Raw genomic sequence first — 70448 nt, 5'->3', positions numbered from 1 at the left:
AAAAGTTACTATAAATACAGTAGAGATATAAGCTTGCTTATAATTCCCTCACAAAAAGAGTGACATATCACCCACCACCGAAAAAAGCCATGTGAGTAGCAGTATTAGAAACTCTGTTACTATTTCTCTAAAAACTTACTTTCTTAATTATCGGAGGATTTTTGGCCGGTACCAATTTGAAGCTTGCTCATTGTTTTGCTGGGTTTTGGCGACATCTAATCACTCCAAGTAAGTAAAAATCTACTCAATTCCCATTGTGAGCCGTTTGACTACTGTCGATCCAATTTCAGGCATCAACAAGTAGAACTATGCCTGGTTCTAATGAGTGGGGGCAATACTACCAACAAGCCTTCATGGATAATGGGCAGGCAACACCCACTAATGGAGGATTTTCAGATGCAACTATTGTCACAACAAGTAGCACTTTAGTGACAGAGAGCAACGGCAGCCCCATCAGTTCACATACAGGAGGAGGAGGCCCGCTAACTCCAACAAGAAGTGTATCCAAACCAATCAGAAGGAGGTCTAGAGTTTCAAAGAAGACACCGATCACTCTCCTCAATGCCAACGCCAACAACTTTCGAGCTTTGGTGCAACAATTCACAGGATGTTCTACTTCTAGCTCACCCATTTCCTTTGGGAACCAAAAGGGTCCTATCAACTTGAGTTTTGGACCCAACAATAATGTGACTAGTTCTGTTATGGCACCTTTTGGGAATCACAACTACAGCTACCAATATCAACAACAATTGCAGCGGGTGGTGCAGACGCCGCTGCAAGTGCAACAACACCAACAACAACGACAGCCGCTGCTGCAATTGCAAGAAAATCAACAAGTTCATCAAGTGCAACCGATTGACAATAATATTAGTGGTAGTCATGAATTGTTTCAATATTCATTGGGTGGTGGTGATTATAATCCTATACCCAATCTGGAGACTGTGGATGAATTTGCCATGGATCAAGAAGACATAGCTTTGCATGACTTTTCTATTGATCTCTAGCAAGTTTAGGAATATTATGATGCTCATGTTACTGCATATTGACTAGGAAAGAGAAGAAGAAAAAAAAAGAGGTATCCAGATTTTTCTTTAATTGTAATTTCATTAACGTATGATGTGATATTAGAACAATATGAATTTCAGATGCTCATGTGTAATAACTTTTCCACTGTAAATTATTATCGGGTAAAAGAATCTCATATGGCATCTTGTATACACATATTTATATGCCTTTATTATTATTATTATTATTATTATTATTATTATTTATAACTCTTAGTATGTTACATTTCAATATTTACCATCAAATGATCAATACTAGTCCTGAAATCATGAGATCATAATATTAGTACATAATTAGAAAAGGAGAGTTTTGATAGCTAGCCTTGGATGAGTACTATTGACCGGTCTAGAGAGAGTGGAGAGTGAGAGGGCCATTCATCAGAAATATTATCCCTCTTTGGGTTTATCTTTAAGTCGACTCTCACTTGGTTGACCGATGACCGAGAACCTCATCACCTTGCTTTTTGACTTGGTAGTTGGTTTGTATATATTCGTCAATAATATTTTGCTCCACCTTCTAAAAACATAATTAAGTAGCTGCTTAATAAGTTAATAACGTAATTTAGACTCGGAGTATATACAGTTGGCACGAGATAAAATGCTCTATCACTAAAGTTATAAGTCCTCATAGTTTTAACAAGATGCTTTATCTCAGAAATCATTGTTATCAGAGATTTAGAAAATTCAAATAATCATGTAACTATATAATGCTATATTCGAAAAATTGCGAATAACCTGCCCATTATTGGCATCTTGAATTTCGAGTTTGTGTTGTACTCATATGAATTAATTGAATTTGTCTTTATTTCTTCTTTTTGTTGGTTCAAACTTCGAATTTATACGTTTTCGTTATATGCAAGCACCAAGCAACCAACAATACCAATGACAACACAATAGTAAAACTAAAAGAAAAGAAACAGCCTCACAAGGCAACACAAGACGCGAGAAATGAGTGAATAATACTTCTTCTTACATGGGTGGCAAGAGAGTGCATGGGCTCAAACATATACTTTTATACAAATGAGCTACCCCAACATTTCTCCGACTAGTGAGCTAGCTCAAGTGTTTGATTCAAGTCCAATGTTTTAAATCACATGCCAATAAGTTGTCTTTTCCATTTCAAAATTGCTCTCTTGATGTAATTTGTGGTACTTAAATCCCATTATCCCACAATTTATGGAAATTAAAATTCCACAATATCTATGTGATTTATCGACTCCTCTAAATTATTCTAAATTGCATGACATTTAAACTCTGTTAAGTCTTCACAGGATGCCAAGAGGAGAGGGAGAGGAAGGCTGCACGTGAACATCTATAGAAAGTAAATCAAATCTTTTTTCTTTTTGGAAATATTTTTACTCACCACTTTAACTTAAGGTGTATACTCAACACCCTTCTTAATATTTGACGTGTGTCCATATGCATAATCATAGTTAACTTTTTACTTTGATTTATGTAACCATGATTATGTTTATAGACATATGTTAAATGTTGAGAAGGGTGATGGTGAGAAAAATGCTCCCTTTCTTTTTTAGGTCAATGAAAAGAAATTAAATCACATATTGGGATTGAGAATCCGTTGGCTGATTTATCATTTATGTGGTTTAGGTTTTTTATCCAAGTCCAACTTGTAAGGTTGACTTTTCCATTGCAAAATTTTCCTGACGTAATATAGGGCACTAAAATCCCCCAAATTCCACAACCTATGGAATTTGATTGATTGAAACGAAATGAATTTCAGATTTGATTGAGAATTAGAGTAGATATGACGCCCTCATTTTTGACCAGCCAAAGACTGCAGACCAAAATCGTGATATTAATTATATGTGAAATATCTAACACGTGAGCTAGCCCAACATTTCTCAAATGTTTGATTTAAGTCCAATTTCAAGATGCCATATATATATGCATCCCTCTTCTGTTGAGGGATTCTTCAAATAATTTTAATTGAGGGATACCTCGTAGGGTTCTCTACGAATTTTTTTTCAATGATCCAAACCATCTATTTTTTAAGTCTACATTCATAGATCATCTTTTCAAAAAATTAGACAAATCGGAAATTATTTCGACATCCAATGAGTTGACGCAACTAGTTGAGGATAGCTTTCCTCTACTGAGGATTGACCAACTAGTTGACTCAACGACCGGTCATGAATTGCTCAGTTTCATGGGCGCATACTTTGGCTACAATCAGATATTCATGCACCCTGTTAATTGTGAGCACATAGCTTTCATCACCGATAAAGATCTATATTGTTACAATGTCATGCCATTCGGCTTGAAGTATGCATGTGCTACTTATCAATGGTTGGTCAACTAGAAATTTGCCGAACATTTTGGTAATACCACGGAGGTTTTCGTGGATGACATGTTGGTTAAAAGCACAACTGCCGAACGACACCTTCACAACCTCTCCGTCGTGTTCAACATATTGAAGAAGTATCAAATGCGATTGAATCAACGAAGTGCGCATTCGACATGTCTTCAGGAAAATTCCTCGGCTTCATGATCAGTTAGTGCGGTATTAAAGCCAATCCTGATAAAATCAAGACTCTCATCAACATGCAGGTGACGAAAACTTAGAAGGACATTCAAGTCTTACCCGTTGCGTTGCAGCCTTAACAAGGCTCACTTTTAAGCAGGCATGGACCTTAGTGTATTCCTACCTGGGCTGTAGCCCGGGGGGCTTTTAACTTTTTAGTGTATTCTTACCTTGGTTGTCTTGTTCTGGTTGTTTTGCTGCTTCGCTGGCATGTTTTGGTTGTTTGCTTCTTTGTTGTTGTCTTCATATTCTTTTCTTCCCCCAATTTGTTGTAATTGAAATTTGGGGATTTCGTTGGGGATTATATGAATGATGAATTATTAATTAGGGATTAGGTGAATTAATTAATTGCTAACATGTTGTCTTCTACTAAGTGTAATGTTTTGGTTATCAATAAAATTCACTCGTACCGTCGAGTTTTCTTTGTTCTTATTAGGTTTTGTACGTAGGAAAATTTAGCCCGCCTCAATTCAGAATCGTGGGTCCATCCCTGCTTTTAAGGCTACCAATTGGTGTGCTCCATTCTTCAAAGCTCTCAAAGGCAACAAACGACACATCATATAGACTGCCGAATGTGATATAGCTTTCTAGAATCTGAAGGATTATATGAGCAAAGCACCACTGTTGACCAAGCCCCTTCCTAGAGAAACTCTCGTCATTTACCTCTCGGTCTTTCACACTTCCGCTCCAAGACATTGAGCTTTAGTACCCATAATTGGAGAAGCTCACTTTTACCTTAATTGTTTCGGCATGCAAGCTTCGGCCATATTTCCTGTTGAAGTGAGTCTCCTAATTAATCAAGGAGATTTATTTCCTTGATTAATTAGGGGATTTACTTTCCTAGTTTATAGATTTATTTCCTTTGGTTAATTAAGGGATTTACTTTCCTATTTTATATAGTTGTCAAATCATTGTATAATTAGGAGATACTTTCCTAATTCTTTACTGGATCTAATTCCTTGTAAAGCACTCATGTAAACTCTTATATATACCTCCTTATGGAGAAGAATAAAATAAGAACCTAACATATTCAAAATCATATTCATATTTTAGCATGGTATCAGAGCAATCGATCCTCGGTTGTCTCTAAATTCTCATATCAAAATTTCTCATCCCCTCCTCTTCAAGGGGGGGAGGGGGAGTGAAAAAGGATCTGTTTCTTATTCTCATGGAGATTTTGCCTCTTTCTTGACTCCGACATACCCTTCTCTTCAGGGGGAGAAGAGAATTGAAGAGAAGTTTCTATGTTCTTAAGCCGTGTTCACAGGGTTTCTGTGTCCTTTAGCCGTGTTCACAGGGTTTCTGTGTTCCTTAGCCGTGTTCACAGGGTTTCTGTGTCCTTTAGCCGTGTTCAAAGGGTTTCTGTGTTCCTTAGCCGTGTTCACAGGGTTTCTGTGTCCTTTAGCCGTGTTCACAGGGTTTCTGTTTCCTTTAGCCGTGTTCACAGGGTTTCTGTGTCCTTTAACCGAATTCACAGGGTTTCTGTGTTCTTAGCCGTGTTCACAGGGTTTCTGTGTTCTTTACATTCCTCATATCGTATTCCTCGTATCGTATCGAATTTTCTTGAACCACAAACCCTGAATCGAATTCCTCATATCCTCGTATCGTATCCTCATATCCTAAATCAAATTCCTCGTATCTTCGTATCCTAAATCAAATTCCTCGTATCCTCGTATCGTATTCCTCATACTGCCTTGTTCAGATTTAGATCTTCATACCCACATCCTCATCTACTCTTATCCCGAAACCCTAAACACATCTTTTTTCTCTTATTCTTAAATCCTTCCGCTGTCATGGATATCGTTTCCTAACCCAAATCCGAATCCGAATCCGAATCCCAACCTTCCAACCTGAATCCTAATCCAAATCCGAATCTGAATCCGAATCCAAATGATCCGAATCTGAATCCGAATCCCAACCTTCCAACCTGAATCCGAATCCAAATCCGAATCCGAATCCAAATCCAATTCATACATCAAATTCCTCAAATCAAGTTCCTAAATCAAATGGTCGGTCGCCAGTGGGAAGCGACCGCCCCCCCCCCCCCCCCCCTTAGTTCTTTGAACACGGAGAACTGCTTCAAAACTACCGGTCGCCAGTGGAAAGCGACTGGTAGCCAAAGAAGCTGTTTCAAACCGACCGGCTGCCAAAATCCAGCGACCGGTCACCAGAGGAAAACGATCAGTTCTCTCCACGCTGTCAAAATCAGGAGGAGGAAATTGAACGGTCTTATGAGATTTTTTCCGCTTCAGTCATCTCCCTGCCATCACACTCAAGAGGAGAAAATTGAGGAGTTTGTGCCCGCTCTGGAGAATTCTTCAGCTCCAGTACCACACCAATCACCTGCTGAAGACGTCATTCAGAAGGCACAGAGCCTGCATATCAGATTCTAAAAAAAGGAAGAATCGTGGTAAACCGCCAGTTCACTACGAAGAAGATCTTAATGCAAATGAAAAATATCCCATCAACAATTATGTATCCCTCAAAAGATTATCAGAGTCACAGGTACACTTTGTGAAGCAGTTAGCTGACATACATGTTCCCAATAGTGTAATTGAAGCACTAGAAGACCAAAAAATGGAAAGAAGTCAAGAATGAAGAAATGCGAGCTCTCCAGAAGAATGGCACATGGGCACAGTGTGTCTCATAGGAATGCAGTTGATCGAATCTTAAGGTACTTAAAGTTAACCCTTGGAAAAGGATTAATGTTCTCAAAAAATTTGCATGGATTATCGACTTGGGTGCTACGAATTTCTTGACTCACTTACCAAGTTGGGCATTTGTGACGTATATGCACCAACTTGAGGAGGAGTGTTGAAGTGAGTCTCCTAATTAATCAAGGAGATTTATTTCCTTGATTAATTAGGGGATTTACTTTCCTATTTTATAGATTTATTTCCTTTGGTTAATTAAGGGATTTACTTTCCTATTTTATATAGTTGTCAAATCATTGTATAATTAGGAGATACTTTCCTAATTCTTTACTGGATCTAATTCCTTGTAAAGCACTCATGTAAACTCTTATATATACCTCCTTATGGAGAAGAATAAAATAAGAACCTAACATATTCAAAACCATATTCATATTTTAGCATTTCCAAGCTCATGCTATAATTGTTCTCACTAACCAGCCTCTACGGCATGTGTTGCAGAAGCTTGAGACTTCCAAATGGGCGATCGAGTTCGACATCCAATATAGCCTTGGATAGCTAAGAAGGACTTGGCCGTTGCCGATTTTATTTCTAAATTTACTCATTCGGCATCCAATGAGGCACCCAACACCATGCCATCATCAGAACCCAGCACCATACCGAGTGAAGATACATTTGATCCTACCATCCTTCTCTGGACTCTACATGTTGATGGCTTGTCCAACCAACATGGATGCGGTGCAGGTCTGGTGCGAACGGCACCTGACAAAGTCAGTATTGAATATGCCATCAAGTTCCAGTTCAAAGCCTATAACAATGAAGCTGAACTTTCTGCAATTAATCATGATATTTGACATTATTTAGAGCAAACCATTCAACAATGAGCATATGATTTGGTTAATCAGATTTTCTTTTAATTAAATAATTTTAAAGTATACTTTTTGCAATCAGGATATTTAAAGGAAAAACAAGAAGATAATTGTCTTTTTTATTACGTTACCTATACTATAGGAGTCAGGATAGCACAATGTTTTACTTGAAAAGTGAAAACAAGAAGTGAAATGAAGATCTAATTGTCTATGTTCAGTAGTGTTGAGCATAATATGATCATGATAGTTTCTTAGTTAATACTTCAAATATCTGTTAGGCAATTGCTGAAGTAAATAAATGCTACCATCTCCAACATTCATGATTAGATTAAAACATGGCTGCATATGCCATCATGAACACTTAAATGTAAATCTGTATTCTTGATGTATGATGAAGGCATGCTTGCTTCAATGAAAGGAACTTCTGCACCTCTCAATCTCCTTATGCATTACAATCAATGGGGCTAAGGGGGTGGATTCTGCAGTGTGATTGAGAGGACTTTACAGCTATCTTCCCATTAAAGAAGCCTGTTAAAGCTTTTCCTGAGCATCAACTTCTGTTTCCATGTTCTTCACTCTTTAGGTAATAAACTAAGATATCCTAATGCTTATCACAGAAGTGGATGTCTGCACATGGTCTACTAAACCTGACCCTATACTAATTACAATATCAATAGGATTGCTATAGCTTTAGTTTATCTGTTTTACACTCTGTATAAGCAGCTAGCAGTGTTGTATACAAACTCTACATCTGCATTTTAGTTGTGATCCACTAGGACAAAAGTGTGAAGCCCTTAATCTAAGCTTACAGCAATTAGTTTTCCTAAGTGCGCCTCTCCCATTGTTCCAGAAGAGGTGATCCATAAACTCAAGTTCCTCGATCTCCCCTTGAAATTTTCTAGACATATCTACGTGTCACAACATGCATATCTATTATATAAATAAAGTTACATGCATAATTGTTTTCTTTAGTTACTTATAGAAAGTGATCATGAGCCTTTCTTTGAGCTTTTTTTTCCTTCAAGATTCCACGTTGATAATTTGATAAAGATGCTTTTATCATCTTTTACTGGGAAGATGGAAATAACATTTTACTCCAAACTTATTTATTAGATAAGACAATTGGGAGTTCATTTTTACTGAAATCTCATGATGCTTTAGCATGCATGTGGATGCGCGAGACCAGAAATGAAATGACCGTGCTTAACTCATTACTGCTAGCCAGTGGCGGACGCAGGATTGTGATGTCATGGGGTCATAGTGTAGAAGTCTCGAAAAAATTTTCAGAAGAAAATAACACTAAAAAACATAAAGATAGTAGTTCTATTCATAATTCATGGCTAAACTTGGTGATAATGATTGTTAGTTTTTAAAAAAAATTGTTGTCGTGCATTTAGTAATGGTATTTTTTTTCTTTGTATTGTTGTGTTAGATTATGTGAAGACTCGAATGTAAGTTTCGAATAGGGCCCTCAAAATCTCAAGACTGGCCTTGGATTTTACCATTAGAAGTTTCTTCAGTATCATTACTTGAGTCATAACAAGTGAAGTCTTTATGCTTTCACTACCACATTGTTTGTCTGAGTATTTGAAGGTGTGTGAGCATTGCTAAACAATCACTACTACAAAAAAGGCAAAAGACGACGGGAATTCACCGTCGTGAATTTGGTTTTCAAACCGTCGTAAAATCGATCGACGTCTTTTGCAAAGTAAAACCACGACGCGAAATCACCGTCGTTGTTATAACAAACAACGTCATTAACAACCAAACAACCGACGTCTGTATACTGAAAAATGAACCAAAAAATTGTCCTGGAGAAGAATAGACGACCTATTTTATACAACCTCCGTCATGTAAAAGAATACAATACGTCTTTAAATAAATAAAATATGACGTTATTAAATCATACGACGTGCAATGTATTTATATAACCGTCGTGCAATAGTAATGCCACTTCGTTTTTTACATTAATATTGACGTGGAAATAGCGGTTAGGGTAAATCACCGTCGTTGTTATAACAAATAACGTCATTTACAAAAAAAAACCGACGTCTGTACACTGAAAAATGAACCAAAAAATTGTCATGGAGAAGAATAGACGACTTATTTTATACAACATTCGTCGTGTAAAAGAAAACACTACGTCTTTAAATAAATAAAATATGACGTTATTAAATCATACGACGTCGAATATATTTATATAACCGTCGTGAAATAGTATTGTTACTGCACTTTTTCCATTAATATTGACGTGGAAATAGCGGTTAAGGTAAATCACCGTCGTTGTTATAATAAACAACGTCATTTACAAAAACAACCGACGTCTGTATACTGAAAAATGAACCAAAAAATTTTCATTTAGAAGAATAGACGACCTATTTTATACAAACGCAGTCGTGTGTATGTATATACTACGTCTTTAAATAAATAAAATACGATGTTATTAATATTTACTACGTCTTATATATTTACATAACCGACGTGGAAAATATGTTAGGCTCATGACTTACGACATATTTATTTCTATAAACGACGTAGTATGTGATATACAACGTCGTGATCATGTAAAAGACAGCCGTGTTTCTCTATTTATACGTCGTCTTTAGTAAAATAATAGTCGTCTAATCCATCCAAGACGTCGTATTTTGTAACGTTCAGGTTCGATATCTGTCCTTTTAGACGTCGGTATTATTGTACTGAAGTCATGTTATTTGTAATTACATGTCGGCTCTTTATCCTTCTCCGACGTGATATCGTTAATAACTGTTTCACAATAACGTCGTCTTTTTTCACTTTTAGTTCGCTTTTAGACGTCGGTTAATTCAATGCCGTCGTTGAATGCTCCAAAACGTCATTTTTGATTGACAATTTTATGGCAACAGACGTCTGTTTTTCACAGTTTTATAAGGACCGTCGTTTTATAATACTGAACCAGTATTTTATGTACTGATTGTTTTGTGTCCAAAACCTGCATAATGAAAGTGAAGAAAACACATTACAATTTATTGCAAAATTAATGTCATACAGTAGTGCTGTTTAGGGCATAAATAATTTCATAAATTACAAGAGCATCATTCAATCCATATATCTTCACACCCATCTCGAATATTTTGACTCCCAAACTCACCCACTAGTTCATCAAATGTGTCAACATTTGGCATCCCTCTAGTAAATGGCTCACACTCAATTCTCACATCACCTAAGACATCATCACCAATAACATCATCATTATATTCTCTATTAGGCGCTGATAACACTACCGACCAACCATGATGCATCGGGTCGTCAACAAAAAATACTTGTTTGACTTGAGAAGCCAAAACAAATTGGTCATTCCTATGTCCAATTTTACTCAAATCTACAAGGGTAAATCCAAGTTCGTCGACTACAAGGCCGGAAGTACTATCTATCCAATCGCACCTAAAGATTGGGATTGTAAACTTTTGGTAGTCAAGGTCCCAAATTTCTTGAATGACACCATAAAAACCCATATTTGAGAGAATTGGGTTTTTATCCTTGGCACTAGCAACTTGCATGGTATGTGCAAGTAAATAAACTCCACTATTTTGAACTGTCCGCACATCATCTTGTGCCTTGATGTTAAATTTAACACCTTTAATAAGATAGCTCCTATATAATGGCACTGCCATGTTTGGACCAGCTGCTAGCCACCTTAAATTTTCTGATACCCCATGATTGCCTCCCTCATCAAGTTCACTTTGAACCTGCAAATTAATCATATCTTAATTCAATCTAACATAGAAAGAAGAAAATTAAAAGTCCAATATGTTATTGAATAACATATACCTTGAAGTGTAGCCATTGAATGAAAGTGCTATTGTGCTTATCTTGCAGCCACTTTGTTCTCTTTCTAAATTTTGGATAAGCGGCCTTGATGTGGATCATATGTTCCCTACATGACACGAAAAATTCAAGCATTACGGTCCCAAACATATAAGATAAACATAAGGAGTAATTTAAAATGGAAACTTAAGGAATAAAACTCATACTCGATATAAGGTAGAACTTCCTCCGTATTCTCCAAGACATATAGATGTGCTTGGTTCAACAGGTCCCGATCAACTAAGCTCACTGTGCAACCTGATAATGGCTTTGAAACTCCTATCTTCTGACTTGATGGCACTCCAATTGTACTAATATCAGATAAATGTTCAGTGCAATATTCTACAGCTTCTTCAGCTATATAACGCTCCGCAATGCAACCTTCGGGATGAGTACGGTTCTGAACATACCCCTTTAGAACTTTCATATATCTTTCGAACGGATACATCCATCTAAAATAAACTGGCCCACATAGACGAACTTCTCTAACAAGATGTACTACTAGATGAACCATGATATCGAAGAATGAAGGTGGAAAGTATTTTTCAAGCAAACCCAAAGTAACTACTACATCTTCTTCCAACTTATCTAGCTTGGAAACATCAACCATCTTTGCACATATAGCATTGAAGAAGAAGCATAAACGAGTTATTGCATACCTTGCAGGCTTCTCCAAAACAGAACGAATTGCCACAGGGAGCAATTGCTGCATTAAGGTATGACAATCATGTGATTTAAGGCCAAGAAGTCTTGAATCTTGTAAAGATACAAGATTTTTTATATTTGAAGAATAACCTTCAGGGACCTTCATACCATAGAAAGAATTGCAAACCGCTCTCTTCTCTGCTCTTGACAAATTCCAAGGCCCTGGAGGCAAACGAGTACTTCTTTCTCCATACTCGGGTTGCAAATTAGTTTTGACCCCCATGTTCAATAAATCTAACCGAGCAGCAATCCCATCTTTATTTTTTCCAGGGATCTCCAGCAATGTACCAATGATACTATCACAAACATTCTTCTCAATGTGCATAACATCGAGGACATGCCTCACTGGAAGGTATTTCCAATACTCAAGATCAAAGAATTTTGACTTCTTCTTCCAACAAATTCTGTCACCATCATTTTCACCTCCACCTCCCCCTTTTTTCGATCCCCATATGTAATTAATATCTTCAACCATATGCAGCACTTCTTCTCCCCTTAATGGCTCCAAAGGCGTGCCATATTCAGGTTTCCCATTAAAAGCTGCACGTTGCCTTCTATATGGATGATTAATTGGTAACCATTTTCTATGCCCAATGTAACAAATTTTGTGGCCATTTTTCAACCTATGACTAGGTGTATCATCGCCGCATATTGGACAAGCTTTATATCCTTTAACAACACAACCAGATAAGTTTCCATAGGCGGGAAAATCATTAATGGTCCACAGTAATGCAGCTCTGAGTGTAAAATATTCTCCTATGTGTGCATCATACACTCCTCTAATCCCATCCCACAAAGATTTTAAATCATCAATCAAAGGCTCCAAGTAGACGTCTATATCATTTCCGGGTTGTTTAGGACCGGAAATCAATAAAGTCAACATCATGAACTTTCGTTTCATGCACAGCCATGGTGGGAGATTATATGTAACTAAGATAACTGGCCAGCAACTATATCTGCTACTTAGAGAACTGTGGGGATTGAATCCATCAGATGAAAGAGCCAATCTCAAGTTTCTCGGCTCATTACCAAACTCGGGCCATTTATCATCAACAAGTTTCCAAGACGGGGAATCCGCCGGATGAGACATCTGACCGTCAATTGATTTTCTAGCAGCATGCCAAGTCAAATTCGCAGCTGTCTCATGTGATTGAAACATCCTTTTAAACCTTGGAATTGGAGGAAAATACCACAACACCTTCGCTGCCACACCCTCTTTCAAGAATCCATCTTTGGTTTCCTTCCACCTTGAGATACCACAAGTAGGACAATTAGTTGAATCTTCATACTCCTTCCTATACAAGATGCAATCATTGGGGCATGCGTGGATTTTCTCATAACTCAGCCCCAATGCACACAAAGTCTTTTTTGCCTCATACAAAGAGGCCGGTATTGTATTTCCTTCTGGAAGCAACTCGCCCTGAAGTATCAATAATTCTGTAAAACATACATCACTCATCCCATGTTTTGCCTTCAAATTATACAACTTCACTAATGCCGATAACTTGGTGTACTTTCTACAACCAGGGTACAATGGTTGATCTCCATCCCCAATCACATTAGCAAACTCATAAGGATCGGATCCAAAATCACCAAAATCATTATCATCCATCTCTATTTCTTCAGACACAAAACTGTACCTACTATGGTCATCATCTTCTTCAACATTTCTACTAGCATTACTAGTTGCAATTGGTTCCCAAGGTTCTCCATGAAATGTCCAATTCTTATAGCTTTGGTCAACTCCATTAAAGTATAAGTGATCCCTTATAATTCCAACCCCAAACAATTTCAAATTCGCACATTTAACACATGGACAACGGATATGCGTTGTAGTTAGAAGATTTTCTACAGAAAATTGCAAAAATGCTTCCACCCCTAACTCATATGCCTTCGATCTTCTATCCGAGTGCATCCATGACTTATCCATCTCCGACACTATATCCTATTATCTATAATAAGGTGAAAAGACAAGCAATGACTATCACTTATAGCAGATTATATAAGGTTTTAATAGCAAATAATAGAGTAAACAGACGACGGTTTTTAAACAACAACAGACGTATTACACATATATAGACGATGGTTTTGAAAAGAAACGTCGTCTAATGCTAGCGAGAAACGACGCCAGCGAACTTGAACCACGACGGTAGTTAAAAACTGCATCGTGGTATATATTTACAAACGACGGTTTGTTAAAAAAACCGTCGTCGTATGCATAAAAAGATATCGAAATCCCAGTTTATTTTCAAGAACCCAAAATATATTCAAAACACAACATATATAAGGTGAAAAGACAAGCAATGACTATCACTATAGCAGATTATATAAGGTTTTAATAGCAAATAATATAGTAAACAGACGACGGTTTTTTAACAACAACAGACGTTTTACACATATATAGACGACGGGTTTTAAAAAAACGTCGTCTAATGCTAGCAAGAAACAGACGCCCGCGAACTTGAACCACGACGGTAGTTAAAACAAGCGTCGTGGTATATTTTTATAGATGACGGTTTGTTAAAACAAGCGTCGTCGTATGCATAAAAAAGATTTCGAAATCCCAGTTTATTTTCAAGAACCCAGAATATATTCAGAACACAACATATACATTAATACTAAGCACGAAACCAACATATACTAAGCATGAAAACATTAAATCCATTCCCGATTCATAATAACAGAGAGTATTAAAAGATCCGACAACATTAAATCCTAAACCCGATTCATGAAAACAATAAACATTAAATCCATTAACCCATACCGTCGACAACATTAAAACATCACAAAACCCTTTACCACAGAACTGAATATCATTCAATGAATTTACAAGCATGAGATTAGGGTTTGCACTTACAGGTAGGCAGAGCTCACAGCTTATGACCAACTTGGATTCGACGGAGTTGTAAACTTGGCCAACTTGGATTCGACGGAGAGACCAACTTTGAATTAGAGTTGAAGTGAGAGAGCGGAGCGAAATGTTTTAGGACACAGAAATTTTGGCAACTTGTATAAGAGTTAGAGCGAAATCTGACAATTTTAGGTCGAGGTGAAATTTTTAGAAAGCGCGCTTTTTTAAAAACATCGACGGAAACATAAACACAATCGTCGTTAAAAGTTCAACCTAAACATGACGCTGATTTTAAAAATGACGTCGTTGTAAATATCCTTACGACGCAAAACCAAACTACCGTCGTTAAACCCTAATAGACAAATATAACCTAAACCCTAAACCCTAATAAATAAAACAACAATTATATATATATATATATATTTTTTAAAATAATTTCTCCAAAGGGATTAGGGTTTTATGTCCTAAAATATCTCGTCCATAAAACCCTAAACCCTAATCCCTTTTCTAAATTTATATAAACCCTAAACCATGAAAGTATAAGTGATGTTGTGACTCATGAAAACATTTCTCTTTTTGGTTTTAATTTTAAATTTGTATAACTCAAACTTAATTTTTTAAAGCTTAAGGGGGAAGAAAATATCTCAATGACTTCATAGGAGTTGACGTTGCATTTTTTGGATTTATTTTCAATTTATTATAAATATTTTGAATTAAATAGAATAAAATATTATTAATAAAACCCACAAACCACGTCGGCGTTAATAAATTAACGACGTTTTAAATTATAATAAACGACGTAATTTTTAAACAAACGTCGTTTAAAGTTAAAACCATGGCCATTTTTACACAGAAAACGACGTACAAACCATTTTCCACAACCTAAACGTGTATATGTAATTAATACACGTCGGTATATTACAAAAAACGACGTGTTAAATAATATACCATGACGCGAGAGATTAATTTATCGACTTATTGTTTTGGAGCATACTACGACGGTACCTACAACACTACTGTCGTATTTTTTCAATTTATACGTCTGCCTTCTCTGTAAACCGCCGTCTTATTTTTATAGCTTTTTAAAATTAATTAATTTTTCTTTTATTTTGGTAATATCTTTCTTAACACAAAACAAAATTTAATTCTCAATCCTCAACAACATTTTCATCTTAAAAGGCAAATCTCTTCGTGTTAAATATTGATCAATATTTACACAATATATGTACACAAATTTGGCAAATACATCGTGGTTTCTTTTCTGCCTTCACCCTCAGCTTGTTCAACTGTTTCTTCCTCTCATATGCAAGCTGGGCCCTCTCCTTCCTCTTGTTCTCAAGCTCCTGCACAGCCACAGATGAATATCTAATAATTTCAGAAAATCAAAATCAACAAAGTGTGAAAAGCTCACTCCTCGATTCCTGGTTACATTGTAGTCCCCTTTTCCACAGTGATCAACTTCAATCCTCCTGTGTAGCAGGGGGGAACCAGCCTTAGATCCTGTTGTGGGTTGTGCGTCTGCAAACCCATGCAGGTTCTAAAGCTGGTTCCACCCTTGCTACACAGGAGGATGTGGCAAACCCATGCTTGGTCTTGTGAGGAAACATTCTGCAAACCCATTTGCTTTCAGAAAGACAATTTCTTGTGAGGAATCATTCTGCAACCCTAATTGAAAACTGAGAGTTAAAAAACGCGTGAAAAAATCATATTTAAACAAATTATATAAGTACAACGTCGGTTCTAATATACATAGCGACGTCATATTTTAATAATCAACGTCCGTTTAGATAAACAAGCACCGTCATAACTACATCGGAAATCCAAAAGTCACTTGGCGAGTATTAAAAAGAGAACGACGTCGTTTTCAGAACCCCAAAGTAACCACGTCGGTTTATTAAAATACAGTCGTTCGGCAGTTGTGATAACTACGTCAGTTATGAATTATTTACCGTCGTTATAAATTTATAATACGACGGTTTGTAAACCCTTTTACGTCGCTTGGTAAAAACTATGACGTTGTTATGTGTGTACAACGTCATTTTAAAGAAACCAAGGTTTAGAAATGCGCTCTTCGTAAATCATCGACGGAAAACAATAAAACCGTCGTTAAATATGACATCTATACCCTAAACCCTAAACCCTAAACCATAAAATATAAACCATAAATTATATATATATTTTTAAATAATTATAGAAAAGGATTTATGGTTTTAGGGCCTAATATATATTAACCATAAACCCTAAACCCCAAAAATAAACCTTCATCCCCCTAAACCCTAAACCCTAGACCCTAAACCCTAAACCCTAAACCATTAAAGTATAAGTGATGTTGTGACTCGTGAAAACATTTTTCTTTTTGGTGGTAATTTTAAATTTGTATAACTCAAACTTAATTTTTTAAAGCTTAAGGGGGAAGAAAATATCTCAATGACTTCATAGGAGTTGACGTTGCATTTTTTGGATTTATTTTCAATTTATTATGAATATTTGAATGAAATGGAATAAAATATTATGAATAAAACCCACAAACCACGTCGGCGTTAATAAATTAACGACGTTTTAAATTATTATAAACGACTTAATTTTAAAACAAAACGTCGTTTAAATTCTAAACCATGACCATTTTTGCACATAAAACGACGTACAAAATATTTTCCACGACCACAACTCTTAACTTCTCGCCGTCTAATATCAAAAAAACAACGTCGTCTATAGAACCAAGAGCGTCGTTTGAAAAACCTCTTACGTCGCTTTTTTAAAAACTGTGACGTTGTTATGTGTATACAATGTCTTTTTGAACAAACTACGGTTTTTCACAACATGAAAACCTCAACAAATTTACAGGGACGTTGATTTCAACAAAAACTTGCGAATTCTAACCAATTTTGTACAAAAACTTGTCTAATTCTAACAAAATTTGTACATTTTATAAAAATGTTTAAGTATGCTAAAATTCCTCTACTCCATATGAACACACACAAACTCTGCCCATTCTTTCCTAACTTCTTCAATGGCAGCTTGGGGGTATGGCACTTGTTCCTTTCCTTTGGCAAACTGCAGTCCATAAACAAAGATTAATCTCACAGACGACGCTATTATTCATTCACCGACATAGTATATATATTCAACGACGGTATTTTTAATTTACCGTCGTTGATAATATAAAAACTCACATAAAAATAAATCTGAAAATTTTCTTCTTACCATCTTCTCAAATTCCAGGGAAGTATCCTTTATGATGTCTCTCATAAAGCGCATGACATAATACCCGCATTCTACACTGCTTGGTTGCTTTGGAGTGCCGGGCAGAGTTTTCCAGAGAGGTGTTTTACGGCCTACTCTGCCTATGTGTGTATTATACATTTTTAGAGCAGAGTTCACAATGTTTTTCCCGTCCTCATCCACAAACCGATTTCCAGGCAGTGGATCCAGAAAATATACGGTTTCCTTCTTTGCTCTTACAATGATCAAGACCCAATGACGGCTGCACAAAATAAATATAAAGGTTAAATAGTGTTATATGCAGAGCATCATACAAACAAAATCCTGTTTTTTGTTTTGGAGACTAACCCTGGATTGTAAGGCATCAGGAAAATCTGTTCACCATCTGTTTTTTGAAGACGATTGGCTACGAGACGTGATCTTTCAGTTAATGAACCAGCCATATTTGCAGCTTTCAGATGATCAAACAGGCACCTAAATATATGAATTGAAACCATGAGTGTTTTTTTTTTTAAACAAAAGGAGAGTGTCAAATGAATATTTGATAAGGACAAACCTCATATATATTGCAACGACAGTAGCCCCAATTTCTTCCATGCCAGCAAATTGGGTAATATCTTCATGCAAGACGAAGGTGTTACGATCTATGCCAAACACCTCCTTCTCAATCATAAAGCTCATAGCCTTCTCCTGAGGCTTTAGTGTCGATTCAACATAACTACAAAGGGATTGTAAAGAAGATGGCAACTCCAGCTTTGTATAATCTGGTACTTCAGTACTCTGTTTGAACAAATAAAGCAACATAAGTGACGTGGTAAATAAATAACAACGACGGTTTAAATAACAAAACGTCGTCTTAAAATGAGTTACACGACGGTAACAAAATACCGTCGTAATGAATACTTTATTACGTCGTTTAAATAAAACCGACGTCTAATTCAAATGCAAAATTCATAATTAATGAATTTACCTTTTCAATTTTCTTTTCTCCAACACTGGATTGCTGTTTTAATAAATAAAGAGATATATATATATAAGAAAGATTGTACAATAATTTAAACATTCAATTAAAACAAACGACGGTTGAAAGAAAATATAGACGTCTGAAAATTGAAAAAGAAATGAAAAAGGCAAAGTTAAGAGAATTTACCTTTTCATCTTTCTTTTCTTCAATCTTTTCACGATCCCCAGATTTCTGTTATAAGAAATAAACTCAATATATATAAGACATAGTACAAAAAGGGCAAAAAAAAAGAAGTAAAAAAATTAAATTAAACCGTCGTGGTAATAATAACAAACGACGGTATTTAATAATTACAGATGTGTATATTTAATCACACGACGGTAAATAATAAACGTCGTGGTATTTCATATACTACGACGGTATCTAAGCTTGTACAACAATTTAAACATTCAATTAAATAATTGCAGACGTGTAACATTCATTAAACGTCGTGGTAATTCCTTTATTGAAAAAAAAAATTGAAAAAAGCAAAGTTATGAGAATTTACCTGTTCAACTATCTCAAGTATCTTTCCTTCTACTCTCTTTTCAACTTCCCCTGATTTCTGTTATAAGAAATAAAGAAATATATAAAGGACATTGTAGAAAAATTAAAACAAATAAATAAACCGTCGTGGTAAACATTAACAGACGACGGTAAATATAAACAGAGAAACAGAAAATTCAAAGTTCAAAGACGTTACCATTTCCTCCTGCTGTTCCCCATTCTTGGCAGTATCCTCCTCAAATTGTAGGGCTCTAACATCAAGTGCCCTAGAACAGCTTGCTTTGTCAGACATTGGATTTTTGGGACTTTGCCCTTGGATTTGGGACAATGTATTCAGTTTCAGCAGGCTTGGATCAAAATTGGGGATGATTTTTGAAAGCTGACTCAGCAAATTTTCCCTCTCAGCTTCTACCAATTGCTTCGTCCTAGCCTCCATCTTTAAACTCTCTTCCCTTGATCTAGCCTCCATTTTCAAAGTCTCTTCTTGAAGGACAAGTCTTACACTTTCCTTCAATTGATCAGCAAACCTAACCTTCTGTTGTCTAGGTAAGTTGAAGTATTGCTTAGGGGAAACCCCAGCCCCTACACCTCTAACTCTTCCTGGATGCTCGGGACCCAAAGCCATTGTCAAAACATCATTGGATCCTGACAGAGAAATTGTGCCTTCAGAGACTTGCTTTTGCAAATCATCCTAACAAAAAGACATAATAAAAAGTCAGAATAAGGAAACAAACGACGGTTATTTATAAAAAATAGACGTAATATAATATTTCACACGACTCAATAACATAACAATCGACGTAATATAATATTTAAGACGACGCTAACTAAATACCGACGTTATTAATATATTAACACGACGTCAATAATAATACACCGACGTCTTATGTTATAATTACAAAAAACAGAGCATGGATTCCAGATTCAGACCTTTAACGTCGCCTTTTAAAATATTTCGACGTAGTAAAACTTTTCACACGACGGAAAAATATAACAGCAGACGTAATAAAATTTTTAAAACAGAGTGAGTAGGCTTACAATTAATTTTGCTTTCTCTGCAGTCTTTGGATCCGGGATGTTACCATGTTTGTCTTCTCTTGCTTTTTTCCATAAGGTAGATCGATCAATATCTACCCCAGGCATGATTTCCTTCAAGTCCTCCTTAAAACCAACATATCCTTTTCGAGACAATCGATGATTGTACTCGAGTTTCTCCCTCCTCTGTGATTGTTCTTCATGCACAGCCTCAAATTCTTTAGATAACCTTGAAGCTACAAAGGCATCCCATTGAGCTTTCTCTATGAATTTGTATGTTTCAGGGGGCTGCCTTAATCTATCCTGCTCCTTGATGAATGGAAGGATATGAAACCTCGTTAGTGTGGACTTGAAATCTTTCCATTTCTTGGCGGCAGAAGATAGCACCATTTGCTTGCCCCCTTTACCAACCACAAAAGCCATGTCAACGGCTTCCCAAATCTGCTCTTTTATATCCTTGGATATTTGAACCCATTTCTTGTCCACAAGTGGGACTCTGGAGCGTGCCAACACACCAATGTAGGACTGCATCTCATTATGTGCACGGCCATAAGGTTTCCCTTCTTCATTGTACTCAACAACAGGCTTGATTTTCTGAATTTTTCTCTGCACAACACGGGGCATTGTGCTCATACCCCGACCTGACTTTGCCTCCTCAGAAATAGTTGCCGTGCTGGCTGGTTCTGTCTCAGAAGATGAAACAAGCTTCATCTTCTTCGAGGCCTTGGTTTGAGGATTTACAACTCTAAGCTCCTTCTTCGAGGATTCATTTTTTTTCAAACCAGACTCCTTACTTTGGGATTGAGAAACCATGGTTACAGACAAATTAAACCTGCAAGTGAAAATATATCAGTGAAATTAAGAAAAACCACGACGATTATTTATAAACTACGACGTATTATAATATTTCAAACGACGTAAGAACAAAACAAACGACGTAATAATAATTTTACACGACGGTAATTAATCACCGACGTGATAAAATATTACAACGACGTCAATAATAAACAACCGACGTCTTATGATATAATAAAAACAGAGTATTAAATATTACAACGACGTTAATAATAAACATTCGCCGTGGTATTGAAAATAAAACGACGTAAATATTAATATACCGTCGTCTATACCACAAAAACAAATTAGGAACAACGTAAAATATTTTCAGCAGAAAAATAATTAAAAAGATTTTCGAAACAAAAACCATTGTTCAGAGAAATCAAACATGCGATGAAAGCTTGGAAACTTAAAATGATATCCTTAAAAATCAAAAACAAAAAAAGGATATCATTTTAAAAAACAACGACGAACACTTTCACACGACGCTAGGGTGACTGACGAACCGTCGTGGTCTATAAATCTAACCACGTAAATAATAAGCCACCGTCGTCTTATTTAGTTGAAGTAAAAGAACCAGAGTAGTGTTCAAACTTGGAAACTTTTCGTCTTTGTCTGCAAATTTTATCAAACTTGGAAAGAAAAAATGTAAAAAGATTTAAAAAAAAGAAAATGATATGCGCATGCAAAACAGGAACAAAAATCCTTCCAGAAATGCTTACCCTTTGCTTGCGATGAAAGCTTTCTTCTGGAGTTTGGTGTTTCAGTTCAGAGATGAAGACGAAGAGGAGATAAGCTTGAAAGTTTGAAACAGTTCTTGGAGAATGAAAAATGAGAAAAGCTTGAAAGTTTTTCTCGGGTTTGGAACCAATGCAAGTATGGGTCAGGAAGGCGAAAAGTTTAAAATAATAAAAAAAAACCTTTTCATAACAACGACGCTATTAATAGTATGCGCCCTAGTATGATACATTATACGGCGCTATTGTTAACACTGCCCTATAATATTACTTTCAACGACGGTATGTTTTAATGAAACGACGTTTTGAAATCGAATTACACGACGCATGTTTCTTCAAAAAAGATGAATCGTCATTTTCCAATTTACCAAACGACCTTATATTCAATAATAACGACGTTAAAAATTAATACCACGTCGTTTTAATTACTCATACCGACGTGTAATTTTTTTAATTACACAATAAATTAATTTTCCAAAAAATTACAACGTCGTTTTTATATAGCGTCGTTGTTAAATAATTTATACGACCTTATTTTAAATTTAAAGGACGTGTATGTTATATATAAACGTCGATATTTTAAAACACCGACGTGGTATATAAGATTTGTTTATAAATAATGGGTTTTCTGTCTTTCTGTCGTCTTCATTTTTCAATTAGGGTTTCAACTTTTTCTCAATTCTCTGGAGGCACATCACCTCTCTGTCTCATCTCGCTTTCATTTTTCAGTTTGGATGTTGATGTGTGGGCGCGTTTGTGTATCTGAAAGACACAAACACGCACACATCATCTAAATATTGTCTTTCTGCACAGAAGGAGAACAAGGTCTGCATCAGCCCTCTTTCTCAGCTCCTCCATGATGGGGTTCTCTGGGTTGATCTCCATGGTCTTCTTGCTCGACATGTACCCAGCCGCTCTGTTATCCCTCAAGGCCTGAGCCTTCATGATTCTTTCCATGTTGGCAGTCCAGCACGGTCAGACGGTCAGACACCACAACCTTCTCCACTCTGTCACCCAAAACATCCTTCACAACCTTGCAGAGTCCCTCAAATTTCTCCTTCAACTCTTCCTTCTTCTTTGCCTCGTCTTCACTCTCATCAAGCTTGAGACCTTCCTTGGCGGCTGAGACAAGCTTCTTGCCCTCAAACTCCTTGTGAGAGTAATTGACACATCATCCACTTCTAAAACATTGCCTTTGTTCATTCTGGTTCGATTATGATGAGGAACAGAGTTCATTCTGGTAATGATAGACGAATAATTGCATAAAATTTGTACGTCGTTAATTTAACAAACCGTCGTGGTTAGTACAATTATGCGACAGTAGAGTTATGGATACCGTCGTAGTATATTATAATTAAAAAGTCGATAAATTTATATTTACAGTCGTGGTAACTTAATTTAAAGCGGCGATTTTTTTTGTAATTAACCATCGTAGATTCCTTTGAATTTATGCGTCGCTGACTAAGAAAATTGGGTCGTGTTTATTAATTAATTAACACGGTGTCTTATTTTTATATCGTCGTCTTTACTTTCTACGGCGGTGATTTCATAGATGCAGTCGTTGTTTTTAGGTTCAGATTTTAACTCTGAAAATACCTTTGTAATAAGACGACGCTTTTTTAATTTGGTGCGTCGTGGTTTCAAAATATCTATACGTGTGCCGTTTTTTAGGTGTTTAAAGTATGTTTCTACGACGGGTTTCTATTACCGTCGTCTTTTAAAAAACAACGACGGTTTTTTGATCTACCGTCGTTGTTTACTGGTCGTCTTTTCCCCTTTTTGTAGTAGTGAATTATATAATGGACATAAAAAGAATGATTTTTCATTTGCTTAAGGAAAGTTCTCAAATGCAAATTTGGCAGGAACCTTGCTTAAGTTGTTACATATATAGGAAAGTTCATTTACTGATTTACTCCAACTTTTGAATTACAAAGAAGGAATGCAATGAATTACATGGAAGGAACCAGAAGAAATATGTAAAAGAAAGTGGCACATTAGCTATGTATTAATATTGAATGAAATCAAAGAATGTACATGAAATTACACAAAATCACAAATTTAGGATAATGAAGTATTACACCAATTTGTGAGAGGTGCTTTCAAAAAAGCGAATACAAAATACCAACTTAAGGATCAAGCTAAGCAGCACCAATTATAGGGAAAGCAGGTGGCTTTTGGCAAACAGTAGTTTATTTGGAATGGCAGGTCTTGGATCCCAAGGGAAGAATCTGCCGCTTAGAAGACAATGACGACACCAAAGAGAGTTCCTTTACTGGATCGGGATTAGTTAGGTTTTTGAGAGGAGAGCGATTTTTGAAAAAAATAAAAAGAAAAAGGTTTTGGAATGAAGGAGGCTGCTGCTGGAATCGGGAAGATAAGCTGCCTGCTGTCGAGGTCTTTATTTTATTTTTTATACCTGGCTCAAAACGACGTCGTTTTGAAGCTAGGTTTTTAAAAAAATTAACACGCCTGGACCAAAACGGCGTCGTTTTGGCCAGGCGGTTTAAAAAAAATAAAGAAGCTCGCGCGTGCTGCGCAAGGCAGGCTCTGCATGCGCGCAAGCTTCTTCTTTCTCTGCTGGGCATTTCGTCGAGCACTTGGTGTGCGCCTTAGGGTCGCACACCAGCCAGCCATGGGGTCGCACCAGACCTTCTCCACTGCGTTTCCCGGCTGCCATGGGGTCACCTGACCCCATTTGTCCCTCTGTGCGTCTGCCCCTGGTTGTGTATACTGGCTAAGTTTAGTTTGCTTTGTTTCTTTGTATGCGCCCTTTGTCCTTGTTCAATGAAGATTATTTTCGACCCAAAAAAATAAAATAAAAAATTTGTCTCAGATGAGGAGAGGGAACTTCTAAAGTAATCGTTGTACTATTTTATCTCTTATTAATTAAGTTATCTTGTTTTAGAATTCTAATTACTACTTTGACAACTTTTATATAGAATAATTTTTTTTTTTGTAAGGATAGAATAATTATAATATGGTACTGGAGTTTGACAATATATTTTAAAAGTATGAAATATATTCAATACCATACGCCAACTGGCCGACATAAACTATGAAGAAAAAGAGGAAAGCTTTCCCAATTTTAATGAACTTTTACCACTTCAAAAAAGAAAAAAAGAAGAGGAAAGCTCTATAAAAGCCTCTACACTAAAACCCTAATTACCAGAGAGACCAAGCCTCCATACTTGATTGCCCTCAAATTCAGATTAGGGTTCACATGGGAGATAAAGATTGGATCAGTGAATTGCCGGATGATCTTCTTTGCCGCATACTTTCTTTCCTTCCAACAACGATAGCTGTGAGGACCACCGTTTTGTCTAAAAGGTGGAACAACGTATGGACTTGTGTTCCCAATCTAGACTTAGACTGCCACAGAGATTTTGCTTCCTACTACCATCGCTGTGATCATGATCGTTTTGACATGTTTGTTGATCGTGTACTTTGCTCTCGTGACTCATCAGACATCAAAAAATTTCGTCTCAGGACTTGTGTTACTGACTTGGCTTGTGTTGAGGGTTGGATTTGTACTGCCGTTAGGCGTAATGTAGTTGAACTTGATCTTCACCTTGATGCTGGACATGAAGAAAATTACACTTTTGTGATGAAGGTCTCTGCGCCTGAACTGAAGACGTTGAGAATAAGCAGTTCAATTGAAAAGTATGTTCGGAAGAATGTTTTAATTGATGCTCCAAAGCTCGAAAAGCTTGATGTCCGGACATATGTACAGGGTGTCTCGAATTATTCTTTGGATGCAAGATCCCTAGTCAATGCCAATATTGTTTTTGACGACTATTATTATACAGGCCGAGATTCCCTTCCCGAACATGCAATTGCGCTTTTGGCAGGAATTTCCAACGTTAAATATCTCTCACTCGAAACTTCTCGTTTAAGGGTAATTAAGCACTTACGACTCTCAACTCTTGTTTCTTTTCATCCTTTGGTACTTTGCAGTTTGAAAAAGTCTATTATTCAAAAGGAAATTTTAACTTTATTGTGCTTCGAGTTTTTGAATGATGAATACTTGTATCTTTCTTGAAGGCTGGGGATCTCCCCTTTTTCCCTAATTTGAACCAATTGAAGGTGGTTGTTGATCATTGCAAATACTGGGACTTTCTGGCAGTGCTGCTGGAAAACGCACCTAATTTGGAAGATCTTGATTTAGAAGATGTAAGTAAGATCTGTACACAGTACTTGAGCAAAGTTACACCAACAAGACATTTGACATTCTCATTTTATTAATGTATATATATTTTTTATTGTTAGGGAACCATGCGGGATGAAAAGCATTCAAAGCTTCAATGGAAGCCACCAAAAGTTGTGCCTAATTGTTTGTCCTCGCACCTCAAGACTATTACCCTACGTCCATTCAGGGGACAAAAGATTGATATGGAATTGGCAGAGTATTTGTTAAACAACGGTCATCTTCTGGAGAAGATGACACTCCATGCAAGTTATTATTGGCGTACACTAGATGTAGGGAGTGCACTTCTGATGTTTAATAGGGCTTCAATGACTTGTCAAGTTGAATACAACAGGGAAAATTCTGCTTGGGATATTGACTAATTCTGCCTCTAGAGATTGAATCACAATATTCAACCTCTCCTCATCTCGATCTTCCTCTTGAAGTTCTTCCAATAAGGACATGAGAATGGCACCGTTGGATCCCATGAGTTCATCAACTCCCAAATCATCATCATCATCATGATCATGGTCGTTCATGCTTGCATGGTTTCTGATCAGTGCGGTGCTAGAACCCATTTTCACAAAAGAAGTTTTTGTTGTCTTTGAAGAGAGGAAACAAATGAAGCAAAGAAAGGCTTGAAGGAAAAAGCCAGTTGCTGAAGAAGTGAAAGTACTCCTTAAAGATTGTATATTGCTATATGACTCTCTCGAAGAGAACTAGGCCTTTAAATATAGGCATCTCACCACTATGATGACCTTCCATTGTGGACTAGACTAGCCAATCATGTGCACATGAGCAAATAAATAATTGTTTTCTTACCAAAGCATTTTCATGTTAATATTTGCCAGACTCTTAACATGTTATTATAATTGTTTAATTTAATATTGCGGATTATAGTACTTGAAGTTGTGATTCGAATTGACAGTTTAATACATAACATATATAAATTAACACGTTATGTGGTCAAACTACCAATCTAAACCACTGATATATTAACAATCTGACAATATAATATAACGTAAGTGCATAATAATCTGACAATATAATATAAGGTAAGATGCATAATATAGAGTGCTCCACTTCCAAATTTGTACCACTAAAAAAATGTCCCATTGTCGAGTCTTAGGCCTTTCCAGCTTTCAAAGCAACCACAAATGCGATATCCATAGCTATAATAATGCATGCATTGAATATGGGCAAAACAAGGTACGGCAGACGAACAGAACGTCAAAACATATCTTCACTGACGGATCACCAAAGAACAATAATAAAGCAATAAGGGTGGTCAGAGATACATTTTTTTGGATTCGTTGCTTTAGTGATGTGAAGTTTGAGAGGTTCTTGATGTTTCAATTTCCACTTGAATAATTCATATATACCAAGATGTTACTAATTTTAATCAAGAATCTTTCGAAGTGGGGCATCGAATTTCATCTGATATTGAACATTTAACATCTCCATCACATGTTGATGTTGGGTTTTCTTTTGACAATCATTGGGTGAGTGATGAACAAGTGGCTTCGACATAAATAATAATGAGGGGTTGATGAATGCCCATTTTTCTTTTTTCTTCCAAATCTTGGCTTTGCAGCACATGGTGCCCGTGCCACCACAACATGTTTGGTGGTGTTCAGAGAGATTTAGATCCCAATGTTTATACAAGTACTTGTAAATTATAAAAAGGATGGTGGGTGAATGATCCCCACACCATGTGGTTATGTCCTTTGTCCACCAAATCAGAATGGACCAACTTTTGAGATCCCCTATCGATTTCCATTCATCTTTGCTGTGGTATGTGAATAAGAGTTGGAATTAATTGTAAGTGCGCCTTCCTTTCATGACAAGAGTACAAAATGTGCAAATGCATGAAACTACAATACTGTAATGAATTAGGTTTTCTTGTTTCAATCGAAAATTCTAGTACTCGCAAATCTCTTGTAGTCCCCCATTCTACGTGCATTGTATAAACTAAACAATAAAAAAAAAGACACGAGGTTTCAAGTTCTAACTAAATGGTTAAAAAACCGTCGTCTTTACATATAATAAACGACCCTTTTAAAAAAAAAACCGTCGTCTTTACATGTAATAGACGACCCTTGTTTTAAAAAAACTGTCATCTTTACTTCATAATAGACGACCTTTTTTAAAAAAAAACCGTCATCTATTACATATAATAGACGACCCTTTTTAAAAAAAAAACCGTCATCTTTAATTCACAATAGACGACCCTTTTATAAAAAAAAACCGTCATCTTTACTTCACAATAGACGACCCTTTTTATAAAAAAAAACTATCATCTTTACTTCACAATAGACGACCCTTTTTTATAAAAAAATCGTCATCTTCACATATAATATACGACCCTTTAAAAAAAAAAACTGTCATCTTTACTTATAATAGACGACAGTTCTTTAAAAAAAACCGTCATCTTTACGTATAATAGACGACGGTTCTTTCAAAACAATCATGTCTTTACCAAAAAAAGGACACTTGATTTTTAAAAGACGACGCTTGTCATACCTGCTGTTGTTGTTTTTTTGTTTGATTTGAACTCTGAAGAAAATCTTTTTAATAAGACGACGCTTTTTTATTTGTGTGCGTCGTTATAAAAAAATATTCAACAGTACCTCCGTTTTTTAGTTGTTTAAGTCACTTATCCACGACGGTTTTTTTTGTTACCGTCGTCTTTTTAAACACAACGACGGTTTTTTCTTCTACCGTCGTCTTTTTCTGGTCGTTTTTTTCACTTTTTGTAGTAGTGAATTTACTTTGCAGGGGGGATATTCCTCGATTGGTTACACATTATTGCTCTACGAAGACGTTGTTTTCTAGTCAAACATCAATCTACATTTCATCTATGTCGTCATTTAGCTGACAAATAGCAATATGAATTAATAATAATATTTTTTTTAGAATAAGCGATAGTTTTTATTGATAAATAAAACAAAAGTACAAAGTAACTATATGTCGAATATGGGTAAAACTTCTCCAGTGACCAATTTTTTTATATAACATGAATGAATATGGCATTAACGTATGTTTACATTTTGCTCTGGCTTGATTGTTATCAATTTCAACATTTTTCTCAACTATGCTCCGTTATTTTAAATTTAGTTATGATCTCTGCTTCTTTTTTTATTTTTAAATTTTTTTATGATCTCTTGAATGTAGTTGCTACGCAAACTGAGATATGTTTAATGTAGTTGCCATCATGTGGGGCAAATAACTTGGAAAGAATGTGCTGAGGCTGCACATAGAGGTCTAAATCTGGTGGCAAAGAGGCGTGGTCATTTGAAGGTGATTCAAATGTGTTAAAGCAGGGCTTGGAAGGTAAGGTTAACAATGGTTCTTGGTCCATTCTCCCTATCATTCTGGAAATTAGAAGGCTTGGTGACAGTTTTCAAGAATTGGAATTGGAGTTGGATCCCTCGTAGCAACAACAAAGCTGCTCACGCAGCAGCTAGAACTGGCTTCAGAGCGGTGGCGCAAGTTAGCTGGGCTGAGAGGCCACCACCGTCTCTTTTGGGTGCGCTAGAAGCGGATGGTCTTACGGGGCCTCCCATCTATAATGTTTTGATTTTTAGTCCTTTGTCAGTCTCTCCACTTTGCTATCTTTGTGCTTGTGTGCAGTGGCGGATGCAGGATTGTGATGTCATGGGGTCATAGTGTAGAAGTCTCGAAAAAAATTTCAGAAGAAAATAACATTAAAAAACATAAAGATAGTAGTTCTATTCATAATTCATGGCTAAACTTGGTGATAATGATTGTTAGTTTTTTAAAAGTGGGTCATGCTAGGGAGACCAACTTGGGATACCAACTTGTGTACCAACTCTCTAATAGAGGTGGAGCCCACCAATACAATGGGTCCCACGCTCTATTAGAGAGTTGGTACACAAGTTGGTATCCCAAGTTGGTCTCCCTAGCATTTTCCTTTTTAAAAAAATTGTTGTCGTGCATTTAGTAATGGTATTTTTTTTGTCGTGCATTTAGTAATGGTATTTTTTTTCTTTGTATTGTTGTGTTAGATTATGTGAAGACTCCAATGTAAGTTTCGAATAGGGCCCTCAAAATCTCAAGACTGGCCTTGGATTTTACCATTAGAAGTTTCTTTAGTATCATTACTTGAGTCATAACAAGTGAAGTCTTTATGCTTTCACTACCACATTGTTTGTCTGAGTATTTGAAGGTGTGTGAGCATTGCTAAACAATTATATAATGGACATAAAAAGAATGATTTTTCATTTGCTTAAGGAAAGTTCTCAAATGCAAATTTGGCAGGAACCTTGCTTAAGTTGTTACATATATAGGAAAGTTCATTTACTGATTTACTCCAACTTTTGAATTACAAAGAAGGAATGCAATGAATTACATGGAAGGAACCAGAAGAAATATGTAAAAGAAAGTGGCACATTAGCTATGTATTAATATTTGAATGAAATCAAAGAATGTACATGAAATTACACAAAATCACAAATTTAGGATAATGAAGTATTACACCAATTTGTGAGAGGTGCTTTCAAAAAAGCGAATACAAAATACCAACTTAAGGATCAAGCTAAGCAGCACCAATTATAGGGAAAGCAGGTGGCTTTTGGCAAACAGTAGTTTATTTGGAATGGCAGGTCTTGGATCCCAAGGGAAGAATCTGCCGCTTAGAAGACAATGACGACACCAAAGAGAGTTCCTTTACTGGATTGGGATTAGTTAGGTTTTTGAGAGGAGAGCGATTTTTGAAAAAAAGAAAAAGAAAAAGGTTTTGGAATGAAGGAGGCTGCTGCTGGAATCGGGAAGATAAGCTGCCTGCTGTCGAGGTTTTTATTTTATTTTTTATACCTGGCTCAAAACGACGTCGTTTTGAAGCTAGGTTTTTAAAAAAATTAACACGCCTGGACCAAAATGGCGTCGTTTTGGCCAGGCGGTTTAAAAAAACATAAAGAAGCTCGCGCGTGCTGCGCAAGGCAGGCTCTGCATGCGCGCAAGCTTCTTCTTTCTCTGCTGGGCATTTCGTCGAGCACTTGGTGTGCGCCTTAGGGTCGCACACCAGCCAGCCAGGGGTCGCACCAGACCTTCTCCACTCCGTTTCCCGGCTGCCATGGGGTCACCTGACCCCATTTTCCCCTCTGTGCGTCCGCCCCTGCTGCTAGCAGGTAACTAAAATTAAGTATGTTGAATGTCTCATTGAATCAATTATGGGAGGAGTGGAGGGATTAATCATCATCCTTGATTCTGAAGGAGGATTTTGGTGCCCTTGAGATCCAGGTAATCGTACTTTTATCTGATCTAATGTTGTAACACAAGGAAATAATAAGAAACAGTTGACATCAGTTATGTTCACAATGCTGATTTTGTGTAAATATTCAGCTTCTTCCAGAGAAGGCAGCGTATTATATGAATTATGCATCAAGAGTATCCGTTCCTTCAGCTAAATCTCCAAAGGGAGCATCTGGTTTCCCTTTTCCTGGTCAGGAGAGTCAGCTAACAGTGCCTATGTTTTTTCTTGGTAATGGCAGGTTAGAAGCTGCGGTGCAGAGAGTGACCAATCTATGCTCAGTTTTGAATGATCAGCCATACACCGAAAAAAAGAAATAAAAAAGAGCTAATAATTTGGTCCCTCTATATTGCTAATGTATATGGTTGAAGACTTGGTCAGCAGCTGCTTCATAAAGCCAAGCATTTGGAGCACGGCAGGGGGCAAAAGTCCAAGAATATGTCCAACTCTTGGCAATGGCTTACAGGTTTAGTTGCTGCAACACACGACACGAGCTGGTGGGTTTTCACGCCTGAAACACAAAAATGAAGGCAGCAAGGTAATTTTGGCAAAGGGGACTATGCCTACAAAACTAGAGCAAAACAGTTTGCGAAGCTTTATTTTCTATGAGAGACATTTTTCAGTACTTCTTTCTCTTCAATAGTAAATATTGGTTCACGAGTGGATATATAGTAAACATAATGAGGTAGGAATAAAATGATTTTTTTTACTATAAGCGACAATCTAAATTACTTTAAATTTTTCTAATTTATCAGTGAGACAATCTAAATTACTTTAAATTTTTCTAATTTATCAGTGAGAGGGATCGAATCGATATATGGTGTAAAGGGACAGACACCCTACCTTGACCAACAAACCCTAATCCACATCTGCGAAATAGAATGAGAAATTGAGAGAAACATGAGTGAAAATGAAAATTAAAAATTAAAAAGAAAAAAGAAAAAAAGGGGAAGTTCCCTATAAAAATTTGAAAGAAGAGTGGGTGGATCCATTTTGACTCAGGCCCAAACCTCCATTTAAGAAGACTTGATGGATCCACTAAGAAGCCTGGATCTGTCAATGGCCCACCAGTTCGGGTTAAGACCCATTCAGGAATGTGGGTCACGGACTTTTTGCTGTAAACTGAAAACGAAGACGCGAAGAGATGAAAGGTGAGAACTTGCTTCTGCAGAAAACCAGAGGATTGAGAAGGCATGTGGGCGGCAGGAATCTCTCTCTCTTCCCCATTTTACGCATACCCGAAACCCATTAACAGTCTCCGTAGCTCTGTTTCAAACCGTACGGGCTCCAAGTCTTTGAAGCTCAGAGCTTCCTTCTTCGACTATCCACTGGCAAGCAAAATATTGGTGAAAAGTATGTATGCCTTTGATTCTAAAAGCTCAGAGATTTCTTCTTCTTTCTATGTATTTTTTTAAAAGTTAATTGTATGCCTTTTATTTGTTCTTTCTATGTTTTTTTAAATGTAATTTGACTGATTTGGCACCTGGGTCTTCAATTTGTGTAATTTATCAAGTGGTCTGGCTCTTGTTCTGCGACTGCTGAAATTTTGTGGTTGTGATATAATTTATGAAGTTAATCAGTTCGTCTTTACTGAGCTTTGTTGGTTTATTATCTGGGTGTTCTTGCTAGTGAAAGTTTTGATATAGTTTATGCTGGAGTTTAGCTCTTGATTGTTTAATTTTGATTGATTTAAATATCTTACCTCATCTCATTTGTAAATTTCTGGACTCTTTTTGTTTCATTCTCCTGTGAGTACAAGTGCGTTAGTTGGTAAACTTATTTTGACTACAAATAACTTGGATAAAGTGTTAACAAGTACCCCAGTTTTGCGTAGATGTTAAAAATTGAATCAGTATAGGGAAGTAGAGGAAGTAATTAATAAAATTTGGTACACGGGAGCAAGAGAAATGCAAGTTGCGGTTCAAAATATATGAAAATAAAATAGATTTAGAAGAAGTTATTGATTACAAGATGAAGTGAAGAAATCAATTTCGCCTAGACCTGTACATGAGAAGTAGTTAAAGGGATCAATCTGATCTGTATCTGGGACCGATGATGACACTAGAGGGTAACAATGAAGGCAATGAAAGATGTATTAAGATATGGAGAAGTGATCCACTAGCTAGGCTGAATGCAATGAAAGATGATAACACCAGCTGGGCTGATAGTTGAATGCAACTGTTGAACTAGCTAGGAAGGGGTTTTTCTACCATGTTTTCACAAAGAGATGGTAGATGTCACAACAGCAAGATCTCCACCGGCGAACGGATTCTTAATTCTAATCATAGACGTTCGTTTTAGAGCCTGTTCTGTACCGTATGGTATAGGTTGGTAGCAGCTATAGCAACTGCACCGTAATCACCAGTTACAAGTTCTAGGGTGTTTCTTTTTCTGTTTTGTTTTACAGATGTGCTAAGGTATGAATAATTGTTATTTGTTCATTGCATAGTCACATTCCTGGTCCCCTAACTCATTCCTCTTACTAATCATCCCATCTACTCCGCCTCTCTGCAAAAAGTAAACTTTCAGAAATTATCATTGTCTCTAGTTATTCAAGTTCTAACTGTATTATTTGAGCTGCAGATATACCGTATTCCACCAGTGAGAATAGTTTGCAGGAGAAATTTTCGAATTTCGGCCAGATAGCTGAAGGTAAATATCTTGATATCCAATACATTTGTTCAAAAGGCATTAGTTATGTCGGATAGTCTGCTCCACAATTTGTTCCAATACATTTATCCAAGTCATATAACTGTATTTACGTTGTCTGTCTGGCAGTTAAACTAGTCAAGGATGAAATCTCAAGAAGGTCCAAGGGGTATGCGTATATTCAGTATACCAGTCAAGATGATGCTTTGCTTGCCCTGGAAAATATGGATCACCAGGTTCTACCTTGTCATTTCTCTTCTGCATTTTTTTTCTCAGGAAATATCACCGGCGACTCATTTGCTTTTATTTTTATTTTTTATCAGAATCTCGATGGCAGGATTATCTATGTAGAGCTTGCAAGACCTGGGAAAGATGCTTATGGAGAATACCCAAAAACCTCTGGTCCCCCAAAGAAGCCGAATTTACAGCAGCAAGAGGAAGTTTCGGACTGCTGGTACTGAGATCTTGATAGGAAACAACAGTACACGCTCGATCTGTTAAAATTTGATGAGGAGGCGGGATGCAAAGGTAGATTTCACTCCTGCAACCCAATGGGGCACAAAGCATTAACATTGTGGAACTATTAGCCCAAGGGGCTGTGATTCTGTGAATGTCATCACTGTGTAAGTGTATGTTTGGAACAACTTGGCTGTGGTTGTAAACTCCCATCCAACTTTGTCAAAAATACACCAATTAAGATCCATCATAGGATCTGAAACCAATTAACCGTTGTTAATCACAAGCGCACTCTCGTAAACGGTGGACACTAGTATTTCTCGTAAACAGCTGATTTTGGTTTAACATAAGTTGAACGTGACTCATAACAGAAGAAAATGTTCTACTGACAGAGCTGGCAGGGCTTCTCTACGTATTTTATTGGATTGAAGAAGAATTTGAGTTTTCTTCCCGTCGATTTTCCTGTCAAATTTGGCTAGTTTGACTAACCTAAAGAATCAATTCAACGTTTGTCTGGTAGGTAGCAGGTGAAACAACACAGGCGCCATTGATTTTTTTTGTAGCAAATATATCTTGAAGAATTTTAAATACTAATTATTAATTAAAAAGTTGACGAAAAAAAGAAAAGAAATTTGAAAAATAAAAATAACCGTTCTTTTGGCTGTAGGGACATAAAACTAATAACCGTTTTTAATGAAATTAAAACAACAACGTTAACGAAGGAATAATCGAACTCTTGAAGTGAAACCTCTGCGTAGGAGGGTTTGTACGTTGACGTACAAGACTGCAACACAAGTGGTCCTTGAGAGAGAGGGAGGGAGAGGCTTTGATGCTCTCTGTTTTCTCCGAAACCCAAAACCAAACAATTTGCAATTGAGGGTGTGAAGGATGGAGGATCAGAAGCAGAATAGTGAGGAGCGACCAGTGAGAGTATATGCAGATGGCATATATGATCTCTTTCACTTTGGCCATGCTGGTTCTCTCGAGCAAGCCAAGAAGCTGTAACGCATTCTCTCTCTGTTCTTTTTCTTTTCTTAGTCAAATTACTTGTTTATTTCTTGAAAGTCAAGCAATTTTCTTTCAAGACTTGAAATTGTTTATGGGTTTTGGTCATTGTAATTAGATGCATAGTCGCTTGAAGATTGGTTTTGTGATATTATTGAGTTCATGATACTCTTGCTTTCCTTCTTCGTGTATCCATGTATGTCTGTCTTGGAATTGGAATTTGAGTTCAAAAAGTTTATTCTTTGTTCTTGTTTCTGCTTTTAGTAGTAAACTTGATATGTGAACCCTTGCTTATGCTTCTTTTGGTTTCTAGGGTAATATATACTTAATGCAGCTTGATTTAGTTTTTAAGTGTTCCATTTATGTCTCAATTATAGGTTCCCAAACACGTACCTGCTTGTTGGCTGCTGCAATGATGAAACCACCCACAATTATAAGGGCAAAACTGTTATGACCGAGAAGGAGCGCTATGAGTCACTCCGCCATTGCAGGTTGGTTATTGCATGAGCCTAAATTTTCAATCCAGTAATTTTCTTTTTCCTACTCTCTATTAGGTTGCAACTTGCAACTAACACACAGAAGGGACGGATAAGAAGTATTTGTTAATCTTATGCTTATTTCTATTCTTGTGTGGTCTTAGAATTCATTGTTATGAACATTTCTGTTGTTAGGCTTAAGCTTGCGTTGCATCTAATGAAAATTGTTTAATTTGTAGAAATTAGCTTTCCTTTTAAAGCATCCTGACATTTCCCCCCTTTTGCTAATTTTTTCATGGGATGGTAAAATTATTGAATACTGTATTTTTGCATCATCACTCCCAGTTGGCTACTCTTACATTTTTTTATATAAATGTTCCTAATCATTGTCTTGTAATATATTTGCTACAGATGGGTGGATGAAGTTATTCCTGATGCACCATGGGTGCTCTCGCAAGAGTTTCTTGACAAGCATCAGATTGACTATGTGGCACATGATTCTCTTCCGTAAAGTTAACCAACCCCAAATAAATTACTTTGATGTACTAGATCAAGTTTTGAAATGCTTGAAATTGTTTTATTCTTGTTTTTCTTTCACTTCACTTCGTTATAAGGGGATAAAGGATTATCATGGACGTGGATAGAGAGGGGTATGTGCATTTTGATTTGGGGCAGATCGCGCTATAATGTTTTTGGAGCACTTGTGGTGTCCTAATTGTGTTTAGGTTGTTTATGACAAGACCTTGTCAAACGACTGAATTCATTTGCACGTTTGTGATGTTTGTACTTGGTTCACGATTTTATCTCCATATAGTATGACTATCTGTACTACTGGAGATTAAATCATCTTCTTCCATGTGGTTTTCAATTCATCTTATTCTTTTCCATGGAAGTTTATATTTTTATACCTGTTAAAGATAATCGTATATCCTTAATGTGCTAATTCCTTCTTCTCTCTCCTAAAATTGTAGCTATGCTGATGCAAGTGGGTCTGGAAAGGATGTCTATGACTTTGTAAGTGTTAGTCATAGCTGAACGTATATGACTGTTTTCTATTACGGATATTGTTAGGCCTCCTCTACTCCTTTGTGTCTGTCAAGGGTGTTTATTTTCTTTCTTCTTTTGTTCTTTGTAGACCATGATGTAAGTTATAACCACCCTTTTAATGTTGACTGCACTAGATTCCGGGTGGCAATAGAATATTTCTAACTTTTTAAGGCCAAATTTGCTTCTAATTCTCTTGATATTAGGTTTTTGTTATCCATTTTAACCCTCTTCTTTCCCACTCTGAATCTTATGTTTCATCTTGCTCTGTTTCAACCAATTATTTAAGGATTGTGTATCTGTGGCTCTCTAGTGTGAATACTTCCAGCCTACTAACTTTTGTAGTGGTTCTTACTTTGTTGAATTTTTTTCTATCATTATTTGACTATTATGCAGGGCTTGTTTCATTTTTATATACTTACATAAACTTCCAAACAGGTTAAGTCTGTTGGAAAGTTTAAGGAAACAAAACGGACTGATGGGATTTCTACATCAGATATCATAATGAGGATTGTTAAAGATTACAACCAGTATGTGATGCGTAATTTGGACCGTGGGTACACAAGAAAGGAGCTAGGTGTTAGCTATGTGAGGGTATGTTCTTGTTTATATGAATATCTTATGTTCAAGTGGTCATTTTCTTTTCTAGTGCAAGTGGTGATCTATATCTTCCTCATTTCTTACTATTTAGGAAAAGCGACTGAGAGTGAACATGGGACTGAAAAGACTGCGTGAGAGGGTGAAGGAGCACCAAGAAAAAGTAGGAGAGAAGGTATGTATCTCGTGATGCTTAATCATTTTTGGTCCCTTTTCATATGTATCATTGATTATGAGTATCTGGGACTTTAATCCAGGAGTATTATTCTACTACATAGAATCTTTTCTTTGATATATGCGTAAATAGGCGTGCACAATAAACATTTGGTACTCCTTTGGCTACGCATCATAAGATGTATCCTGGATTGTGGTTTGCTTGGGTTGTAGTGAAAAATGTGATAACTTTGCACAATGATCTTGAGATTAATCGTGGAAGCAGAAGAAAATAATATTAATGACACAGAAGTGTCTACAGATAAGCGAAGGTATTTGAAAAATGGCCCAAGTTGATGTCTGTTACCCTGCACATATAAGGCTCTGATAACCTATAATTGGGCATGGCTATCAGTTTGGAAGTTCCTTTCATAACCTGTATAAATTGGTGTTTAATATAAGCTTAAACATCGTTAGCTTTAAATGTATGCACTTCCTGGTGGAGCTTCACATTGAATAGATTAGTTGCATATATCTGAAAACAATGCATATTTATTTTGACTGATGATAGTCCAAAAGGAACTGGAAATGTGTATTTCCTTTGGTCCACTCTTTCCAAGGGTATTATCCCTTCCCTCACGTTCATCTATTCAAAGGTCTTGTTCTGTTTGCAATATATTCTGCATATTTCTGCAATTAAAGCATATTTTTATCTTTCTAACAGACTATGGGACTTAGTATGTCTAAATGATATATGTGCTTTGGCATTTTTTTTTTCCTTCATAAATTTGTTTACAATGCAAAGTGTTTCTCACATATTAGTGATTGCTTGAGAATAGAAAGTGATTTGGACTCCGCTAGAGTGAACTTTAAATATCAGAAAATATTTTGGCCTCAGTAAGACTGTCACAATATGCTTGCTCACATTTAGTTCCCTGACACTGTGACAATCTTGTTGGTTTTGCTAAGCCCATGTTATTTCCTAACAGAAGATGACTAATAAGTAGTTGATTGGTTTTTTCCTCCGTTGTTACTGTGCAGATACAGATAGTAACAAAGACTGCTACAATGCGTCGTAATGAATGGGTGGAGAATGCTGATCGATTGGTTGCTGGATTTCTTGAGAGGTTTGAAGAAGGTTTCCACAAAATGGTTGGCTCTCTCTCAGTTTTGTTATATGACTTACGTTTGTATGCACAAGCTGATTTAAATATATTTAGGGAAGATATATTTCATTTGCTTTTACTTCTGTAAAACTTGTTGTGGTCTTCTATCAGGGAACAGCCATAAGGGACCGAATTCAAGAGCGAATAAGGAAGCGGCAGTTCAGAGGCCTTTTATATGAAGAAGATGATGATGATGAGTTCTATGACGACTCTGAAGACGAACATGGTGATGAAGACGAAAAATAAATTTATTCTTGTTGATGTCCATTGGTTAGGCTGAAATACTTATTTATGGTATTAATGTAGAAGTAATCCAATAAGAATTCCAAAGGCCAAGTTTGTGAAACAGCCTAAAGTAAGGCTTGGATCTTCAAATACAATTATTAGTAATCTTTCCTCTTCAAATACAATTATTAGAAACTATTTATGACGAAAATCTCAAATTGTACAAAAATCCTACAAGTCATTTTTAGCGTTATCCATGGATGAATGCTAGCGATGTGATGTGGTGGGGGGTGGTTTTTTTCAAAAGGATCTCATTCGAGTTTCCACAAATGAATGTTTTCTTGTTTCCGAATCTCTCACATCACATGAGGGTGATACCACCATCAGGACATGTTATTGAGCATTTTGGACTATCCTACTTTGCTAGCTTGTGTGCATAGGTTTCCTTGCAAGTGTAACAAAACGAAACTCATCCCTACCTTTTTCTTTTTCTTTTCCATAATTTGACATAATGTGATCCCTCTCACCTCTACACATAGTGAAGTGGCTTGTCCTTGAGAGAGAGAGAGAGAGAGAGAGAGAGAGAGAGAGAGAGATGAGGACATGTAGTGCTAGTGACTTCCATGACAGCATGTTATTGAGCATTTTGGATTATCCTACTTTGCTGCAAGAAGCTCAAGAGGGGTGTTTTAACTTCGCTACCCTCTTCTTCAATTGGTGAAAATTTAAATTCCTCGATAAACAATTAATATGGTGGCAATGCTACGCCTGATGGACATAAACTTACACAACTTTTGTTTGGTTTTCTAATTTTCCGTCTACATAGATGTTCGATCTTTGGAATATTGGGATCCCTAAGGATTTCCTTTTCATTTCATAATAGGGGAGTGGAAAGAAATTCAGATTGAGATCAGAGCAAATCTAAGTAAGTGAAAATACAGAGACTATACATCTTTCACATTTTCTGAAATTACACTTGTCTTTCCTATATAGTGGATATTAGTAGTACAGTACTAAAGCTACCAGTGTTGGACTTCAGTATAAGTTGAAGCTAGAAATCTCAATTTTATAATAAATCTTTATGGCAGTATTGGCTGCAATATTATTATTATTATTAATATTCATCTACCCGGGAAACTTTAACTTTGTTGGACAAAGATTTAAAGGTCCCAAAAGTAGCTTTGGTTAAGTGTGAATATAATATAATTTTAATTTCATGCCAAACAAAAAGTATGGAAACAATAAAAGAGCTGCCATAGTTTCATTATTAAAGGTGAATTATTCTACCCAAACACATACAAAATTCTTTCATTCTGAACTCCGTAAGGAAAGAATGACTCACAAAATCTAAGAAGACAGGAAGAGAAAATAGTAAAACCAAATACATATGAAGCTCAAAACAAGTTCATGAGTTTCTGCAGAACAGATCCCATCTGTGATTTTGAATTAAGCTGAACATGAGCTCCTAAGTCTCTTAGGTTGTGACAATTTCAGCAAGAGAGGGCATGGAGCCACTGGACTTGAGCCTATGCCTGCAAGTAGGGCAAGAAGAGTGGCAGAGCAACCATTTGTCAATGCATGCAACATGAAACCAATGGTTGCATTTGGGCAGGACCCTTATCTTGTCCCCATCAGAAAAGTCTACCAAACAAATAACACAACCGGAAGAAGAAGAAGATGATGATGATGATGATGGAGAAGTGTTCAAATTGGCACTATAAGTTGAAGTGGGCAAAGCTACCATTTCCTCTTTCTTAAGCCCTGAATTAAGCCTGCGTGAAGCTACCCATTGGACCGGTTCGATGAGGGCACGGTTGGCACACTGGAAAACACATTGTAACATGGAGTTGAGACCAAGAGCACATACAAAAGCACAGAAAATGGCTGCCAAGATGACCATAGAATTGAGATGGTTTGGGGGTTGGAGTTGATCATGATGAGGGTCTTGATCACAGAGTGTTCTGATTGATGTTGGACTAGGAATTGGAGGAATTGGAGGGGGTGTTTGAGCCATGGAGATAGAGATGAAGTGGTGGAGATAATTGGGAACTTTTGATAGTGTAGTGGTGGAGAAGATAGAGATGGGAATTAATTAGTGGAGAGGAGGGTTATGCAATGCACATAGTTGATTTTACATGCTGAAAGGGTACTTGCATTTGAGGGAGAAAAAAGCAAGTCGAGGCTAAGTATGAGTTAATGGATGGAGGGTGTGCAGAGTAAAATATATAGAGAAATTTTTCGGGATCATGCCACGTGATGTTACAATGTGCCATATTATGTGTAACTTAAAATAGTAACATCACATAACATTGTTATTATCACACCTTAATTAATTTTCCATGATATATGGGAAAAATGGTCCTCAAGTAATGGAGTGTGTGGAGAGTAAAATGATTGATGAGGAAAATGGTGGCATGTTTGGATATGCTTACTTGGCAATCCACTGTCTTCTCTCTCTTTTGTTTATGCGCTTCAAAGATACGCCAAGGTATATCTATATATCTCCCTGTGATCTATCTAAAGAAACCTTACCCATTCTTATTGGTGCTTTCTTTCTTTCCATCAATCAACTTGCACTAGACATCAAGGTCTTTTGAAAAAGTAAACCAACTCTACTAAGACATTTCCTGTGTGTGAATCTTTTATCCTATTTCTTGATTGGAATTTCAATATTTCAAATGGGCTTCACTTAAGGCTCTGGTCTCTTAGAAGGTTTATCTTTTCAGAGCCAGGCCAGTCCTGAAAATTCAATGGCAGTTTTAGGTTGAGTCGGAGTTGAAATAGAATGCTAGGCCCTGCCCATTTTGTAATAAGTTGTGCTAGCAATGGTTAACCACACGGCCGCGATAGCCGCTAATGAGTTATAAGTCTAATTATTATCAACAGCTTACAGTTACTCACGATTCATCACGAGTGAACTCGTATTAGATACAAACATTATCCAAATAAGGTCCGGTATTATTAAAATAGCACTCGCGTGCAAAGAGTATCATCAACAACATGATCGGTATCTAAAAGCATAGGCTTCTGTTGTTTTCTGATTCATGCCTAATCTTTGTTTCTTTTAGATAGTTTTGGACCTCCCAAAGTCCTTTTCCCAACTCCAACAACCTTCTTCCAACGTAGAGTGCTTGTCTTTTATTTGGTAGTTTTCTGAGTGGAGTAGTAGTCTTGGGCAATTCAACCAAGCTTTGACAATTCACTGGTCAAGGCACTAAAATCCAAGAAGGGAACATCACAGTGACCACCAACATAAACTAATACTAAAGAAATTTAAATAAAAACTTAACCACCTTAACAAGTATGAAATTTTATTACAAGCGATCTCGGTGTTATTCGTTATAAAATTATTTATTATACGTTGTATATTATGTTGTCAAATTTTCAAACTTGCTTTCTTCAACCATCTCATTTGGATAGTAGAGAAAAGTTTGGTATTTCATTTCTTTCTTATAATCACATTCACAGGCCAATATAATAACAAGCAATAAATAAATAAATGCATCCAACTTCTTATCTCTTACATACATTTTAGGGAATCTGCCTACAACCATATATATTAATTAGGTCTACTGGTGAACAACCAGAGAAACCACAGCATTTACCACCTTCTCACTCTCCACAACCACCACATTGTTTGACACATTTGTCACAGCATGAGTTGTGAACTTGGCCTCCCCTTTTGTATAAAATGAGTACTGGAAATTATTAATCATGTTGGGAAACACCAAAACAGAAGAAAAATCAGCCACCCATTTTGTCCCATTGCCCTCCACATTCAATCTCCCCACCGTCGATTTCAACCCCATCCCAACCACATTGTTCTGATCAATCACCACTTGATCAATATCCCCAAATTGCCCCTCTAGCTGGACTATAGGAACCTGTGAGCTACCAGTAAACATATTGTTCACAATATTTAGCCCAAAAATCTTGCCATTGACAGATTTTAAGACTATATTTGCATCACCTAAGAAGAACCCATTTGTCACATGAACTTGAACCGGGTCTTCCAAGACTATGGCATTGAAATCCAAGTAGCAATTATCCAATCTGGTTTGAGAGTTTCCTGCCAATTTTACCAAAATGCCTATGCCACCAAACCCTGTGGCCTTATTATAGCAATGTACCCCAGTGACAACGTTTGCCTGGCCCCTCAGCATAATACCAATAGCAGCCGAGAATATTACAACGTCAGTAATGGCATTGTCATTGCTAGCAAGGTCAATGGCAGTGCCTGTAAAGTCTCTTTCACCTTTGTCCCCTCCAACCGTTGAGTGCTGCCCCAAGAAGGTGTTTGATATGAAGGTCTCGTGGCCTTTTTGGACTAAAATGCCTTCTGTTGTGAAGTGGAGGAAGAAGCAGTTGGTTATTCGAATTCGGGCCGAATCGACGATGAAAATGCCTCCTCCTCTGAAGCTTGAATCGAAGAGAATGTCTCTGAATGTGATGTCCTCATAGTAGATGCCTACATTATTGTTTTGGACTTTGTCAAAGAAGAAGGCATTGCTGGCGATGGTGGCTTTTTGTTTGAGTTTTTGGGAACTTGGTGACCATAGTTCAATGAGATGGCGGTCCCCTGGAAATGTGGATGAGCCTCGCAGAGATCCTCCTTGTACCTAAATAATGAAAATTAGAAGAATTTAATTAATTAAAAATTATTTTATGTCAAAATCAAAGGTAAATAAATATGTAAGCACCAAACAAAAAAAGAGACAAAAGACAACAAAAACAAAATAATGAATATTAAGCAAGGTCGGTCATCCGAGTAAATTAATATTGGAAAAGAAGAATTGTGGAAAAAGGAAAAGGTTAATTTGTCTGTGAAAAAGTAATATCCGTTAGAAGCATTTTGTGATTAAGTACAAGCCGAATTTCGAGCGCGGATTAATCCTACTTTTCGAGCGCGGGGCACCTCATTGTATTTACCCAAAAAAAGTATTATGTACCAACAAAAAGAAATGACTGTCTGACTCTGAGACTGAAAAAGAAAGCTCTAAAAGTCGGTGCACAAACTACGTCATGTCGACGTAGCACAAACCCCATTTTTGCAAAAGCTTATATTTTTTCTTTATTTAGAATATAATAATTTTATTTCCGGGTTAATTTCTATATATTTTATTTATCAAAAGACAAATGTAATTTCCATTAGTAATTATAACTCTTATATATATTTCATTTTTTGACCTTTCACACGGTTTAGTTTTGACGGCCAAAGACTGTAAATATATATTATAATTTTTATATCTAAATTGATTGGCCGTATCAATCGAGAGAGAGTTGATTCTTGGACTTGTACTGTTGTCCAACAACACCATGACGCAGACAATGAGAGAGAGAGAGGAGAGAGAGACTGACCACAACATTGCCAGCACCTGATGGGAACCTTAGAGGTTGGCTAATAGTGTAATTTCCACCTTGAAGATCAATAACAACACCTCCCAGGTCAGTGATTCCGGCCAGCAATTCAAGCTCGGATTTCAGTTGAAAAGCCTCCTCCACCGCTTTGAGTAGGGCATCTGTGCTGTCCTCTGCTCCAGTCGGGTCTGCCCCGTACCCGATTGGGTAAAACACCCTCCCATTCTAATTAACAATACATAACACCACACATTAACTAACTAATTAAACTTAATTTTAAAACCAATTAAAATAAATAAATAAAACAAGTGAAATGAACAACGTCTATATATATCTCATACCACTGTGACATTTGAAGCTTGAGCCAGTGAAAAGGACAGCTTGGAATGATTGAATGCTGACAGCATTTGTTGCCTGCAAGAAGAACATTTAGCTTCTTCTACCAAGAAGAAGAAGAAGAAGAAGAAGAAGAAACACAATGCTGCTGATGGTATGGGCCTCATTCTCTTTCAACTGCACTTTGCTCTTTCAAAAACAGAGAAGGCTGCTGTATATGCTGCTCTCCCCTGTTTCTTTGGCCTCCTTTCAGAGAGAGAGGATATAAAATTTGGTTGGGGGTGTTTTGGGGTCTTGATATTTATATATGATTGTGGCTTTTAGTTTTGAGCCTAACAAAAGAATTATATATATATATTTTTTTAAAGAAGGTATATTTTAGATAAAAGAATAAGGTGAAAAGAAGAAAGGAAAGGAACAAAATTTCGGTCTCCCTTTCGGTTATTAGTTTTATGGTTGTTAATTATCTGTCGTCGTAAGCCTTTATTTATTATATAATATTGTTGTTGTCGTTAAAATTTATGTTATGTTATTATTACTATTATCACCATTTGTTTGGTTGGTTAAATTGCTAGCAACCTTTGAAAGCAAGAAATATGATGGAACTTTCATTAACCAAAAAAAAAAAAAACAATAAATGATACTTTATTATCAATGGATGAATGGAAGAAAGAAGAGAAGTTAGGAATTTAAAATGAAAAATTACCTTATAAATGAACTGTTAAAGTTCTAGCACATGGGTTGGCACCACCTTGGAAAAGTGGATTCACGTAAGAGACAATCTTGAGACAACCTAATAAATTACTCCCTCCTTCCTCTCCCTAGCTAGTGACCGAAAAAAAAAACTATAAAGGTCTATTTTCCGAATGTAAAATCTGTAAATTTCATCAAATTTAGTACTAGTAAAAAAAAACATATTTCATCAAATCTAGAAAGTTTAATTAGTGTTTTATAATTGAGATTTTAGAAATTCGAAGTGTGTTTTGATGAATCCTTCTATCCAAATGATATATTATAGTGTAATTAGAATGTTTATTTGGCATTGCAACAACTCAAAATCCAACCAATCTAGTTAATGTTTCATAGGGTGTTTTGAATGAAACGTTAATTAAATTCTCTAATAATTTCTTTTTCGGGTTACTTCGGAGGAAATCAAACCTTAATCCTATTACAAATCTACCCTCCCTCACAAATTTATTATATATTATAATTTGAACATTTTCTAAATCGTTTGAAAATCTAAATCCTTTTATTTCTTAATCCTTATATTCCACAATCTTAAAGCATATATATGTAGACAGCCATGCATAGCTTTTTAGGAAAGTGATGATCAGAATCCTTTACAAAACCTTTGGTTAGGTTTTGCTTTTCCCTTCTTTCTCGTTTGTTTTCTGCAAACGAAGCATGCACTAAAGAGGCTTCTTTTACAGTTTTGCTTCACAGAAAAACATACAAAAAGTTAGATTGGATTTAATTACAACAATTATGGAGGTGGTTGAGACTTGAAATACGTCTATATCTTTGCTGCTACCTCTTGCAGTCTTGGGCACGGAGGAACAGGTTGTGACGGTACTAACTCACATTAATGGAATTATGACTCCCACGTCTCCTTCAAAACTTGTTTTGATTAAAAGTTGTGTGTTAGAATGATCTCAATAAGTAATATTCTTAATCTTCTTATAAGAAAATTTGACATATTAATTTATGTATGCTATTGAAGATATGGAAAGATTACAAAATATTGTACATTATTTGTTACCTTATATAGGAATAGTCAACTTCTCTGTTAAGGCTTGTACAAATTAGTGCCTTTAACTTAGGATTTAAATTACCTTCCTTAGGTAGTCTTATTGGCTTTATATATTGGCCTTCTTCTGTATTGCAAACACACAAAATATACGAGATATTATTTTACATGGTATTAGAGCCTACATTGGGCTCTGTTAAAACCCTAAACCTCCTTTCAAGCCCTCTCTTCACCCTACAATCACTATATCTCTTGACCAGTCAGTCATGGCTGCTAATCAATCATCATCTCATAAGCCTTTTTATCATTGCAATTTTTGCAAACTTGATGGTCTCTCTCAATCATGCTGCCGGAAAAATCCTGACATAAAATCTTATATGCTTTGTAAGTTTTGTGATGTTGCAGGGCACACAGAATCTCATTGTCAGAAGAAGAACATGTATTCTTCTTCGAGCACTGCTTCTACTGGTTCCTTTGTTGCTATGACCACCAACACATTGGCTGCACCACCGCTGACTTCAGAACAATATAATCAGCTTCTTGCCTTGTTACCCTATGGTAAAAATAATTCAGTAGCCAATCTGGCAGGTAACCCATTATGTTTTAATTCATCATTCAATATTGGTTCTTGGATCATCGATTCCGGTGCCACAGATCATATGGTTTTCAATGCTAATTTTTTAGAAAGCATGACCACACTTAACACCGCACCCATCAAATTGCCAACAGGACAAACATCCAACATCACTCATATTGGCTCTGCCACACCTTTACCATCCTTGCCTCTAAAAAATGTTTTGCTAGTCCCCGATTTTCGATTCAATCTTTTGTCTGTTAGCAAAATCACTAAACTACTTAATTGCTCCATTACCTTTTATTATGATCATTGTGTTCTGCAGGACTTGAGTTCGAAGAGGTTGATTGGTAAGGGCAAGGAACGTGGTGGTCTTTATTACCTAGCCCCCGATGTGCCTTCCATTGCTAATTCCGCAGTCTCTTCCCCAAATTTTAGTCTATGGCACTGGCGCTTAGGACATTCATCCAAGTGTACTCTTCCTTATTTACAAAGTTTGAATTCAAAAATTTCTTTTGATAATAATCATGCTTGCACTATTTGCCCTTTGGCTAAACATTGTCGGCTTTCTTTTCCTTTAAGCACTATATCAACAACTGCTTGCTTCGATTTAATACATTGTGATGTTTGGGGACCTTATTCTGTTTCTTCAATTTCTGGTGCTAAATATTTTTTAACCATAGTTGATGATTTTTCTCGTAGTACTTGGCTTTATTTAATGCAGCATAAATCAGAAGTTAATACCTACTTACCACATTTTTTTGCTATGGTCAAAACACAATTTAATTGTTCTATTTGTCAAGTTCGTACTGACAATGGAACTGAATTTTTTAATCACACATTGAACCAATATTTTTCTTCCCTTGGTGTCATTCATCAACATAGTTGTGTGGCAACACCACAACAAAATGGTGTCGTCGAAAGAAAACATCGTCATCTTTTAAATATTGCTCGTTCCCTTTGTTTTCAATCAAATTTACCTGTTTTTTTTTTGGGGTGATTGTGTTCTTACTGCTGCTTATCTAATTAATCGTTTACCCACCGAAATCTTACATGGGAAAACACCTTATGAAATTCTTTTCAACAAAGCACCTTCTTATACCCACCTACGAATTTTTGGTTGTCTTTGCTATGGTCATAACTTGTCTCCCCATTCTCATAAATTTGATAAAAGAGCAAAACCAGGTATCTTTATTGGTTATCCACCTTTTCAAAAGGCTTATAAAATATATGATCTTGAAACAAAGAAAATTTACACTTCTAGAGATGTCACTTTTTACGAAACTATTTTTCCTTATAATTTATCACAAAATAACCACACTTTACCTGGTGTTTTACCCATTCCTGCAACATATTTTGAACATTCCCACCTTCCTTTAGCTTCCGCTCATCCACTTACCTCACCAGATTTATCTAACCCAGAAATACAAGCCACTCCAAACACTAACACGTCTCCCTCTACTCCACCCACCAACATACCTTCTTCTCCCCCAATCAACATACTTTCTTCTCTCCCATCTCTTTTGCCTCCACCTCCCACCGAAACACCTACACCAGCCATCACAAATTCCAATACTTCCTCTGCCATTATAGTACCTCCCTCATCTCCTCCTCCTCGTAGTCGCAAACCACCTGGTTACCTTAATGATTATCATTGCTACCAATCTCAAGCAACCTCTTCGACTTCAGGTCAACATGGCACCAGGTACCCTTTATCTCATTATTTATCTTATGACAAATTCTCTATTAAACATCAAAGTTTTCTTGCTTATATTACTACCATTGTTGAGCCTAACACTTTTGATGAAGCCACTAAATATCCTAAATGGCGTAAAGCTATGCAAAGTGAACTTGCTACCTTGGAAGCTAATCATACATGGACCCTCATGGCCTTGCCTGCTCATAAAAAATCCATTGGCTGCAAGTGGGTCTATAAAATAAAACGGCATTCTGATGGCACTATTGAACGATGCAAAGCATGCCTCGTCGCCAAGGGATATACGCAAATGGAAGGGATTGATTATCATGAAACTTTTTCTCCTGTTGCCAAGCTTACCACTGTTCGTGTTTTATTATCTTTGGCCGCTGCCAAGGGTTGGTGTCTTCAACAATTAGACGTCAACAATGCCTTTCTTCATGGTGATTTACACGAAGAGGTTTACATGCAGCTCCCTCAAGGTTATCACGGCAAGGGGGGAAATATGGTGTGCCGTCTTAACAAATCACTTTATGGATTAAAGCAAGCTTCTCGGTGTTGGTTTGCAAAATTCTCCAAAGCATTACTTGATGCGGGATTTTCTCAATCTAAAGCAGATTACTCCCTTTTCTATCGTCACAAAGGTAAGTCATCAATTTTCTTGCTTGTATATGTTGACGATATTATTATTACAGGTACCGATGCTGCTACTATATCAATTATCAAGAATTTGTTGCATCAACGTTTTCATTTAAAAGACCTTGGTGATATAAAATACTTCCTTGGGATAGAAGTGTCTCGTTCTTCAAAGGGATTGTATTTGAGCCAACGGAAGTATGCACTTGACATTTTGAAAGACTCAGGTCTTATTGGTGCACGTCCTACTTTCTTCCCCATGGAACAAAATCTCAAGTTAAACAATGAAGATGGAGAACTATTACATAATCCAGAAACCTATAGAAGATTGGTGGGTCGCTTGATATATCTCACCATCACCAGGCCAGACATTGTTCATACAGTTCATATTTTGAGCCAATTCATGCAAAGCCCCCGTACAAATCATAAAGATGCTGCAAATCGATTATTACATTATTTGAAAGGGACTCCAGGCCAAGGGATTCTGTTATCATATTCTAATAATTTTCAATTGAGAGCCTACTGTGATTCTAATTGGGCTAGCTGTCCAATGACAAGGAGGTCGACTACAGGTTACTTTGTACTTCTTGGAGAAAGTCATATCTCATGGAAAACAAAGAAGCAAGATACTGTATCACGCTCATCAGCCGAAGCAGAATATAGAGCGATGGCTATGGCAACTTGTGAACTCCAATGGTTACGATATTTACTTTATGATCTTGGTCTGTCACACACCACACCAAGCTTACTTTATTGTGACAACCAAGCTGCTTTATACATAGCAGCTAATCCAGTATATCACGAGCGCACCAAGCATATTGGGATCGATTGTCATGTTGTTCGAGAGAAGATTCGAAATGGTTCTTTACGTACTGCCTATATTCCTTCAAAGGAGCAACTCGCAGATGTCTTTACCAAGTCTTTAGGTAAAGATCAATTCCAACGACTCAAAAAACAAGCTGGGTATTCTTGATCTCCATACTCCAGCTTGAGGGGGAATATTGAAGATATGGAAAGATTACAAAATATATTGTACATTATTTGTTACCTTATATAGGAATAGTCAACTTCTCTGTTAAGGCTTGTACAAATTAGTGCCTTTAACTTAGGATTTAAATTACCTTCCTTAGGTAGTCTTATTGGCTTTATATATTGGCCTTCTTCTGTATTGCAAACACACAAAATATACGAGATATTATTTTACATATGCAAAATTGACAAGTATGACCATTGATTAGGTCTCTTAGTATATGTATATAAATTTTATGAAAATCCGATGGTACGAGAGTGAATTTATTAAAAGGTTAAAGAAGTACCCTCATTTTATTTAGTATATAATTCTTTTTCTTTTTTGATAAAAGGCAATTGAAGTTTATTAGATCAAGTAGGCGTGGGCACGGTCCGGTTTGGACCGATTTTTGTTAAAAAATGAAACCTGAACCGAAAATGCAAACCGGTTCGATTTGGACCGGTTTTGCTTAAAATCCATACCAAAATCCGAACCAACCCGAACCTACCGGTTTCCGGTTCGGTTTCCGGTTCTCACGGTTTGGGCTTGCTGTAAAGCCCAGTTTAGTTTTTTTGTGTATTTAAGCTTCAAGACCATCCGATTTTTAAAAAATTTGGGCCTTAAACATCAAAATTGGCCCAATTCCCATATTGAAACAACCACTATTCTTTGACAAAAATAATAAAACAATCCAATATTAAATTTAAAATTACAACGAACAAGAAAATACACATAATAAAACAAATTAAATTACAGTCAAATTTAAAATTATAACTCCATTCTTTTGTTCTTTTGTTGCCGCATCTCAGAACATCGAGTACACCAAGTGAACCTAGCAGATCCATGTATTGCCATCAATAACCTGAATTTGTAGAAAATAAAAACAAAAGTCCGGAAACCTAGAAGTGAAAATGGATCAAGAAATGCAACAACAAACAAAAGAAAAATATCATAAAATTAGACCATTTTCTGAACCCTAAACCCTACAAGCATGAGCAGCATAAAAACTATGAACTCTCTTTTAAGTTTTAATCATAAGATGACATCATGTGACTAACTAACTTTGTACAGTGTTCACCTGTATCGACTAGAACAAATTAGAGATTCATTTCCATGAGAACAAGGTCAGTGAATGTGAAGTTGGTCTGTAGCAAATCCATCAACTCGTACTCTTCCTAGTTTTCGAATTACATAAGTCATAGACTACTTACTATTTGCGGTAATTGGTAATTGGTGACATAGAAAGGCGAAGGCACAGACATTGAATCTTATCAATCCAAAAATGCACACACAGACAGAGGCTGATCCTTATATATATGAGAAAAAGCAAACAAATTGAATTTTTGTTCCTACCAAGAATCTCAGTTGAACAGATCACTACAGCAAGCAAGTGGTGGCAATCAAGCACGATATTTCAAACCCAAGAACAACGAAAATGTATTCATCCCAACGAATTTGCAGAGAGGAGGGGAAAATAAAATTAAAGAAAACCAAGAACACAATCGCTATGATCTCAACTCTCACACTGTTTTTTTTTCTGTGAATATAGCCAAATAGATGCACACACAATCAAAACTTAAATACCTAAACAGATGCAAAACCACATAATCAAATAGGAGATGTGAGATAGAGACAGATAGACAGAGAGACAGAGAGGAACAGTACCTGAGAGAGAGAGATAGAGAGAGCTATACCAGATGAATAGGTGGAAGCTGTGATTGCTGGAAGCTAGGAGCGAATGGGATCTCTGATTTTGCTGGAGGACAGAGAGGGTAGTCAGAAAATCAATTTGGGAAAAAAAAGAAAAAAAAAAAAGAGAGACAGAGAATCAAACCTGCGTGACGGCGGCGTTTGAAGAGAGGCTGAGAGAAGAGCTGCAGAGAGGCGTGACGTGATGGCTGAGACTGAGAGAGAGGTTTTGGCAGAGGGCGGCTGTGTATGAAGGAACGAAGAAGAAACGAAATGGAGAAGAGGAAAACGAACGAAGAGAAAAATACCTAGGTCATTCAGCGTCTTTCTTTTTCCGTTTGATCCTCTGTGTGTGTGCCCATCGTAACAGCGTACACACTCAAGAAAATATTTATATAATTTCTAATATAAATATAAATATATATATAAATTAATTCTTTGGACCGGTTCGGATTGGACCGGTTCCTAAGAATGAAAAACCGGAACCGGAACCGGTTTGAACCGGTCCGATTTGGATTGGACTCGGTTTTTGACTTTTACGGTCAACACGGTTTTTTACGATTTTTTTCGGATTGGTTTGGTTCGGTTTTGCGGTTTTGCGGTTCTAATGCCCACCCCTAAGATCAAGGACAAAAAGAGTATAAAGAAAAAAGACTGTAAAGGGAGTCATTCCAATAGCAGTACGGTGGACATGTGCAAAACTTTCCTCAATGACATAAATCAACTAAAAAGTTGAAACAATATGAAGAGAATCACTCGAATCAAATCATTACAGTCCAATTCAGTATTAAGTTCTTTGATCTTTTTTATTGATCAAAACTTAAAAAACCGAACATTATAATTCCGAATAGATTCGATTCGGCTGAATTGATGCACCACAAGATAGAATGGTCTTGAGGGTTGGTAAATCTTGAATACCCAATTATGTGCATTGGTGGATTCATCATAGCATACATATATAATGTAGAATCCTTCTGTTCAATGTTGATAATGCATATAATAATAATTATATTAACAATAGTAACAAAAATGTCTTCCTAATATTTGCAACGTCACACTAGTACCATTCTATTTCGATATGTACCATATACTATGGATATCATAATTCAGAAAAGCAATGCCCCAAGACCATCAATCACCTTGATTCACTGGATTCATCTTGAACTTCTTGAACTGAAATGCAGGATGAACTCTATGGACAATGCAGTCTGTCACAATCTTCCTGGCTAACCTCATTCCTTCGGTCGGACCCGTAGCAGCAATAGAAAGGTCCTCCTATTCATTTACAAGTATTCTCACTTCACTGGGAAGACCTAAAGAACAAATATGGCCATCTAAAACACAAAGGAAGGAATAGTAACACCTACGTGGAGATAAAGATCACAGCCTGTCAATTGTGAAAGCTCCTGCCTCTCAATTATAGTGTCAAGAATTAGATGAACAGCTCAGCTGGCAAACAGATTTCATAACCATGTAACAAACATAATGATGTATCTATTTATTCTGTTATTATTCTATTGAGTGCAAGATCAGTGAAACGTGATTTAGATCACTTTACGCACCTCTAGAGGAGAGCCGATGAGAAGTTTCCGCCGTTTTTCGTATTGCTCCTGCACACAATACTAGAGATTAGTTTAGTCGGGGAGATGAGTTTTTGCATCCCTCCAACAAAATGCTCCTGCACAGCACCCAGAGATGATAAAGAAGGAGGGGGAAGGAAATAGGATCGTGTCACCTTATTGATGCCAAATTTTGTGCAAAGCCCAATAGGTCCATGTCCAATCCTCAAGAGCTGATGACGCCCCTTAAGTGTTGTTAGTGCCTGAATAATTCAAAATGTTGTGCACCTCAGATACTAATACACAAATAGCTCACATAAAAAATCAGAATATATACTTGGAGTTTCAAAGAAAATCAACATACATTTTTACATTAATTAAAGGTAAATAATTTTAACATGAGCTTTTCATTAAGATGTAATCATTTTAACAGAAAACTAAATTATATATGTGTGTGCGTGTGCGTGCGCACTCGGGTGTGTGATTAAAAGAGAAGAAAACAATAACAAATTAAAGGATCTGTAGCTCCTTATCTGCAGGAACACCTCTCGACAGAAGTAGCATCTCCTAGCCTTGAGAATCATGTATGGGATTCTAGTCTTACTGGTGGTAGAAACTGTGATGAGGCCCTCAACCTGACCATACATATATAATTAGAAATAAATACAGAAATCTAATTAATATGTGCATCAAATCAAACATAATTTCAATAATAAACCACTGATCAATCTAATTAATTCGTATCTACAAGCTCAAAACAGGATTATAATTACCAGATTCAGTGTGCATGAAAGACCAAACTTTTCTAAAACCAATTTCACCTTGGCCCAATCTCCTTGCAATTCTGGTGCTGCACAAAAATAATCATAATAATAATAATAGCAATAATTCAAAACTTGCAAAAATTGCAGAGGAGGAAGTTACCTTTGGTTTCATGAAAGGGCATAGAGAAAGAACCTTCAACCCAGTGGCGTAGCTAGAAATTCTCTTAAGGAGGGTCAACATTATTAGCCTGAGAAAACCGTGAATATTAACATAATATTTTTTTTAATTGTATAATTTAATTGTTATCTTCCAAAATCATAACCCGCATCGCCGAATCATATCATAATACATTGCTCAAAAGAGAATTGAATAGCTAGTATTGAGAGATTTACTTGACTGATGGCCGATTCAATAACAAAAACTATAAGATAACTCAATAAATGAAAGAATAGAAAGATTGAAGTTAAAAAGGTAAAATGGAGTAAAGATAAATATAGGAAAAACTATATAAGTAAAGAATAACAATCAACTAGAGTTAGAAAATTAGAAGGGTCATCTATAAAAGAAACCCAAGAAAATCAAATATATCACATAACAAATGCATTTGTTGCATAAATTGGAGGAGGGTCAGCTGACCCTCATGGGCCTTAGCTGGCTCCGCCATTACATTTTTTTGGCATTGAGCACGCTACCTTTTTTTAAAATTTTTTTTAATTTTTAATAATGAAAATGGTGTTGGAAGTTTGAAAGCAAATGTAGTCCCACATTGGAGAAACCAAAAAATTTCTCATGCTTTATAAGCTTGAAACTTTAACATCAATTAAAGGGGAATGCTAGCAACCTTCTCTTAGACCTTCTCTTTTGGACCTTCTCTCTTTCCCTTATGACATGTGTCATTTTCTTTACACTAAAAACAATGTCAAACAACTTACCTTTTGTTTTCCATATTTACCCTTATTTGATGTATTGACTTTACTTTAATTTATTAAATTTTTTACAGCTTTCTTAATACTTTGTAAAAAATTATTATATTAATTTATTAAATATTTAAAAAATCAAAATAAATGAAAAACCTATCTCCAGTCTTCCCCACCTTCTTCCCCAAAGCCCAGCACCTCCATCTTGCCAAACATAGAGTCGAAGTTGAAAGCCACATCCTCACCACGGCTCTCCGATTTGGTCGAATACCTCGCCTAGCCGCCGAAGATATCGCCAAAGTCTTGGGTTTTTGAGGGTCCGAAGATCGAATCGCGATCGTCGGCGAGAGACCCACTGAAGGAATTGGTGGCGCGAGTTGATCGGGAGGGCCCACTAGATCCGAGATCAAAGTTTGGGGCCTTTGAAGAATTAGCTGAAGAAGCAGACATGGGGGCCGATTTGCCTGAGGGTTTGAACTCGAAATCGGAGGCCAAGAGACCCTCGAAGTCGTTCATGGCGTTTGGCCCTTCTGGGTCTCCCTCTCTTCCCCCTTATTTTTGTTGTGTTATTGGTTTTTGGCTGTACAAAACAAAATGAAGGATCTCAAACGAGCGTGATCATGTTGAAGACGAGGAAAGGTTGTTTGGGATCTGAGAAAATATTGAGAAAGAAAGAACGGGTGAGATAGGTTTTTTTATTTATTTTGATTTTTTTAAATATTTAATAAATTAATATAATAATTTTTTACAAAGTATTAAGAAAGCTGTAAAAAATTTAATAAATTAAAGTAAAGTCAATACATCAAATAAGGGTAAATATGGAAAACAAAAGGTAGGTTGTTTGACATTGTTTTTAGTGTAAAGAAAATGACACATGTCATAAGGGAAAGAGAGAAGGTCCAAAAGAGAAGGTCCAAGAGAAGGTTGCTAGCATTCCCCTCAATTAAATAAGAATTGGTGGTTGATGGGCTTGGATAGTTGGTTTGCTTGATTAATAATAATATTTAATTAATCAAGACTTGGGCCTTGGGCCTTGAGGGGCACTGAGAGGAGGCGGAATTCTGTCTTTAGGACATTGCGAAATACACAAGCCTCTGTTGATTTTGTAGTTTGCTGCTGTCTACAATATTGAATAATATATTATCATTGTCATCTTATATTATAAGTCGTTTACTGATTTTCCTAACAAATTGAGCATGCCTTTTTAGGTTGTCTTTATACGAAGTAATTTTATTAGTGAAAACATGCAGAGACATGGCAGCTGCTGCCTTTGAATTCCAAACCACACTTACGAGATATTAACTACAAATTGTAATGAACCTTAGGAAAATCAAACTGAAATTATACTGAAATTTCCCTTGAAAATAATATTTCTAAAATCTTACAATTTGTGCTGAATAGAGGTGGACAGAAAAAAATCAAGCTGGGGAGATAAAGTTGGGTATGGAATACAATCATACCAAAAGTGGAGAAAGCAAATGACTAAACATTGTCAACCCTGCCATCAAATTTTAATTACGTGATGCCAGGTTCTTGAAAGGTTAGGTTAAGGTTAGTTTGGGAGAAGATCCGAGACCCTGTAGACAATGTGGGTAGTAAATATGGTACAAACAACAACTCTCATTTCAGAAACGCAACGCCCCAAGACCATCTATCACTTGATTCATCATTTTAATCTTCCTAATCTGAGTTGCAGGATGAACTCTATGGACAATGCAATCTGTCAGAATCTTCTTGGCTAACTTTATCCCTTCGTTCGAACCCGTAGCATGCAGCAATAAAGTAGTCTTCCTATTCATTAACAAGTTTACAATAGTTAAATTAACAATCATCAATTCATAATTCTAACTTCACCTGGAGAGGTGGGAAGAGCAGAAGAACAAATATGCCATCAAAATCACAGAGGAAGGAATAGCAACACCTACGTGGAGATAAAGATCACGTCCTGCATGATAGTGTCAAAAATGAGATGAACATCTAGCAAACAGAACCATGTACCTAACGAACAGAATGATATTTTATGCACCTGTAGAGGGGAGCCAAGGAGAAGTTTCCGCCGTTTTTGGTATTGCTCCTGCACACGATACTAGAGATTAGACAAAGCCTGAAAGATGAGTTTTTGCATATCTCCAAATGCTCCTGCACAACACCCAGAGAGGGGCTCATATTCCTCATATTAATCCCTGTTTCACCAAAGCCAAACCGACTCTAAACCTTTCTAAATCCTAACATCAAACAATAAAAGCTTCAAAAGGTGCTGCATCACAACCACAGGGAATGCTTCCAAAAACATCAATGATAAAGGAGGAGGGGGAAGAAAAATAAGTCTTGTCACCTTCTCGATGTGAAATTTTGAGCAAAGCCCAGTAGATCCATGCCCAATCATCAGGATCACAGGACACGCCCTCAGTATTCTTAGTGCCTGAATTCAAATTGCTGTGCACCTCAAATACTAATACAAATAGCTCACATAAATAAATAAAATCAGCATACATGAGTCGAAGAAGAAGTACTTTCTGCTCTTTCTTCTCATTCTTATTCCCTCATGTTTTTTTTTTTCTTTTTTCTTCACCTATAAGGTTACCAATAAAATAAGGGCAGAACCAAGAATTTTTCAATGGGTGTGCTAGCTAAAGTTATTAGCTTAAAATCTAATGATTAATTTTTTTTGGTACTTACAGTTTCTATAGTCTTTCTAGAAATAAAAGTAAACATTAAATCATATAAACCACGCTAGTTCATAGCTACATTGACTAATTTCCAATAAACTTTAACATAAAACAAATAGGGTTTAGCACCATAGTGACTTTGTACTTGTTTATGTTCTTCTTATCAATAAAATACTATCTCTCTTTATAAAAATAAAAATAATGCACTGAAAAACACATATGATCAAAATAAAAATATATTCAACAGCATAATTGAAAGTGCATTTTTATTGCTACCCTCCAACTAAATTTATAAAGAATTGGACTTTTTGGGCTTTAATAAGTTAATATATATTGGGCTAATATTTAAAACAAGTAAAATATATAGGTTTGATGTTTTGTCCCTCAAAAACCTTACTAGGCTACAGCCCACTGTAGCCCTTAGTGTGGTTTCGCCCATGAACAAAAGTCTGAAGCTTCGTAAAAAACCTTAGGTGACTTCTTTCTTCTTGTTGTTCTACGATTGTGCTACTTTTTAAGACAAAAGAAAAATAAAAAAACATGAGTGAAGAAGAAGGAGAAGAAAGTGGTCTGCTACCATGCTGGTGCATTGGGGCAATAGTTTAGGCTTCTGGGTTAGAAACACAAACCCTAAACTACTAAAGTGTTTGACATTTTGCTCCAATGCACTAGCAGCGCAGACCACAAATGCATTGGGTGTTCTATGATTCTGCCACTAAATTGTTAACACTAGCCTAGTGGTCAACTGCCCTCCTGGTGCATTGGGGCAAAATTTCGAACACTTTTGAGGAAACTCATGTGTTGTTTAAATGAAGGTAAAAAAACAAACCCAATCAGTCTTCTTCGACAAAGGAACTCAATATACCACTACTAGTGTCTTAGGGATTAATCCGACTAAAACTGGAGAAGATAAAGTTGGGTAAGAAACACAATCATACATAGAAAAAGTGGAGGAAATAGACTTGTTAAATATCTGAATAAAATTGAGATGGGAACAAACATCCCTAATTCTCGGTGATCATGTTAAATACATACTATTAAGGCAAAAAGTCCTTTTCCCAACTCCAACAGCCTTCTTCCAATGTAGAGTGCCTGTCTTTTATTTGGTAGTATTCTAATTAGAGTAGTTGCCTTCGACCAAAAAAAAAAAAAAAATTAGAGTAGTTGCCTTGGGCAATTCAACCAAGCTTTGACAATTCACTGGTCAAGGCACTAACATCCAAAAAAGAAACATCACAGTGACCACCAACATAAACTAATTCTAAAGAAATTTAAATAAAAACTTAACCACCATCAAAAGTTAACAAGTATGAAATTTTATTACAAGAGATCTCGGTGTTATTCATTGTAAATCCAATTGTATATTATTTTTTCAAACTTACATTCTTCAACCGTCTCATTTGGATAGTAGAGAAAAGTTGGTACTTCAAATATCATTTCTTTCTTATAATCACAGGGCAATATAATGCACAAGCAATGAATAAATAAATGCATCCAACTACACATACATTTTGGGAAATCTGCCTACAACCATATATATTAATTAGGTCTACTGGTGAACAACCAGAGAAACCACAGCATTTACCACCTTCTCACTCTCCACAACCACCACATTGTTTGACACATTTGTCACAGCATAAGCTGTGAACTTGGCCTCCCCTTTTGTATAAAATGAGTACTGGAAATTATTAATCCTGTTGGGAAACACCAAAACAGAAGAAAAATCAGCCACCCATTTGGTCCCGTTGCCCTTCACATTCAATCTCCCCACCGTTGATTTCAACCCCATCCCAATCACATTGTTCTGATCAATCACCACTTGATCAATATGCCCAAACTGCCCCTTTAGTTGGACTATTGGAACCTGTGATCTCCCAGTAAACATATTGTTCACAATATTTAGCCCAAAAATCTTGCCATTGACAGATTTTAAGACTATATTTGCATCACCTAAGAAGAACCCATTTGTCACATGAACTTGAACTGGGTCTTCCAAGACTATGGCATTGAAATCCAAGTAGCAATTATCCAATCTGGTTTGAGAGTTTCCTGCCAATTTTACCAAAATGCCTATGCCACCAAACCCTGTGGCCTTATTATAGCAATGTACCCCAGTGACCACGTTTGCCTGGCCCCTCAGCACAATACCAATAGCAGCAGAGAATATTGCCACGTCAGTAATGGCATTGTCATTGCTGGCAAGGTCAATGGCAGTGCCTGTAAATTGCCTCTCACCTTTGTCTCCTCCAACTGTTGAGTGCTGCCCCAAGAAGGTGTTTGATATGAAGATCTCGTGGCCTTTATGGACTAAAATGCCTTGTGTTGTGAAGTGGAGGAAGAAGCAGTTGGTTATTCGAATTCGGGCCGAATCAACGATGAAAATGCCTCCTCCTCTGAAGCTTGAATCGAAGAGAATGTCTCTGAATGTGATATCCTCATAGTAGATGCCTACATTATTGCTGGTGATGGTAGCTTTTTGTTTGAGTTTTTGGGAACTTGGTGACCTTAGTTCAATGAGATGGCGGTCCCCTGGAAATGTGGATGAGGCTCGTAGAGTTCCTCCTTGTACCTAAATTGTCCATGCATATGTCCATATTTTGATTAGGGAGATTTTAGACATTAAATCTAACTAGCCAGATTGAACGCATTGAAATGCATATAAATTGTAATGGGAATAATATTATATGGGGAAATCGAAAGTCGAATATTAAAAAATAATGAAAAATAAGATTTAATTAATTAAAATTTATTTATGTCAAAATCGAAAGTAAAATGTAAAAGTTAATGAAGATGTAAGCATCAAACTAAAAACAACAAAAGAAAGAATTTATTTTTTTCGTTGGATCAAAATAATGAATATTAACCAAGGTCGGTGGTCCTAGTAAATTAATATTACTACAGATGTCAAATAACATCTAAACGAAAGATTTTGGAAATCTTTCAACAACAAAAAAGAAAAGAGAGAAAGATTTTGGAAAAAGTAAAAGGTTATTTTGTATATGAAAAAGTAATAGTAAAGGTACTTATGTAGGAAAATCAGAAATGAGAAATCCAATTTTAGTTGGAAAGCTTTCTTCCTGACAAATACAATACAATGTGTGAGACTGAAAAGAAAGCTTTAAAATGGAAGGAAAGACAGAGCAATGAGCAATGACCATGGAGAGAGAAAGAGAGAGAGAGAGGTTGTTCTATGTTTAGTGTGTTCCAATGCACAAAAGCCAGATGCACAAATTACAACATGGCAACGTGGCACGAACCCACTTTCAAAAGCTTTTTTTTTTCTTCTTTCTTTCATTTTATGTTGAGGTTAATTTCGATAATGACTAATTACCACCATTTTTGTTGGATTTTTTATTTCTCAAAAGATAATGGGAAATATATATTTTTTATTTTTTGACCTTTCACACGGTTTAGTTTTGACGGCCAAAGACTGTAAATATAAATATAAATATATATATATACAGAAATTCTCTTATGCGGACATCCGGATGTTATTATCGTGCGGACGCAGTGTATTTTGTACTACCCCTCTCTATTTTCCTGCCTGTTTACAATAGGATCCGGACGATAATAACGTGCGGACATCCGAATAAGAGAATAACTGTATATATATATATATATAAATTGATTGGCCATATCCGAGAGCGAGTTGATTCTTGGACTTGTACTGTTGTTTGTCCAACACCACCATGACGCAGATAATGAGAGAGAGAGAGGAGAGAGAGACTGACCACAACATTGCCAGCACCTGAGGGGAACCTTAGAGGTTGGCTAATTTTGTAATTTCCACCTTGAAGATCAATAACAACGCCTCCCATGTCAGTGATTCCGGGCAGCAATTCAAGCCTGGATTTCAGTTGAAAAGCCTCCTCTACCGCTTTGAGTACGGCAGCTGTGCTGTCCTCTGCTCCAGTCGGGTCTGCCCCGTACCCGATTGGGTAAAACACCCTCCCATTCTAATTAACAATGCATAACAACACACATTAATTAACTAATTAAACATAATTCAAAACCAATTAAAACAATAAATAAAACAAGTTAAATGAACAATATCTATATATATCTCTCATACCACTGTGACATTTGAAGCTTGAGCCAGTGAAAAGGGCAGCTTGGAATGATTGAATGCTGATAGCATTTGTTGCCTGTAAGAAGAACATTTAGCTTCTTCTACCAACAAGAAGAAGAAGAAACACAATGCTGCTGATGAGATGGGCCTCATTCTCTTTTAACTGCACTTTGCTCTTTGAAAAACATAGAGAGCTGTTGTTCTCCTCTGTTTCTTTGGCCTCCTTTCAGAGAGAGAGAGGGAGGGGATACAAAATTTTGTTGGGGGTGTTTTGGGGTCTTGATATTTATATATGATTGTGGCTTTTAGTTTTGAGCCTAACAAAAGAATAAAAAAGATTAAAGGTATATATATTTTTTTGATGAAGATAAAAGGTATATTTTAGATAAAAGAATAAGGGTAAAAGAAGAAAGGAAAGGAACAAAGTTTGGTCTCCCTTTCGGTTATTAGTTGTAATATATTATAAAATATATGATATAGCAATACAATTACTGCAATTAAATTAGTGATGGCCCTCCAGTTGAAGATGAAAAACCTAGTGGAAGTGATTTTGAAATTTTGGCCTCTCCATACTAAGAATCCTAACTCTGCCACTAATCATATTTATGAAGTCAATTATATATGTGTGGGTAGCGCATGTGGGCATTTCCTTAGAATTAATTAGTCACAACTCAATTATATATGTTTGTGTGGTATGCATGTGGCTATTCCCTTAGAATTAATTAATCACAACAAAAACTATGTGCATCCGTTAATCCATAGTCTTCCCTTTGAAGAATTAATCATTAACTAGGTCCGTTAGTGGTTGAGCTGTCAATGGATCGGATTTTGATCCGAATTAGATATAATTAATAGGAGATGCATTTAGTGGCATAATTTGATAATCCGATTATGTTCCAAATCCGTTAACTCATTAAATTAACAGGACAAATCTGAATTTGACCTAATCCAATTCAATAATGATCCGATCTGATTGATATAATATTTATTTTATTTTTACTTACTATATATATCTTTTCATTGATATAAATAATTTATTACAACTATGCATTCGTTAATCCAAAGGGAAAATCCAATTCAATAATGATCCGATCTGATTGATATAATATTTATTTTATTTTTACTTACTATATATATCTTTTCATTGATATAAATAATTTATTACAACTATGCATTCGTTAATCCAAAGTCTTCCCTTTGAAGAATTAACTAATCACAACTATGCATTTGTTAATCCAGAGTCTTCCCTTTGAAGAATTAATCAATCACAACTGTGCATTCGTTAATCCAGAGTCTTGGGAGTATTATATATATATATATATATATATATATATATATACAGTTATTCTCTTATCCGGATGTCCGCACGTTATTATCGTGCGGATCCTATTGTAAACAGGCAAGAAAACAGAGAGAGGTAGTACAAAATACACGGCTTCCGCACGATAATAACGTCCGGATGTCCGCATAAGAGAATTTCTGTATGTATATATATATATAGAAACACCATATACTTCCTATATATTTATATGTGTATATTATGGATTGAGGATATAGTTTAATGTTATAGCTTATACACATGCGATTTTCATAGCAACAAGCTATATATTCAATTTGTTGGCGGGCATCATATCATATCATGAAGATCACTGAAATCCTTAATTAGCATATATATATTTGGCATTATTACAATTATCTGCTCTAATCGTTTTGTCAAATTATAAAATTGGCCTTAATTAGCTATATCATATTTATGAAGTCAATTATATGTGTGGGTAGCGCATGTGGGTCTTTCCTTAGAATTAATTAATCACAAATCAATTATATATGTTTGTATGGTGCATGTGGCTATTCCCTTAGAAGTAATTAATCACAACACAAACTATGTGCATCCGTTAATCCATATTCTTCCCTTTGAAGAATTAATCATTAACTAGGTCCGTCAGTGGTTGAGGTGTTAATGGATCGGATTTTGATCCGAATTCAATTTGAATAAGATATAATTAATAAGGAGTGCTGCTATTTCCACCCCCCAGTTCTATTTCCCCACCCACCTTATCTTCCACCCACCATATAAATTTGAAAAAACATAATCCTATTTTTACACCCACCATAATTCCTAAAATACCCTTTAATTATTAATTCAAGCAAATTCTCCTTACTTTCATTCAAAGCATGCTTCAAACCTTCAACCCCCCTGTCAATCAAAACGCGTGGGAACCTCTGTAAAGTATTATTAAAAATTTTAAAAATAAAGAAAATCACTCTCAATGTTCATCGTCTCTCCACCGAACGAAAACAATAACGAAGATAAATGCCAGAATTAGAAAGAAGACGAAGAGCAAACTCAGCAAATGGAACAGAAAGCCTGTGCCCTTGGGTTAAGAAACTGAGGAGAAATCTGATGGGATTGGATTGGACCCAGTTGGAAAATTTGAAGCTTTATTGGAATTTTGATTTGGGTTTGGTCGGGATGAGGGAGAGAGGGAGGGGTTGGGGTTTGACAAGGATGAAGGAGAATATGTGTTTTTTTTAAATCTAAAGTCCTTAAAAGTCATTTTACAAATGGATAAATTTGTTTTTAAATTTTGAAGATAAGGTGGGTGGGGAAATAGGACATGTGGGTGGAAATAGCAGCACTCTTAATAGGGGGTGGATTTAGTGGCATAATTTGATAATCCGATTATGTTTCAAATCTGTTAACTCATTAAGTTAACAGGACAAATCTGAATTTGACCTAATCCAATCCGATAATGATCCGATCTGATTGATATAATATTTATTTTATTTTTACTTACTAAATATATATATGCATTTTTCATTGATATAAATAATTTATTTATTTTTCATATTTTATGCCCAATATTTTATACATTAAACATGAAAATCAATTATTTTATGCCCAATATTTTATCCGAGCAAGTGCACTTTTGGAGTCTCATCCGAGCGATTTTTGGGATACTTAGTCACCCAAAGAGGCATCGAAGCACATCCCAATCAAATCAAGGTCATCCTCAACAAGAAGTCACATGCCACAAACGAAGGCGATACAAAGTCTAACGGGTGAAGCAGCAACTCTCAATTGATTCCTCTTGAGATTTACCAACAAGTGCAGGTCATTCTTCAAAGCCTTGAAGAAATGACAAAAAGAAAAATAGGGATGAAGAGTGCGGAGTAACTTTTCAAAACAATGCATGCGATCATAGGTCAGAAATTACTTGAATAATAGTAACGTGAAATAGCTGAAGCCCTAAGTATAAAGAAGGAAGTAACCTCTGCTTTCATGGAAGGCCACAGAGAATGAAAAGAATTTAGAAACATTTTTGATGTCCCAAGGAAAGGCAGACTTATCGTCGATTTCCATCTGATCGACCTTTGCATCGTTGTTCTCGTTCATCGACTTCGACTTGTCTTCCTACTACTCAACGAAGTCATTCTCATTCTTGTCCATCATCTTTGTTTTTTTTTTTTTCGAGTTTTGAAACCCTGGCTATGAAACCACACGACAAAATCAGAAAACTGTTCCACATACAGAATTGGCGCAGAATGGTTCTTTCTCGTTTTTGTTCTAGGGGTAAAATTGGGCATTAAAAAAAGTAGAGACTCACGATCCCTTTTTTACATTGTTCAACCTATTATGAGTAGGTAGAATTAAGGAGTTAGACTAGTTTGCAAAAGCTTAATGGGGTGTATTCAATTAAGATTTTAAAAGAGTATGTAGTTATAAAGTTTATAGAGTTCAATATATTTCAACTGATTTCTATAAACTCCACATAGAGTTTGATTGAATTCCTAGATTGATTTTAATGGTGTTTGTTAGAGTTTTATTGTAGATTCTGAAAGAGTTTATTAGAGTTCTAAAATGTTTTATTTTTCTTTTTCTTTTGGGCTGTTTATCATTTTTCTAGATTTTCAAAAGAGAAAAGTATCTTTACAAAAATATTTTGTAAAGAACGTCCAAACCATATATATCCAAAGAAAATAAAATAAAGGGCATCTGTTTTGTTCAAATGTGCAACCAAATAAGGATTTATGTTTGCATGTTTATGAAAAATGCGCAAAAGTAAAAACATAAAAGTAATTTCATGACAAAAAATGATAAGTAAACTATAATTCTAAATGCATAAAAAGGAATAAGTATATGCTTCATTGCTCATCTTTGACTCTCGTCAATCATAGCATCTCTCCACATATCTGAAGACATCCCAACCCTCCATTGGTTAGCATTCTTTCGTTGTTGTTCTTGGGTTTGAAAAACTTGGTCATAATTATTTCCTTCATTTTCTGGTGACGATGACGATACTAAATGCTCGTTGTTTTCGTCAATAGGAAATTCATCAGAATGACACTCCTTGTGGAGAAAATTGTGCAATCCTGCACAAGCTAAGACTCACTCTGCTTGTGTCTTATATAGAAATGGAGGGGCATACTCAAAAATTGTGAATCGTGATTTAAATATACCGAATATTCTCTCGATTGCGTTTCTTAAGGAAGCAAGAATGTCTAAGATTGAACAACTCAACTGCATTTTCAGGATCACGACAATCCACCTGAAGATGATATCGAACACCTCAAAACGGAGCTAAAAATTGACGCCGACTTGGGAATCCACAATCCACTAAGAAAACAGAGCTCAACCAAAATCAAACTATTGCAGTCCAATTCGGTATTAAACCATTTGAATTTGTTTTAATTATTAATCGAAACCAGAAGAAAAAACAAACAAACCATTATGAATTGGATCAATCAATTTGATCGATTCGGCTGAATTGATGGCCAAATAGAATGGTCTTGAGTGTTGGTGAATCTTGATTACCCAATTATGGCCATTGGTGGATTCATCAAAGCATACATAATGTACAATCATTCAATGAGACGTGACAAATCATATTTACTACCATTCAATGTTGTTTAAATCAAACATAAACTTCATTAGATCAGTACAATCAAAGACATTGAAAATATACCAATTCCCATAGCACAACAAACTAATATGTTAAAAATAACCTTTCAGTGTTGATAATGCATATAATAACAATAATAACGAAAAAGTCTCCCTAATATTTGCAACGTCACGATAGTACCATTCTATTTTGTTAAGTGCTATATATAATAATTAAGAAACGCAAAGCCCCAAGTGTTGAAGTGAGTCTCCTAATTAATCAAGGAGATTTATTTCCTTGATTAATTAGGGGATTTACTTTCCTATTTTATAGAGTTGTCAAATCATTGTATAATTAGGAGATACTTTCCTAATCCTTTACTGGATCTAATTCCTTGTAAAGCTCTCATGTAAACTATTATATATACCTCCTTATGGAGAAGAATAAAAATAAGAACCTAACATATTCAAACCCATTTTCATATTTTAGCATGGTATCAGAGCAATCGAACCTCGGTTGTCTCTAAATTCTCATATCAAAATTTCTCCTCCCCTCCTCTTCAAGGGGGGGAGGGGGAGTGAAAAAGGATCTGTTTCTTATTCTCATGGAGATTTTGCCTCTTTCTTGACTCCGACATACCCTTCTCTTCAGGGGGAGAAGAGAATTGAAGAGAAGTTTCTATGTTCTTAAGCCGTGTTCACAGGGTTTCTGTGTCCTTTAGCCGTGTTCACAGGGTTTCTGTGTTTCTTAGCCGTGTTCACAGGGTTTCTGTGTTCCTTAGCCGTGTTCATAGGGTTTCTGTGTTCCTTAGCCGTGTTCACAGGGTTTCTGTGTCCTTTAGCCGAGTTCGCAAGGTTTCTGTGTTCCTTAGCCGTGTTCACAGGGTTTCTGTGTCCTTTAGCCGAATTCACAGGGTTTCTGTGTTCTTTACATTCCTCGTATCGTATTCCTCATATCCTCGTATCGTATCCTTGTATCCTAAATCGAATTCCTCATATCGTCTTCCTCTTACCCAAAATCACATCCCTCATATCGTATTCCTTGTATTTCCAGTTTCAGATTCAGGCCTAAACCCGAATCCTCATATACTCTTATCCCGAAACCCTGAACACATCTTTTTTCTTTTATTCTTCAATCATTCCGCTGCCATGGATATCGTTTCCAAATTCTCCCAAATCCAAATCCCTCAAATCTAAAGTCCTCAAATGCCTTATCTCAAATTTCTCATAATCAAATCAAATCAAATCATATCATATCATATCATACTCAAATCTTATACACATACCTCTCAAATCCAATTCCTACATCAAATTCATACATCAAATTCCTCAAATCAAATTCCTCCAATCAAAATCCCTCACATTCTCATATCACTTTTTACTTCTCTTATTGCAGACTCAAAACGACCGGTCGCCCTAAGCAAACGACCGGTCGCCCAAAGCAAACGACCGATTGCCAAAGACTCTGCTTGAATTGCATGGATTATCGACTTGGGTGCTACGAATTTCTTGACTCACTTACCAAGTTGGGCATTTGTGAGTATATGCACCAACTTGAGGAGGAGTGTTGAAGTGAGTCTCCTAATTAATCAAGGAGATTTATTTCCTTGATTAATTAGGGGATTTACTTTCCTATTTTATAGAGTTGTCAAATCATTGTATAATTAGGAGATACTTTCCTAATCATTTACTGGATCTAATTCCTTGTAAAGCTCTCATGTAAACTCTTATATATACCTCCTTATGGAGAAGAATAAAAATAAGAACCTAACATATTCAAAACCATATTCATATTTTAGCACCAAGCCCATCAATTACTCGATTCACTGGTTTCATCTTAAACTTCTTGAACTGAAATGCAGGATGAACTTTATGGACAATGCAGTTTGTTTGACCCTCGTATATTTACTGGGTTAACATGAAGATGTGTGATCATTTTTCTGTATTTGTTGAGAAGGGAAAAGATACTCTAGAGGTGAGTTGCAACACTGTGAAAGGTAGAGCTTAGATCTTTTATATTCTTCCTTTCTCGGGAGTCTTGTTTGGGAAACTTCCGTCGTCTTTTTACAAGAATTCTCATGCTATTTATAGGGAAAACAGGATATGGGTTAATTTACAAGCCGGCCACCTCGGCTCGGCTCTGAGCCATTTATGTCACATCAGATTTGTCAGGTGATGAGTGGTCGAGATCTGCCCATCTTTTCAGCTCATGATGGCTTCTTTTTATTTCTACTAGGGGGCGGGTATGGGCAGAAGTAGCCTTTCTGCTGATACAGCGCCAATCCCATCCGGGGAGGTGGTGATCTATGCAACTAACACCTATCTTCTGAAGGGACAGGGGTACGTTTTGTGAGGCAAAAAGGGGTCAGTGGTCAGAAGGGGTCTTGTCATCCACGTGGAGGCCTAACCCCTTTTCGTTCTTCCTGGGGCAGCTCGGACATTGAGGCCGAGAAGGCCTTCCTAGTTTCTACGTACGAAACCTACGTGTCGTGATAGCAATAAAAGGGTCCTCCTATTCATTTACAAGTTAAATTAAAAATCATTAAATTCATTAGTATTCTCACTTCACTGGGAAGACCTAAAGAACAAATATAGCCATCTAAAAACACAGAGGAAGGAATAGTAACACCTACGTGGGGACAAAGATCACAGCCTGTCAATTGTGAAAGCTCCTGCATCTCAATTATATTGTCAAGAATTAGATAAACAGCTCAGCTAGCAAACAGACCACCAATCACTTGATTCATCCTTTTAATCTTCCTAATCTGAGTTGCTGGATGAACTCTACGGACAATGCAATCTGTCACAATCTTCTTGGCTAATTTTATTCCTTCGTTCGAACCCGTAGCAGCAATAAAGTAGTCTTCCTATTCATTTACAAGTTTAAAAGAGTTAAATTAACAATCATCAATTCATAATTCTAACTTCACCTGGAGAGGTGGGAAGAGCAGAAGAACAAATATGCCATCAAAATCACAGAGGAAGGAATGGGAACACCTACGTGGAGATAAAGATCACAGCCTGTCAATCGTGAAAGCTCTTGCATGATCTCAATTATAGTGTCAAAAATTAGATGAACATGTAAGAACTCTATTTGAGTTCACATTCGTTTAGGAATCCAACTTGATCAGGGATACAAGGGAGAGATAAGCTGGATATACACGGATAAGTTTGATAGAGTTGGAGCTCTATCTCACTTGTGGAATATCTATTATATTAGGCTATGGACTCTTAAGGTGATAAGGATAAGCATTGAGGAATCCTTTATGGGCTAGGAACCTCAAGGCACTCACCATATAAAACTAAGGCTTCGGTCCCCACTCTCATGCACTGAAAACAGACTCACATTCCTACCCATACAGGAGAGATTTAGAGTGCATAGAGAGAGGAAGACCAAGGCTAGTTCGTGGGTTTTGCTGCTGTTGCTGTGCTTGCTCTAATGGCTTCTCA

The 70448-nt window shown here is 36.4% G+C and overlaps 8 protein-coding genes and 1 long non-coding RNA gene across 13 annotated transcripts; 4 read left to right on the top strand and 5 right to left on the bottom strand.

Annotated features, from left to right (window-relative positions):
* The first annotated feature begins 29 nt into the window (after positions 1–29).
* LOC110768039 (uncharacterized) lies at positions 30–1267 on the top strand. Its single transcript, XM_021971718.2, has one exon. The coding sequence runs from the start codon at positions 309–311 to the stop codon at positions 1002–1004; it is 696 nt and encodes a 231-aa protein (XP_021827410.2). The 5' UTR covers positions 30–308; the 3' UTR covers positions 1005–1267.
* Positions 1268–24985: 23718 nt separating this feature from the next.
* LOC148295211 (F-box/FBD/LRR-repeat protein At1g78750-like) lies at positions 24986–26432 on the top strand. Its single transcript, XM_088252426.1, has 3 exons — positions 24986–25761; positions 25908–26036; positions 26133–26432. Exons 1-3 carry the CDS (start codon positions 25087–25089, stop codon positions 26430–26432), a joined length of 1104 nt encoding a protein of 367 aa, XP_088108552.1. The 5' UTR covers positions 24986–25086.
* A 6020-nt stretch (positions 26433–32452) lies between these two features.
* On the top strand, positions 32453–34692 carry LOC110745287 (RNA-binding (RRM/RBD/RNP motifs) family protein). The gene is made up of 4 exons (XM_021945369.2): positions 32453–32674; positions 33905–33973; positions 34100–34206; positions 34294–34692. Exons 1-4 carry the CDS (start codon positions 32515–32517, stop codon positions 34429–34431), a joined length of 474 nt encoding a protein of 157 aa, XP_021801061.2. The 5' UTR covers positions 32453–32514; the 3' UTR covers positions 34432–34692.
* A 438-nt stretch (positions 34693–35130) lies between these two features.
* On the top strand, positions 35131–39345 carry LOC110745286 (choline-phosphate cytidylyltransferase 1). The gene is made up of 8 exons (XM_021945368.2): positions 35131–35427; positions 35809–35922; positions 36319–36414; positions 36879–36921; positions 37390–37545; positions 37643–37723; positions 38743–38853; positions 38979–39345. Exons 1-8 carry the CDS (start codon positions 35315–35317, stop codon positions 39111–39113), a joined length of 849 nt encoding a protein of 282 aa, XP_021801060.2. The 5' UTR covers positions 35131–35314; the 3' UTR covers positions 39114–39345.
* A 980-nt stretch (positions 39346–40325) lies between these two features.
* Positions 40326–41301, bottom strand: LOC110745288 (putative E3 ubiquitin-protein ligase ATL45). The gene has a single exon (XM_021945370.2). The coding sequence runs from the start codon at positions 41104–41106 to the stop codon at positions 40567–40569; it is 540 nt and encodes a 179-aa protein (XP_021801062.1). The 5' UTR covers positions 41107–41301; the 3' UTR covers positions 40326–40566.
* A 1266-nt stretch (positions 41302–42567) lies between these two features.
* Positions 42568–45073, bottom strand: LOC110745285 (polygalacturonase QRT3-like). The gene is made up of 3 exons (XM_021945367.2): positions 44792–45073; positions 44451–44675; positions 42568–43711 (listed from the first exon to the last, which is right to left on the bottom strand). The coding sequence occupies exons 1-3, from the start codon at positions 44951–44953 to the stop codon at positions 42662–42664; spliced, it is 1437 nt and encodes a 478-aa protein (XP_021801059.2). The 5' UTR covers positions 44954–45073; the 3' UTR covers positions 42568–42661.
* A 6023-nt stretch (positions 45074–51096) lies between these two features.
* On the bottom strand, positions 51097–52487 carry LOC148295210 (uncharacterized). 3 transcript variants are annotated; one of them, XR_015835251.1, is made up of 3 exons: positions 52283–52487; positions 52114–52204; positions 51097–51347 (listed from the first exon to the last, which is right to left on the bottom strand). It is a non-coding gene; the product is annotated as an uncharacterized LOC148295210 (long non-coding RNA). The 3 variants fall into 3 exon arrangements; XR_015835249.1 differs by having other exon boundaries at positions 51097–51310; positions 52283–52484; XR_015835250.1 differs by having other exon boundaries at positions 51097–51280; positions 52283–52484.
* A 484-nt stretch (positions 52488–52971) lies between these two features.
* Positions 52972–55287, bottom strand: LOC110745284 (KRR1 small subunit processome component homolog). Of its 2 annotated transcripts, XM_021945366.2 has the most exons (8): positions 55127–55287; positions 54621–54661; positions 54470–54546; positions 54242–54331; positions 53873–53959; positions 53700–53747; positions 53505–53543; positions 52972–53412 (listed from the first exon to the last, which is right to left on the bottom strand). In XM_021945366.2, the coding sequence occupies exons 2-8, from the start codon at positions 54640–54642 to the stop codon at positions 53269–53271; spliced, it is 507 nt and encodes a 168-aa protein (XP_021801058.2). In that variant the 5' UTR covers positions 54643–54661; positions 55127–55287; the 3' UTR covers positions 52972–53268. The 2 variants fall into 2 exon arrangements, 1 of the variants encoding a protein (XP_021801058.2); XR_002524784.2 differs by lacking the exon at positions 55127–55287 and having other exon boundaries at positions 53394–53412; positions 53505–53586; positions 53873–54331; positions 54470–54655.
* Positions 55288–57411: 2124 nt separating this feature from the next.
* On the bottom strand, positions 57412–62357 carry LOC110748086 (polygalacturonase QRT3-like). 2 transcript variants are annotated; one of them, XM_088252087.1, is made up of 6 exons: positions 62120–62357; positions 61779–62003; positions 59216–60616; positions 59083–59178; positions 57714–57800; positions 57412–57517 (listed from the first exon to the last, which is right to left on the bottom strand). In XM_088252087.1, exons 1-3 carry the CDS (start codon positions 62267–62269, stop codon positions 59597–59599), a joined length of 1395 nt encoding a protein of 464 aa, XP_088108213.1. In that variant the 5' UTR covers positions 62270–62357; the 3' UTR covers positions 57412–57517; positions 57714–57800; positions 59083–59178; positions 59216–59596. The 2 variants fall into 2 exon arrangements, with proteins under 2 accessions (XP_088108213.1, XP_088108212.1); XM_088252086.1 differs by lacking the exon at positions 57412–57517 and having other exon boundaries at positions 57524–57800.
* Positions 62358–70448: the final 8091 nt, after the last annotated feature.

The sequence above is a fragment of the Prunus avium genome, chromosome 4 (genome assembly GCF_965620075.1).
Source record: "Prunus avium chromosome 4, drPruAviu1.hap1.1, whole genome shotgun sequence".
Taxonomy (NCBI): Eukaryota; Viridiplantae; Streptophyta; class Magnoliopsida; order Rosales; family Rosaceae; genus Prunus; species Prunus avium.
Note: the sequence above shows the minus strand (reverse complement) of the source record. Positions and strands in the feature narration are given on the sequence as shown.

Coding starts and splice junctions, on each gene's coding strand:
- LOC110768039 (XM_021971718.2), top strand. CDS start 309: ATGCCTGGTTCTAATGAGTGGGGGCAATACTACCAACAAGCCTTCATG.
- LOC148295211 (XM_088252426.1), top strand. CDS start 25,087: ATGGGAGATAAAGATTGGATCAGTGAATTGCCGGATGATCTTCTTTGC. Junction 25,762..25,907: donor TCGAAACTTCTCGTTTAAGG/GTAATTAAGCAC, acceptor TCTTTCTTGAAG/GCTGGGGATCTCCCCTTTTT. Junction 26,037..26,132: donor AAGATCTTGATTTAGAAGAT/GTAAGTAAGATC, acceptor TTTTATTGTTAG/GGAACCATGCGGGATGAAAA.
- LOC110745287 (XM_021945369.2), top strand. CDS start 32,515: ATGTGGGCGGCAGGAATCTCTCTCTCTTCCCCATTTTACGCATACCCG. Junction 32,675..33,904: donor AAGCAAAATATTGGTGAAAA/GTATGTATGCCT, acceptor TTTGAGCTGCAG/ATATACCGTATTCCACCAGT. Junction 33,974..34,099: donor TTTCGGCCAGATAGCTGAAG/GTAAATATCTTG, acceptor TCTGTCTGGCAG/TTAAACTAGTCAAGGATGAA.
- LOC110745286 (XM_021945368.2), top strand. CDS start 35,315: ATGGAGGATCAGAAGCAGAATAGTGAGGAGCGACCAGTGAGAGTATAT. Junction 35,428..35,808: donor CTCGAGCAAGCCAAGAAGCT/GTAACGCATTCT, acceptor TCTCAATTATAG/GTTCCCAAACACGTACCTGC. Junction 37,546..37,642: donor TAGGTGTTAGCTATGTGAGG/GTATGTTCTTGT, acceptor CTTACTATTTAG/GAAAAGCGACTGAGAGTGAA.
- LOC110745288 (XM_021945370.2), bottom strand. CDS start 41,106: ATGGCTCAAACACCCCCTCCAATTCCTCCAATTCCTAGTCCAACATCA.
- LOC110745285 (XM_021945367.2), bottom strand. CDS start 44,953: ATGAGGCCCATACCATCAGCAGCATTGTGTTTCTTCTTCTTCTTCTTC. Junction 44,676..44,791: donor AAGCTTCAAATGTCACAGTG/GTATGAGATATA, acceptor ATTGTTAATTAG/AATGGGAGGGTGTTTTACCC. Junction 43,712..44,450: donor CAGGTGCTGGCAATGTTGTG/GTCAGTCTCTCT, acceptor TTCATTATTTAG/GTACAAGGAGGATCTCTGCG.
- LOC110745284 (XM_021945366.2), bottom strand. CDS start 54,642: ATGCCCTTTCATGAAACCAAAG. Junction 54,547..54,620: donor GCCCTTTCATGAAACCAAAG/GTAACTTCCTCC, acceptor ATTTTTGTGCAG/CACCAGAATTGCAAGGAGAT. Junction 53,413..53,504: donor GCTGTGATCTTTATCTCCAC/GTAGGTGTTACT, acceptor GTAAATGAATAG/GAGGACCTTTCTATTGCTGC.
- LOC110748086 (XM_088252087.1), bottom strand. CDS start 62,269: ATGAGGCCCATCTCATCAGCAGCATTGTGTTTCTTCTTCTTCTTGTTG. Junction 62,004..62,119: donor AAGCTTCAAATGTCACAGTG/GTATGAGAGATA, acceptor ATTGTTAATTAG/AATGGGAGGGTGTTTTACCC. Junction 60,617..61,778: donor CAGGTGCTGGCAATGTTGTG/GTCAGTCTCTCT, acceptor TGGACAATTTAG/GTACAAGGAGGAACTCTACG.